Source organism: Macaca nemestrina, chromosome 3, assembly GCF_043159975.1.
Source record: "Macaca nemestrina isolate mMacNem1 chromosome 3, mMacNem.hap1, whole genome shotgun sequence".
NCBI lineage: Eukaryota > Metazoa > Chordata > Mammalia > Primates > Cercopithecidae > Macaca > Macaca nemestrina.
The window spans coordinates 171,727,358-171,782,988 of NC_092127.1; the positions used below are offsets into that span (position 1 = coordinate 171,727,358).

Consider the following 55,631-nt stretch of genomic DNA (forward strand, 5'->3'; position numbering starts at 1 on the left):
GTCCAAAACACTTCTGTTCCCAAGCTTTTCTGGATAAGGGATACTCAACCTGTCTTCTCACCTTCATCTTTGCAGCACCTAGTGAGGTACCTGGTAGAGAATCACCATTCAATAATATTTGTCTTAACAAACTTGTTATTTGCCTCTAAAATGTTTACCTGAGTACAAAGAGATGAATCGCACACAGATATCTAGTCAAATATAATCTAGTCAAACTGTACTTCTCGGCACTATAATTTAATTGCTTTACGAAAGACGATTTATAAAAAGACACCACTGCAAAGTAGAAATAAATCATTTTAATGTTTATTTTTTCACTTCTATTAATTGATTATTGATTTCTACACAAGTGTATGCATCTAGTTTGACTTGCTTCATATTTATTTTCCAACATGGTGCAATCTTCAGCATGAGGTGCACGAAGTACCTTGTCCTCAAAGAGCTTGATCAACTTGAACATTTTCAAAGAGCTCTATAAGGCAGCTCAGCATGGCAGTTTTTTACTGAAATCTCTTATCTGGAAGATGGCAAAATAGACCCGGACCTTCCCGAGCCCACTGGTTGCTTGTATTCATATCACAGCTCGCTTGAGTAAGTGGTAACGACAGAATAATAAGCAGATTGCTCCAAACCCAGCTGGGTGAGATAGCTTCATTTTGGAAAATCAACTGAATCAGGAAAACCTTCCTAATGGTATAATTTGTTCCAGAGTTCTTTGGATACTTAAGAAGGGAAATATTAATCCTTGTGCACAGTCTTTTGTTACAAACACTCTTATTTATGGTATTTTGGAGTTTTCTTCTCCAGCCGTCATTCTCTGGTGAGGTGACTGACTGTACCCCATGCAGGATTGAAAGCATGAAGAAATCTCCTTTCTTAATCAGAGCTGGTGACCGCCTTCTCATTTCCTGCCAAATGGATCAGACCACACTTTTAACCCTATGGAAAGACACAGGAACAAAAACAGGATTCATTTTTAAATGTCCTTCCACTTTCCTCCACCCCAAACAAACAAAACGACATCAGAATTGAGCTGTGCAATTTACAGTGTAGTTTGAGATGGTGCGAGCAGGCTGCCGGAACCCTGCCATTAAATGGCCAGGAAGCCATGGCAGCCATAAGGGACTTTTAAATGGCTCAGGAATTGTACCCCATAATAGGAAGACCTACATCTGGCCTAGTTAAAAATAAACAAATAAAAAAGAATGTTGCCACAGATTATAAGAGCTTTGGTTAATAAATGAGAAACCTCTCATTCCTGGCTAACTTGAATCCTCTTAAAGGAACTAACCATTCAGTCATAAAGGAAGCTTTTTAGCCCTTGTGCAAAGCAGAACCCCACATCAATTCAAATAGCTGACAAGTAAACACTATTTTCCCATGAGGGGAGTGTTTAAATAGGTGCTTGGTAAATAAGTCGGCCAAACAGCTATTCGTGTCTCATATCTAATCGCGCACTTGTTAACATTTTTATGCCCACTTATAAAATGGAAAAGAGGAACCTGGCAAACATGCAAAAAGTATTCTGGAGTGAAATATTAGAATGGAGTCTTGGGTGGCATCTGTAAATGGCAACCGTTGAGAAATAAATAGCAAAATCACAATCTTGTCTCTAAGCTAAAAGGCATTTTCCTACTCTCCATGCCAAGGCAAATACACACTAACCACACAACACAGTAGTACAAATGAGATACGGTTTTGATTTTTTTTTTTTTTTTCAGTTTACCTGGTGGCTGCACATCCTCTTGAACAATTCCAGCCCGATTTATGGCTTGCTCCCTCTCTGAGAAACACGAGACAAACATCATTCTTTAGAGGTGGGGCGGGGAGAGAAACATCTTTGTATTTACATGGGACACTTAGAAAACAGTATTTAGGAGGGCTGTTAAATTCAGATATGCTATTATGCAGAGCTTTTAGGTTGTGGAAGTTAGATCCTATAATGCAAAAGAGATTGGGTATTTTCAAAAGAATAAAGGAATCCATACTTCAAAAGAAAAGCTCCCCAACTAACATCTTTTCTCTGTGATCTCAGCATTTTGGAAAGACAAGAAAACAACAACAACAAAAGAACAATTTTGAAAGAACTGGTGGGTGTGGTATCACGAGGGAGAAGCTGCTGAATTGGAGCAACAAGTACAATGAAGAAAACGATGTAGTTTATAAGTCTACAATGCACTCCACTGAAGGCCTAGGCTCAGAGCTAAATATGCTATGTGTTTGATAGGAAATAGAGCAGAAAATTAATCTTTGGGTGGGTGGCTTTGGTTTGGATAATTGAAGCTTCCCTAATTGACTGCAGGTGCTGTGCCAATTAGTAAGCGCATTGTAGCGACAGCAACTAAACCCGTCTCTTTGGAGATGTACAACAGGCAAGGGCCAAGAGAAATTGGGCATTTCATATCTGTGGGCTTGAAGCACTCTGACACGTCTTTCTAAGTGGTTTAGAATAAACCCAAGGTCTGTGAAAACAAAGAGTTATTATTTTAAGTCTCTTGACAAACAAATGGCAGTTTTTCAGGAGAAAGTCTTAGAGCTGAAGGACGTTTACAACTAAATTATAGTAACGAAATGTCGTAATCGGACCTTTGTTTTAATCAGGCTGATTATTTCTTTAAATCCACATTTAGTTCTTATTTAGTATCAGGCCATTTTATTTACTCTGGCCTCTGGATTCTCATAAAGTTACACAAACATAAAGGTACAAGAAACAGGGTTTGGCCAAATCTAATATTCATTGAACTTGCTTCTCTAGTCATGTGACAGACAGAAAGTCAATCCCAAATGACCGACCTGATAGTTTTATCAATACTAAGTTTTGCTGTGGCAAATAAAACACTGGACAACAGGGATTATGGGAATCCTGATATCCAAGTCTAAGGGGGATGGAGAGAACACATAGGATACTCAGGCCTATTACAGGCAACAAGTGGCCTGATGGTTTCACTGTTCCTCTCTGAAAAAGAGCAGGTAAATGGCAACCAAGATTCTCTCAAGATATATCAAAAGATTTCTTCCACCTAGAGTGGATATTATGGAGCCTCTAAAATGTTAGACTTTCTGAAATAACTCAACACAAAAGGTGTCCTCATTTCTGAAGACATTAAATCATTGTAGAACTGAGCCCCACCACCCTATAGACATGTAAGTCTCAAAGCATGGATGTCTTGAACATGCTCTTGGAAGATGCCAACATGTAAAAGCCCACAGTCATCAGCCTTGCCAGGAACAAAAATAGAAATAATTTTCTATAACTAAAAGGTCTATTTTCTGATACTATGGAAGAGGGAAGATTTGAGTTTTTTTTTTTTTTTTTTTAAGATTTGAGTTTTAAAAAATAATTACCAGAAAGCATTCTAGACTTAGAGATTTAATAAAATCAGACATCCTGGTGTACCAAACATGTTCTCCAGAGGCAGGTACTGCAAAGCAAAAGAAGCTGGCAGACTGCCAAGCATCAAAGGAAGCTGACTTTTGGTGGCAAGGACAGAATGCCTAATTGTGTTCTAACCTCTTATGATGCAATGGAGAACCAAGTGAAGAGAAAGAAATCCGTGTCTTCACACTTTCTTGCTAATTGCTAATGAGGCTGAAGCAAGGCGGAAGATTTATTTTAAATAGACCATAATCTCTTTATAATCCTTGTCCTAATGCAACCACCTCTGTAGTTTGGCTTGGTCAGGAAATTTAAACCACTTTGCTGAGCCAGTTCCTACCAAATGATAACCAGGTATTAGCGTCCTATCTACATCCCCTGGTTCTTTAATCCATTAATGTTTTATAAATACTCTAAGGCCAAAGCAGTCTTATGTAAATTCATGATATAACACAAAGACACTTTATTTTGTGAATGCAGAATACGCTAAAAGGAAAACGGAACCTAGCCCCTCACGATTTAGCAATGCATCTTGATTGAGGTTGACAGTAAGTTTCTATTTCCCTATCTTTGGAAAACAGCAAATGTATATAAACCTCAGAAAAAGGGTAATGGCAGAAGTCAGGGGTTTAACTATGTAAACAAATCAGGATAAACATATTAACAACTTCACTAGTGAGTACATTTCGATCAGGAGAGAAATGATTTAAACCCAACTATGGCACACTGGGTAAAAAAACTCCCCACTCCAGAGTCTCAGCAAGCCCGACTCTGCCCCCTGGTGCTAAGGCAGTGGTGTGATTTGTAATTTTAATTGAGGACGTTATCTCTAGTCCAGGGGCCAAAGTGTAATATTAAAACTAGTAATACATGCAGACTGGCTGATTTTTTTTTTTTTTGTACGGTAGTAAAAGAATCTACCTAATAATTTTTAAGTCTTTGAAAACAAAAACATATCCTTATATTAAATGTCCACACCGGGAAATATATTGACTGTGTGACTTGTTACTTGAACATTCACAACAATGCAACTACTGCAGGATACCCAAGCCCCAACTCCCTCAGCAGTCTCAGGATTACTGGTTGAGGGTGCTCTAGTGGAGGATCAGCAGATAGAAACCTAAAATAAAAAAGCAAATGAAAGCTGGTGCAGTGTATGACCTTGGGAACCTACCTCCCCATTTCCTCCTGCCAATAAATAGTTAAAATAAAAGCAATTCCACAGGGCGCAGTGGCTCACACCTGTAATCCTAGCACTTTAGGAGGCCGAGGCGGGCAGATCACCTGAGGTCAAGAGTTCAAGCCCAGCCTAGCCAACATAACGAAACCCTATCTCTACTAAAAATACAAAAATTAGCCAGGCATGGTGGCAGGTGCCCACAATCCCAGCTACTTGGGAGGCTGAGGCAGGAGAATCACTTGAACCTGGGGGGCGGCTGTTGCAGTGAGCTGAGATCGCGCCACTGCACTCCCGCCTGGGTGAAGGAGCAAAACTCTGTCTCAAAAAAGAAAAATAAATAAATGAAATAAATAAAATAAAATAAAAGCAACTCACAATTTGAACTGCGACAAATGGCAAAATTTGAACGTGGGCTGTATATTCCATACAAGTTGAATATATTCCCTTATCTGAAATTGGTTGGGAACAGAATTGGTTTGGATTTAGGATTTTTTTCAGATTTTGGAATATTTGCATATATATATAACAAGGTATCTTGGGGATGGGATCCAAGTCTAAACATTAAATTCGTTTGTTTCATATACATCTTATATACATAGACTGAAGATAATTTTATACAATGTTTTTAATAATTTTGTGCATGAAACTAAATTTATATTAAGTACTTATGTGTGGAATTTTCTACTTGTGTCATTTTGGAGCTCAAAAAATTTCAGATTTTGGGGCATTTTCCATTTTCAGATTAGAAATGCTCAAACTGTAACAGCACTGCATCAATGTTAAATTTCCTAGATTGGAAAACCGTATTGTGATTATGTAAGAGAATGTCCTCGTTCTTCAGAAATACAGGCTGAAGTGTTTAGGAATGAAAGCTCCCAATGTCTTCAACCTACTCTCAAATGGTTCAGCAAAATAACAGTAATAATTATAATATATAGAAATATAACTGTATCTGTATATATCTATATATGTTATATATGGGGGAGAAAGCAAATGTGGCAAAATGTTAACAACTGGTAAATCAAGGTGAAGGACAAAATAGGAATTTACTGCACTGTTCTTGGATCTTTCGTCAGTTTGAGATTCTTTTATTTATTAATTTATTTATTTTGAGATGGAGTCTTGCTCTGTCACCCAGGCTGGAGTACAGTGGTGTGATCTCGGCTCACTGCAATGTCTGCCTCCCAGGTTCAAGTTTGAGTTTCTTTCTTAACTAACAAAAACCACATAACTGTACAACACGCATAGGAAAGTCCAACACCATTTTGACTCTTCCATGGTGATTATTTCAAAGAAGCGATCTTTTAAAAAGTAGCAAATATAAAATTGCTTTCAAAAGTTTTCAGGGCAGCCATGTTGCTGCTGGTACCTAGACAGATGCCATCTGCCTCTGGGGTATTCCAGAACTGGAGGTTCACTGGTGGCGAGTGGGAACCAGGGGCCAAGGGGAAGCCATATGACCACAGAAGCAAGTGTGACGAGAAAGAACCAGGGACTGAGGGGGAAACCAAATGACCACAGCAGCAAGTGGGACCCAGTTGGCTGAAGGGGACCAAGTGGGCACCTGAAGCACTGCACTCCTCCCAACAGTGTCAACAGGTCTGTTTCCTCACTGGAGCCTGCTTGAATCCAGGGAACTGTGTAATGCCAGTTAGAAAACAAGACCAGGTCAGCCTGTGCATTTCATTCAATTATATGGGGAAAGGACTGAAAAGCATATTCTAAGTGCCTGGCATGTCATAGGGAAAATGTTCTTACAAGGTAAGCATTCTTTCTGCATCCGGTGATTTCTAGTACCCTGTGCTGCCTAGGCAGAGCATCCTTTCGGGCCACGGCAGCAAGGTGCAGCAGAAATCAGCAGGACCAAGAAGCAGCAGCACTGAGGCCTCATAGCTCTCCCCTGTGGCCTTTCACTTGGCTGGCTGTTGAACATTCTTCACTGTCTCAAGGCATCGTGAGACAGGGCATTAAGTACAGGCAAGGTCAAGGGAGTTAGGGTCTAGTGTCCCCCCAGCAACTAATGTGCTGAGTAACCTTGGACAAGTCACTAAATGAGGGGATGGAAATGAGCTCAAACCCCTTCTGGCAAAACCCTATGATTTTATGCTTCTGAACATCCAATTAAAATTTCAAATGAACAAGATCACAGAAAATATCTTATTCTGTCTAATTTCACAGGCTGGCCTCAAATGCATGCTATTTGTAAAAGGCCATATTCAGGGTCACTGTCTAGTTCTAGGAAACAAAGACAGATTAGCCATCTGTACTCTTCCCTAACTGTGACCTCTGCAGACCAAACACACCATGCCAACACGGTGAAAGCTAAAAAGCGTCTGGGACTCCCTCCAGAAGTACAGCAGAACTGTACCCAGACTTCTGGTTTTGGGTCACTGACCCACTGATGCCATCATCTGCCCAGTGCTCATTTCAGTACTTGAGGTATCATGTACAGAACTGACCTTGTACTCCACAGAACACTCAGGAAAGCCTTGCTGAGTTAACAAAAGAGCTGAAGATCATGCTGAATGCCAAAATGAAATCCAATAAGGCAGTCTGATGATAGTGGGTGCCTGCTCTGCAACCGCGGATCTCCTTGGCTTTGTTTCACCTAAACAGGCTTCCCCTTCTTTTCTGCTGCCTGTATGCTTGTTCCAGCAGAGACCCTGGAACGTACCTGTCCCCATACCCATGCTGGCAGAGGTGAAGGGCCTGAACCGATCTGACACTTGGCTCTACATGGACTGCCTTGCCAGTTGCCGGCCCTAAGTCTTGCTTTTACGAGTAACCCAGTTCTCAGGGACTAGGCTTCTGCCCTGTCCATCCAAGAATTGATGGCCTTCTGCCCAGTAGTCTCAGAATCCTGGGGTGTGAAATGTATGAAGGACAGTCAGGACAGAAGGCCTAACAAGAAAGGCTAACAGGAGTGGCTGAAAGGCAGGAGCAAAAGAGCAAACCCAGGAGGACCTTCCACAGTGGAGACGCCCAGGGAAGACAGTGCTCCAAGGAGGGAGAGGATGGCCTAGAGTTGGTGCCTCTTACTCATAAATGACCTGACTTCCTGTGTCAGAAAGGGAATAGACGCCATCACCTGGAAGTGCCCACAACTTGCCAACATAAAACCTAGATATGGCAGCATCCACGCCATCCTTCCTCCTGAGCTGGTGGAAGAGGTGCCCTGCCTTTGGTCCACAGTTCTTTCCTCTACCTGAGCTCAGGATCCTATGCCACCTCCCACTCTGTGGACTGTCTTCTCTCTCTAGCAGCTTTCTCTGTCTAAGACTTTCTTGGCCCTCCACCTCTTCCAGCCAAAACTAAAACAAAACTTTTTCCAGACCCTGTCACCTGCTGGAAACTTTGCCATTCTCCTCTCCATACAGCCAAACATCTATAAATAGTCAACTTAATACACTATTTACTCTTCAATCCACTGCAACCTGCCTTCTGCCTACTTCCAAACCACTGAAAGCATGTTTAACAATATAACCAATCACTTTTAACCTCTTTGTGTTAAATATAATAGATATTTTCACTTACCTCTTTTACTGTCTCTAAGCAGCCTAACCCTGCTGACCACACTCCCTTTTCATGAAGAGCTGTCTTTATGGGGCTTGTGACTGACGCCTCTCCTGGTTTGAAACCTGTCTAGCCACTCCTCCTCAGTCTTCTTAGTGGGCCTTTCTCCTCCTCTGACCGCCTGTGCTTCAGCCCTTCTGACACTGGTGTTCCCCAGCACACTGTCCCGGGCCAGCTTGCCCCTTAAAATCTCTGAATGCTGCCTGGGAACCCTTACCTACTGCAGAGACCTGATTCCCAGCCACATACTGATGATGCTCCATCTCCAGCTGCAGCTCACATCCGGCGTCTCAGCCCCAGATCGGTATAGCCCACTGTCCATGGGAAGTCTCCAAGAGCATATCAACTACCTCAACCTCAAAAGCTACCTAAATGCCCAAAAGCAAACTAACTTGTCTTTTCACCCCTAAAACCAATTCCTTCTTGTTAATGACCAGCATCTCCATCTCCTCAGCTGCTGGAGCCAGAACACTGGGTGCCATTCTCCTTCTTTGCCCCGTAGCTAATCAGCCACAAAGCCCTGTAGAGTTTACTTTTTTTCCTGTGTTTTAAATGAGACAGAGTTGCGCTCTGCTGCCCAGGTTGGTTTGAACTCCTGGGCTCAAGCGATCCTCCTGCCTCAGCCTCCCAAACTGCTGGGATTACAGATGTGAGCCACCACACCCACCAGTTTGCTTCTTAAATGTGGCTCCCAAATGCAGTCACTTCTCTCCACTTCCATAGCCACCACTCTGGTTTAGGGTACAGTCACCTCTCCCTGAGGTCACAGGAAATACAGCCTTCCTGTACCTGGCCTTCCTGTCCCCAGATTTGACCCTTCCAGCTTCTAGTTCACATATAATCAATCCGAGTGATGCTTGTAAAGAGTGAATATGATCACTGCTCTTAATAACATACAGTCCTCTGTTGCTCAACTGTGTGAGTACATTCCGAGAAATGCATCCTTAGGGGATTTCGTTGTTGTGCGACCATCACAGAGTGTACCTGCACAAAACTAGACAGCGTAGCCTACTACACACCCAGGCTATGTGATATAGCCTATTGTTCCTAGGCTACAAACCTGTACAGCATGGTACTGTACTGAATACTGCAGGCAACTGTAAACACGGTAAGGATTTATATATCTAAATATAGCTGAACTAGAAAAGGTACAGTAAAAACACTGTATATTTTCCAAATGGTATTCCCATAAAGGATATTTACCATGAATAAAGTTTGCAGGACTGGGAGTTGCTCTGGGCGGGTGAGTGAGTGAGTGAGTGGTGAGCGAATGTGAAGGCCTAGGACATTACTGTATACTACTGCACTCTATAAACACTGCACACTTAGGCTACACTACATTTATTTTTTTAAATTTCTTTCTTCAGTAATAAATGAACCTCAGCTAACTTTTTTACGTTGTAAACTGTTTAATTTTTAAATCATTTTGACTCTTATAATAATATTTAGTTTAAAGCACAAACATGTATAGCTGTATGAAAATATTTTCTTTCTTTATATATCTTCATTCTATAGGCATCTTTCTATTTTAAAATTATTATTATTTTTTCCTTTTTGAACTTTTGTGTGAGAAACTAAGATACAACACATATATTAGCGTAGGCCCACACAGGGTCGGGATCATCAGGGAATCACTAGGCGACAGGAATTTTTCAGCACCATGATAATCTTTTGGGACCACTGTCATACACGTGGTCCATCGCAGGCCAAAATATGATGCAGCACATAACTATACTTCAATAACCCTCCGCTGGCTGGACTTCCAAGACACCAAAGCGTTATTAGAGCACTGTAATTAAGCAAGTGAGATGATCAAATGTGGATGATGTGACAACAAACTTTTCAAAACCCACAGCAGAAGACCTGCAGTTCTATACATTTTCCAACAGACAAAAACAGAGTTTCCCAGTTACAAATTCTTACCAGAGAAGTAGTAACAGATGTATGTCAGAAGGAAGAAAACTGAAGCTAGAAAGGAGTGAGATGTAAGAAGGGTCGGTAAGTAAAGAACGCAGGTGAAGATAAACAGTCAGTGACCAGATACAGTAGTCCTGGTGTTAACTGATTTGCTGAGTGATAGGCACCAGGCAGGACAAATATATTATGAAAGGTGCATGGGACAAAGGCTAAGGCATTATAAGGACCTTGTATTGTTCAAGAGTAAAGATACTGGCTAACTCTAAACTTTAATTACAAAAGAACACAAATAGAATTTAAAACTTTCAAACCAGTAGAGGGAAGAGAAGAATAAAGGCGGCTTGAGGCAGAAAAGAAGAAAAAAGGAAGCATAGAAATAGAAGAGAAGGTCGGGCGCAGTGGCTCATGCCTGTAATCCTAACACTTTGGGAGGCTGAGGCCGCCGGATTGCCTCAGCTCAGGAGTTTGAGACCAGCCTGGGCAACATGGTGAAACCCCATCTCTACTAAAACACAGAAAAAAAAAAAAAAAATAGCTGGGTGTGGCGGCATGCGCCTGTAATCCCAGTTATTTGGGAGGCTGAGGCAGAAGAACGGCTTGAACCTAGGAGGCACAGGATGCAGTGAGCCGAGATCTTGCCACTGCAGTACAACCTGGCGACAGAGCAAGACTCTGTCTCTAAAAAAAAAAAAAATATATATATATATATATATACACACACACACATATATATAAAAAACACAAAATAAGGTGATAAAAATAAATGCAAACATGTCAGTAAATAGAATAAATTAAAATTAATCAAATCTAATAGTTAAAAGAGATTAACAGGTCAGATTAAAATATCTAGTTTATGTTGGTTCTAAGATATTCACATAAGGACAAAGGCTGCATGTATGAGGAGAGAAATAGATAAGCCAGGAAAATATTAGAAGAAATCTGGGCTGAGCACAATGGCTCACGCCTGTAATCCCAGCACTTTGGGAGGCTGAGGTGGGTGGATCAACTGAGGTTAGGAGTCCGAGACCAGCCTGGCCAACATGGTGAGATCCCATCTCTACTAAAAAATGCAAAAAATAGCCAGGTGTGGTGGTGGGTGCCTGTAATCCCAGCTACTCAGGAGGCTGAGGCAGGAGAATTGCTAGAACCTGGGAAGCGGAGGTTGCAGTGAGCTAAGATTGCACCATTGCACTCCAGCCTCCAGCCTGCCTCCAGCCTGGGCATCAACAGCGAAACTCCGTCTCAAAAAAAAAAAAAAAAAAAAAAGAAAGGAATCGGTAGCACAATAAAATCAGATAAAATAGAGATGGGGAAGAACAGTGGAAATAAAGAGAATTCTTATATAATAATACTTAGAAAAAATTATCCAGAATATTCTAGATTGTACGCACCTAATAACATGGCCACAGGACATCCAAATTCAAACAGAATTAAGAAGCTTGATCTGTAATTAACACACACAGATACAGAACTCTGTACCCAACAATAGCCACCATTCCAAGCACACAGGCAATATTTACAAAAACTGACCTGTACCAGGCCCCAAAGCAAATCTTGACCAGTGTCAGAGAATCCAAATCATATAGTCCACGTTCTCTGACCACAAATGCAAATAAGATAGAGACCAGCAACCAAAAGTCACCAGAAAAGACCATTGTGGCTGCTAGGTAGAGAATGGGCAGTAGGTGGGGCACAGTGGAAGCAGCTCAGTCCCAGGAATGGGTGGAGCGAGGTGGACAGGACAAGGGTGGGAAGAGCACGATAGAAGGAAGTGACTGACCATGTTGTTTGGTTAGGTGCAGCCCACACCCAGCACAGTGCCAGGTACCTAGCGATTGCCAGAATCCAGGTTTCTTCTAAAAAACAGAGTGAGATACTAAATAAATGCTAGTTGAATATGTTGGAATGAGCTGAAGCTCCGACCACACAGTGGGTTTCCGTGACCTGATAATGAACACCTCACCCCAGTTTACTGTGAGGTCAGCCAGCTCCAGGCCTATCCACCTGCTAAAATCTCCATGTCTCACATTTCTGCCCTTGTGGCTCATTATTTTGTAAACATTTTAATGAAATGTCTAATATAAGACTATACTAGGTGTTCCACACCTGTTACCTCATTTAATTCACCCCAAACCCTGTAAATTCAATCCAGTGAACTACACTGCTACAGATGAGGAAACAGGCAGGGCTCAGAGAGCTGAAGTAACTTAGATGAGGGTCATTCATCTAGTAGGCTATGTAGACACTCATCTCCCCTACTGCCTTTTCTTGCCCCCTTAGACAAGCAGTATGCTATCTTGGTTTAGGGATTAAGGATACTAATTCAAGTCCCAGATCTGTGACTCATCAGCCGTGGGTCCTTGTGCAAGTAATTTAACTGTTTCGCACCTCAGTTTATCCACATATAAAATGGGGATGATGATCATATAGCAGCTGCCACAAAGGGCTGTTATCAACACTAAATGGGTTAATACATAGGAAGTGCTTACAAGAGTGCCAAACATACAGTAAACTTCCCACAAATATTACCTGTTCAGCAATATTTACCTGTTTAAAAGAATCAGTTGCCGGCACTGAAGGCAAAAACTCTGTGTAAACACTCTGCCCATTACAAATGTTACAGCAGTCAGTTTGTAACACTACCACTTTGGGAGGCTGAGGCAGAAAGATCGCTTGAGGTGAAGCACTTAAGACCAATGTGGCAAACATAGCAGAACCCTGTCTCTACTAAAAATACAAAAATCAGCCAGGACTGGTGGTGCACACCTGATTCCCAGCTACTTGGGAGGCTGAGGCACAAGAATTGCTTGAACCCGGGAGGCAGAGGTTGCAGCGAGCCAAGATCATGCCACTGCACTCCAGCCTGGGTGACAGAGCAAGACTCTGTCTCAGAAAAAAGAATCAGTTATGATCCCCAGAACAGAGTTGGCCAAATTAATCAAAATGGAACCAGAGGCTGGGCATGGTGGCTCACACCTATAATCCCAACACTTAGGGAGGCCAAGGCAGGTGGATCACCTGAGGTCAGGAGTTCAAGACCAGCCTGGCCAACATGGCCAAACCCCATCTCTACTAAAAAATACAAAAATTAGTTGGGCATGGTGGTGAGCGCCTGTAATTTCAGCTACTCAGGAGGCTGAAGCAGGAGAACTGCTTGAACCTGGGAGGAGGAGACCGCAGTGCGCTGAAATGAGGCCACTGCACTCCACCCTGGGTGACAGCGGAAAAAAAGAAAAGAAAAAAAAAAAAGGACCAGAAAAGCGGGAAGGCACAGACTGCCTTCCAGTTAAACATGCAGATATTATAGTTACATTCACTAAATGTTCACCCACCGATGAACATCACCTGATTTGTCTGTCTCAAGACATTCAGACAACCACAGATTCTGGAGTATCCCTAAAAGACTGTTACTAGGATACACAGTACACGCCCACATCTTGACCATCTCACCTCAAGCAGGGTTTCTCAACCAAGGCACCACTCGAATTTTAAGCTGGGTAATTCTTTGTCATGGGGGTCTGTCTTGTATGCACTGCAAAAAGTTTAGCAGTATCCCTGGCGTCTATCCACAAGAAACCAGTAGCAACACTTGACACCCCCATCCCAAGTTGTGACAGGCAAAAATGTCTCCAGATTGAGCCAAATAGCCTGAGGGACAAAATCACTCCTAGATAAGAACCAACAGCTCTAGTTTTCAGAACTGACTTTTCCAATGGGATGCAAAGCAGACCCTTTGTCCCAAGTTCTAGTGGCCTTAATATCATCGCTGGGGCAGGCGTCCGGTGAAGAAGGATGGTGGCAACAGATCCCGCAGGGCATCACACAGCCCACCTTACTCCCACACATGGTGCATGCAGATAAGCTGGAAGGCAGAACACAGTGGCCATTTCAGTCTTGGCTAATGAGAAGAAGCTACAAGGAAATCTGAGTGGGCACTTAAAACGCTCTGCCTCCAGAAACCGACTGCTTTAACATTTGCAATGGGCAGAACGTTTACACGGAGCTTTCGCCTTCAATTCGCCAAGCTTTCAGTGTCCGTTAATATTCCCAAAGGGCAGGGTTGGCCCTCTTCCATCTTCAAGACGATTCGAGTTTCCTGGTGAACAAAAATGAGCCTCTAATGCCTAATATTTTCTCTCTGACAGATGGTTTCAGATGTATCAAAGTGCTAATCCTTGCTGAGATATAGGTCTCAAGGAAGAAGAGTTTGGCTTTTAGAATGATAGGACTGGAATGATTAAGAAGGAAAATTACTCCCAGGATATTCACCATTACCATGTGAGCAACCGGCTTAAAACGAAGGAAACCAGCAGAATCGGAAAAACAATTTGAGGAAAAAGAAGAGAAAAAACTAAAAGCCCCAGGTTAACATTTGGGTTTGAAACAGTCCCGCTCAAAAAACATCTTTGGGAGTGGAAATGAAGTGCAGTAAAAGCACCTTTCTGCTCAGGAGGATCAGGGTTCCATCTGGCTCCCCCAGTCACCATTTCCAGCCTAAATGCTCCAAGAAGACTCCGGACAGAGGCCTGGGGTAGGATATATTTGCCTTGTCACTTGCTGTGTGACCTTGGGAACGTTATAAAACCTCTGAGCCTCAGTTCCCTTATTTGTAAAATGGGTATGTTTTACATACATACTTCAAGGTGAGCTTGTGCAAATGAAACGATCCAACATATGCGTAACCTGACGTATAATAGGCATGCAGTGAATTTTAACTGTAAATATGAACTAGTACTTAGCGTTGACTTCTGAGAGGACTGCTTTCATATACATGACCACCTGAGTCTCACAGGAGGCTCGGCACTTTACTATAGATGATGTAGTTATTAATATTCACAGATGAGGATACTGAGGGTCCCAGAGGTTGAGCAACTTGTCCACGGTCACAAAGCTGCACATGGCAGGATTCGAACCTGGCTCTCCCTAACCCTCGAGCCAAGTTCTTTCCACGGCACCACGTGGAGCTCACGGAGGGGGAGGTGTGTATGGGGGGGTCAGGTCACCGCACGGGGTCAGAGATCACTCACTGTAGTCTTCCAATCTCATTAGGGGTCGGAAGTAGATGGGATAGAAGGCGGCGCCGATCAGGGAGACGAAGCCGCCGAAAATGAGCGCGGTGCGCAGGTTCCGGGACATGGCGTTGCGCCCCGGGCTGCCCTGACCCGCCGACCGCCCCGCACTCTCGGAAACCTGGCTACCGACGGCCGGCCCGTGACCCCGCTCGGAAGAGGCTGAGAGGCTTTCGCTTCCGGGCCTTGGGGGAGGGACGAGGAGGAGGGGCGAAGCGGGGAGCGAGACAGGGGTGGAGTCAGAGGCGGGGCCTCATGACTGGAAGGGGCGGGGCCATGAAAGGGGTGGGGTCACAGGCGGAGCCTCGGACCCCGCCCTCCACCTTCCCCGGGCTTCGGTGCTGTGCTGGCCCGGTGCTGGCGTTGGTTTGAGGTTGGAGTTGTTTTGCTGCGCTCGATTCCCGCGGGCCCTGTTCTGTCTGCTTTCCTTCCTTCAGCCCGGTTCCTCCTTCAGCACCTCCACCCAGCACCCTCCAGACCTCCTTTACCATCCCCTTCTTAACCAGCCAGCTTTCTCGTCCATCCCCCATTAATTTCTTATTTAGCGACTGTCCGCCGTGCGCCGGATGCTCTCTGTCGCTCGCGCAATTAATCCTTGTATCAGTCGGCTTAGTTTACAGGAGAGGGAACCGCGGCTCCGCTGCGCGGCTTTGGACCACTCACTCGTCCTTCTTGAGGGAGGTTTGTACGTATGAGGGACAAAGGGACAAATCTCTGGCCCAAGAGGGCCTGCTGGGGGATTCTAAAACCGGAGCCCCGGGGCTTCTGCACCAAGACTAGCCTAGGAGGAACGTCGTTTCAGCATCCGAGCTACTCTCTTTTTCCATCCCATCCTCTCTCCCTGTTGCCTGTGCTGGGATGCCTTGGCCAAGGCAGAGAGCCATCGTCCGGTTCCATCCATGGGGCCACGGAGCACTGCCGTATTGTCTGGGTGGGGGCCACTGAGGACAGATACCTGTTTCCTCTTCCTCAAGTTGCCATCCTCTGCCCTCTGCACCTCACTGCCCTTACAGGTGGGCTGTGCCTGACTGTGACTTGCACAGGGAGACTGCGCAGCTGAGACCCAGATTCCTTGGGCCTCCACGCCTTTATAAGCCGGAATCATGCCAGCAGCTGGGCCTGGGGAGCAAAGAGGATATCTATCTTGACCCTAGCAGCATTATTTACGCCACAACAGATCTACAAGCGTTTCAAAATAGCTTGGAGAGGACAGGTTTCCTCTGTCTTTGTAATCTTGTAGTTGCATCAAGCTACCGTCTACCTCTGTGGCTCCAGAAGCATGTAAATCAGTTATCCAATCTCTCCCCAGATTCATGGACTATCTGTCATGCCCCGAACACCAGGCAGAGTGCTAAGGCGACACGAAGATGAATAAGATGTAACCCCTGCTCTCCAGGATCCTGTCGCATAGATGAAGAGATAGAACATATCCATAAAAAGATAACTAATGACCGACATGGCCTGCTGCCGACACGTGTTATGGTCCTGCGGGCTACAGAAATTCAGAGGAGGAAGACAGATGACTGCAGTGTGGCAGCTGCTCCTCGGGCACTTCCAGGAGCTTGTTAGGGTGAGGACAGAAGACTTCATAACACAGAGGGAACCTGTGACACCGGCTTTATATCACACGATAGAAAATACCCAGGTGAGGGCCGGGAACAGTGGCTCACGCCTGTAATCCCAGCATTTTGGGAGGCTGAGGTGGGTGGATCATGAGGTCAGGAGTTCGAGACCAGCCTGGCCAACATGGTGAAACCCCGTCTCTACTAAAAATACAAAAAAATTAGCCAGGTGTGGTGGCACATGCCTGTAGGCCCAGCTGCCCGGGAGGCTGAGGCAGGAGAATAGCTGGAACCTGGGAGGCGGAGCTTGCAGTGAGCCGAGATCGTACCACTGCACTCCAGCCTGGGCGACAGAGTGAGATTCTGAAAAAAAAGAAAGAAAATACCGAGGAGTAGTGGGCATCTTCATTGTATCAGCCCAGTGGCCACTTCCCTTTTTTCTGTGAATAGTACCCCAAATATCTTTCTGGGACCCACTTTTTTCCCACTCTTAGTCCATGAGATAAGCTAGGGCTCCCCATCCTCATCCTACTTCTTCCCAGCTCTGAGAGTTAAGCATAAGGGCCTGACCAAGCTTCCTCGTCACAGGGATTGGTTGGCACCCAGGACTCAGTCTTGAAGTTAGTACTGATTGGGAATCAGTCCTGAACACCCAATGTAGTTGCATCCTCCTGGCCACATGACCGAAGCTGAGCCAACCATAGTCTATCCCAGCTACTGGAAAGTTGGATTTGAACTTGAGTGAATGAGACTCGAGCTACTGGGGGCCATCATTTAGGGACTGAAAAGGAAGTCACTACAGCAGAAGGAGGGCTGAGAGATGGGGAGAAATCAGATGCTAATGTTGATTTGCGCCAGCTGTATCTCGAAGATCTACCCCTAGACTGCTCAGTAACATGAGCAATAGGGTCCCCCTTTCTCTGAAGCCAGTTTGAGTTGGGTTCTGTCTTTTACAACAGAAGGAGTTCCAGATGAAATCTCTGAGGATGTGACTCCACTTGGATAACACCTCCCTGAGCTGCAAGGCAAGGATTACTCTATTTTATAGATCTGGTCACTGACAGCCAGAGACCAGAACTCTCCTGAGGTCACACAGCATTGTCCGAGGTCTTAGCTTTTGTGATGTCTGACCTGATATGCTCCTCCATGAGATCTTGCTGTCTCCATGAGCAAGCTTGGCAGGATGGCCAGCCAAGCCCTACTCACAGGCACCTGCAAGCCAGTAAGGAGGGTTGCCAGGAGAATAGGGCATCCTGGTGAGGTACCGGGAGTGCCTCTAAGACAGAGACAAGTCCATTGGGGCAGATGAGCTTCTCCCTCTCCAAGGCGATGTGCCAAGTGACTCATGGTTTCTCTCATCTCCTTGATGCTGATCTAAAGGCGTTAGTTGACCAGCAGAAATGATTAGGTTGTCTAGATCATTCATATAGATAATTGACATCAACACACCAGAAAACAGCTACCTATCACTTACTTGCCACCAAGTCCTGCCAAATGCAAGCTCATCTCTTTGATTCCAATGTTTTCCCCATTTCCGAGAAAACCACACTCCTCCAGTTTTTCTTTTCCCACTGACCTATCAGTTAAATCAGCAAATACTTACTGTGTGCCTACTCCCACGCAAAACATTGGACTAGTTGATTGGAAACACAGAAGGAATCATTCAATATTTGTGAATTCAATAGTGGTTCATTGAGCCAGGCACAACATGCCAGACACTTTTCAGGTGCTGGCGAACACAACTGTGAGGAAAACAGCAGAATCTATTGTCCTCGTGGTGTCCACAGTCTGGTGGAGGGATAAGATGTAGCAGAGGATTGTAATTGCTTTTTGGCCACCCAGTTTCCCTTAATAAAAGCTCCTGATGTCTTTTGGAGAATGACCTCTCATCTAGGCCTTTTTGGACGGACTGCAGTTTCAGGGGCCTTGTGTATTCCTAATCAATACTAACATCAAGATTAGTAGAACACTTGCCCTCTATAGTCAGTATCACAGGTTTGCTCATTGAGTGCTCACCAATACCTATGGATAGGTATCCTCATGTTCAGAGAGGGAAACTGGGGCATACTGAGAATGACTTGGTCACGTGGCTGGTAAATGGCAGAGCCAGGATTCAAACCCAGCCTGGCTAGTTCCAGATACTGCTCTTAACCACCAATCTACAATGCTTTGTGATGTCAGGGAGCTTGTGTTGCCTGGGTGTGGGGACGATCCAACTGGATCATTTGGTCCAATTGTACTTTTTCTCCCGGAAATAAGGACCATGAAAATAGTGATGCAAAGATGGACAGCATTGTTGCAGTAGCTGTCTTCCGTTGCTAATGTTCTGATGTGATTGTCGTATACCTCCCACTTGCCTGTAATCCTGGAGCTTCCCTGGTTGTTTCCCCGTGCAATATGATTCTTGAGTGTTCATTATATTCTGCAGGCCACCCCACATGCTTCCAATAAACTCCCTTTGGACTTAAATTGGAGTCAGTTTCAGTGGCATGCCACCAGGAGTGCTAACAGATACAGAAATTAACACAATTACCTCCTACACATGGCATGGATGAAAGCACTTGGGGCTTCATCACTGTGCTAATGTTTGGGAAAGGCAAAGGAGGTTTGAGTTTGGGGGAACGTATTTGTGCAAAGGGAGAGAGAGCTCCAGGGATGTAGGGAGATAGGATGCAAGTCAGATATGTTGGCAGCCCTAGGGTGCATATTTTCATCTCAATCACTGGGGAAAGAATTGGGTTGGGCTTCTCTCCAGCACTTTCTCCTCTTCCCTTGGATGTGAAGATTGAATGCTTGCAGGGAGCAGACCGCCAGTGGTGTATCGCACAGGGTTCAGACAGACATCAAAGTTAATCCGCTCTCTGATCTAAGCAAAATGATGATGAGGGTTTCCTGGGACAGCAGCTTTACTAATTGTGGCACTGCAGCCTAGCGAATGTATTTTTAGAATGTTGTGGATTCCCAAGAAATAATGTTCCTGGCTGTAGAAAAACAGACTTGAAGCTTGGGGCTTGAAACAGAGTGGAATCTCATGCAGAACCTCTGGGCTGGTGTTGCTGAGAATAAGAAAGTAAGTGGGGAAAATGCTTCTCTGTTTTTATGGGGTTCTGTGACTTGCTGAGTCTCTGCCCATCTATATAAGTATATATAGGTTTTTCTTCTTTGTTTGGCTCTTTCCATGTAAGAGATTTCCCCAAATGTCCATCTCAGCTAATCTGTTGCTATGCTCTGCACCCCATAATTTTAAATCATGCCTTTATGACTTCCAGACTATTTGCTCTGCTGAACTCCAGCATCACTTGCCTGGTGGACACCTTCAGGTTCAAGGCCCACTTGCTCCTACTCTTCCTCACTGTCACTGACCTTGGCTTGACTTGAGTCTTCATCAGCTCTCCCTTCCTATGGCTTCCTAACTGGTCTTGTGTGTCCTCTTCCATCAGTAAACTGTCTTATTCACAGGGTGATATGGTTTGGCTGTGTCCCCACCCAAATCTCATCTTGAATTGTAGCTCCCACAATTCTCGTGTGTTGTGGGAGGGACCTGGTGGGAGGTAATTGGGGATGGGTCTTTCCTATGCTGTTCTCATGATAGTGAATAAGTCTCATGAGATCTGATGGTTTTATAAAGGGGTGTTTCCCTGCACAAGTTCTCTTCTCTTGTCTTCTGCCATGTGAGACGTGCCCCTCACCTTCTGCCATGATTGTGAGGCCTCCCCAGCCATGTGGAACTGTAAGTTCATTAAACCTCCTTCTTTTGTAAATTGCCCAGTCTTGGGTATGTCTTTATCAGCAGCGTGAAAACAGACTAATACACAGGGTGATTAAAATTACCTTCTGAAGACATAGATCTGGTCCATCACTGCCCTGACCAGAAGCCTCAAGTTATTGTCAACAGGTCATTAAAGGTACCCACTGCATCCATGCGCCTCTGCTGAGTGAGACAATGGTTCTCTGTATCTAGGTTGCTGTGCTCTGTGCCTGTGGTCACAGCTGATGGAGCCATGTGGATGTCTGACCCAGACCAGAGTTAAAGGTCAGAACCTCTGCCTAAGTGGAGAATGGGCTGACCTAATCAGATTCTCTGTTTCTGGAACTTCAACTGGAAAACCAGGGAGAATCAGGAGGTCAGCTGAAGGAACAGACGGTGGACAGATGCACAAAGAAACACAGTAGCAGCTTGAGGGGAGCTGTGAGTAAGCCGTGGTTATGAGTCAGCAGGAGCTGTGAGAAGAAAGCTCTTAGCGAGTAGATGGGGTGGGAATTGCCTGGGAATACAGGAAGCAGAGAACACTGGAGGAGAATTAAAATGAAGATCCACAAACTCCTCCTGCTGAGAAGTAACAAGATACCTCAAGCCCTGCGACTGCCTGGGATTCATTTATTCATTCACTATTTTCTACCGTTTTTGTGGAGCACTCACTATATGCCAGGAACTCTTCTAAGCATTATACAGTCTTTGCTATCATGGAGCATATATTCTAGTTGGGGAGGCAAATGATAATTATATATATATCTTTTTTTTTTCTTTTTTTTGGAAACAAGAGTCTCACACTGTTGCCCAGGCTAGAGTGCAGTGGTGAGATCTTGGCTCACCCGCATCCTCTGCCTCCCGGGCTCAAGCAATTCTTGTTCCTCAGTCTCCCGAGTAGCCGGGACTACAGGCACCCACCACCATGTCCAGATAATTTTTTGTATTTTAGTAGAGATGGATTTCACCATGTTGCCCAGGGTGGTCTCAAACTCCTGAGTTCAGGCAATCCACCCACCTCAGTCTCCCAAAGTGCTAGGATTATAGGCATGAGCCCCTGCACCTGGCGCATATATATATATATAATTTTTTTTTTTTCCTGAGACAGGGTCTCGCTCACTCTGTCGCCCAGGCTGGAGGGCAGTGGTGTGACCGTGGCTCACTGCAATCTCCAACTCTTGGGCTCAAGCCATCCTCCCCGCTCAGCCTCTGAGCTGGAAGCATAGGTGCACGCTACCACACCCGACTAATTTTTTGTATTTTTTTTACAGATGGGTTTTTTACCATGTTGCCCAGGCTGGTCTTGAACTCCTAGGCTCAAGCAATCTGCTCACCTTGGCCTCCCAAAGTGCTGGGATAACAGGTGTTAGCCGCCACACCGAGCCAGATTTTTTTAAAAGGCAATAATACTGTGTTGGGAAGAAAAATAGAGCAGGCAAGAGCACTGTGGCAGGAGGAAGCAGTCACCCTTGAGGAGACCACAGAGACCTGAGTGAAGAGGAGGGAGCCATGTAAATATCTGGAAGAACAATCCTGGTGGCAAGACCTATGAGTGCAAAAGTGCCGAAGCCAGAGTATGCTGTTCAAACATCAGTGAGGAATCCAGTGTGGCCGGAACAGAGTGAGTGAAGGAGGCAGTGAAAGGAAATCAGATCATTGAGGTAGCCAGGGCAAGCGCACCATGCTGTGGGCCCCACAGACCATGTGAAGGGCTTAGGATTTTGCTGTGCCTGTGATAGGCGGCCACTGGGGGATCTTGAGCAACTTCCAATTCCGGTGTCTCTCTGGGAGGTCCAGCTGCTCTTTAGTTTTTATTCTTTCCACAGATTCTTATCTCCCAACTCATAAAATCCCATTGTTTCCCATAAAGCCCCTTTACCTGGAAGAGCAGGAATGAGTTTTCCTTCCTGGCAATGAAAAGAGCCTGTCCCCAAAGCCACCATGATTTGGAACGAGCAATCGTCTCAGCTTGGCTCTAGCCCATTTCTCCCAGCACCCTGCTTAGGCAGCTCTGGTCCATTTGCCAGGTGCCGTCTGCAGCCTACCTTTACCCCACTCTGGCTTCTGCTCTAACTCATTCCTCTCTTTAGAATGACCTTCTCCTGTGAGTCTCTTGTCACAGACGTTCCCTCCAAGGATATTCTCAAATCCCACGTCTTCTAGGAGCCCTTCCATGATCACTTGACTTGAAAAGAACTCTCCTCTCCTAAACTCCTGTTTGGTTTATCTATGGCTACATAACTAACTATCCAAAACTTAGTGCTTAAAGATGAAAACAACAATTGTATCATCTCTTGCAGTTCTGTGGGTTGACTGGGCATTCTGCATCACAAGGTGCGGCTGGGCACTGGAACAGCTGAAGTCACCTGGGAGCTGACTGAGTTGGACTGTCCGGGATGGTTCACTCCTACGGCCAACAGTGGATGCTCAACTGGGGCTGTCAACTGGAGCCCCCATAGGTAACATCTCCCAGCATGGCAGCTCGGTTCCAAGAGGGAGTGCCCCATGAGAATCAGGAAGCAGCTGCAAGCTTTCTCGTGGTTTTGCCTTGCAAGACACCCAGAGTTGTTTCAGCCTCATTCTGTTTGTCAACAGGTCACAGTTTCAAGGAGGAGGGGAACTCCAGCTCTTGATGAAAGCAGTGATAAGGAATTTGCAGATCTTGTTAATCTATTGCAGCTTTCATGGTGTTTTTTTCCATATACTGATTATATAATAGTGTTTGTCACTTTTTGCGAAGTGCCACATATTACAATTAAGTGTCTCTTTATCTCACAGGCTAGATTTTCTTTTTTTTTTTTTCTTTTTTTTTTTTTTTTGAGACGGAGTCTCGCTCTCTCACCAGATTTTCAACTTCTGGTGAGAGATTGCATTTTTTTTTTTTTTTTTTTTTTTTGAGAGGGAGTCTTGCTCTGTCACCCAGGCTAGAGAGCACCGATCTTGGCTCACTGCAACCTCTGCCTCCCGAGTAACTGGGATTACGGATGCCTACCACTCCTGGCTAATTTTTGTATTTTTAGTAGAGACAGAGTTTCGCCACCTTGGCCAGGCTGGTCTCAAACTCCTGACCTCGTGATCCCCCCGCCTCGGCCTCCCAAAGTGCTGGGGTTACAGGCGTGAGCCACCGCGCCCGGCCAAGAGATTGCATTTTATTTAACCCAACTCTTTCAGTGCCATAGCTATAATAACAACAAACACATATTAAGTTCCTCTACCATGTGTTTGATCCCATCTAACTGAACACATGATCTCATCTCATCCCTACCCTGGTAGAATAGATGTCTCATTTTCCAGATTGGGAACTGAGGCACAGAGAGATTCAGCTTTGCCCAAAACCACATAGTGGACAAGGGGCAGAGCCAGGATTTGGACCGCTTAAGAGCCTGTGTTTTTATTCTCTCTCTTCTAGTGCCGTCTTACAGTCTCGGCACCATCTTAGTAGCTTCAGGCTGCTATAAAAAGTTATCATAAGCTGCATGGCTTAAACAACAGATGTTTATTTCTTATGCTTTTGGAGGTTGGGAAGTTCAGGACCCAGGTGGAGGCCGACCCCATGTCTTTCTGGGAGGTCCAGCTGCTCCTGGACCAGATAGTGCCAACACAATACTTCTCATTGTGTTATGATTGCCCGCAGCAGGTGAGGGCCTGCTTCCTATTTTCCAGATGGCCGTCTTCTCATTGTATCTTAACATGGTGGAAGGAGGGTGAGAAAACTCGCTTGTGTCTCTTTTTATAAGGGCAGTAATCCAGTCACGGGGGGCTCACCTTTACAACAGCTGAACCTGATCACCTCCCAGAGGCCTCATCTCCAAATACCATCACATTGGGGATTGTGCTTTGACATATGAATGTGGGAGGACAGGAGCATTCAGTCCATAGCAGGCACCAGGGCACCAAGTCAATCTGCACTGGTGTGTCACTAGGCAGGAGAACAAAAGGGAAGGAAGAAGAAAGAATGCAGTACAGAAAGTGAGTGGTGGTACCACAAAGGGTCATCAGCAAGTGCTGATGGTGGCTCCGGTCAACACATTCCAAGCATCCCTGGGTAGCCTGATACATGGAGTGCCGTGTTCAGTAGCTCTGCAAGGAGTGGGAGTATTTATTGGGTCTGAGTGCCTGATGCGAAACTTTCCTCCAAAATTCCAATTTTCTATCTGCCAAGGTAAGTGATGGAGGTTTATGGTTCACGTTGTAGCACATCCACCCAAGCCAAGAACCTACAACTCTGAATTTCTGGCCTGCCTCCTTCCAGCTAGAAGTGAATCTAGATTTACATGCCGTCAGGAACAAGCACCGTCTTCCTGTTCTGAGTCCCTAGTTGTAGAAGGTACTGCTTTCATCCTGAGAATATCAATCTATGTGCACAAGGTCCCTCTCTGTGGAGGAGTAGGTACTTAAACCTAAGATAAGTGGAAACTTTATATCCAAGGAGACAGAAAATAAAATTTCAGTATGTTTTATCTTAAACAACTTCTTATACTTCTATCCTTTTATGAACATAAGGTCATCAGCAGGCCAAAAGTGTGAAAAACAGTCTCAGTTCCTCAATGTGAATGCAAACCATTAGTGCAAATAAATAAATAAATAAAAAATAAATAAATAAAATTAAATAATCAAAGCACAGATACTTTCTAGCCTTGCTGTCTTATAGCCCCATATTCATAGGACTGACCATTCCCCATCTATACCCACACCATTCCCAAAGGACACTATCTGTGAATGGTGGCCACACGTTTGGACGTTACAGGTCAAGCACATTCTTCAGTACTTCACAGACACAATTATGCAGCCCGTGTGCACAGTGGAAGTCAGGAAAGCGTCTCCCTGGTTGCCTGGTCAGCTGACATTCTCAATTCTTTATAGTCAATTGAGCCAGTCCTTAGCTCCTAGAAGGGTAAAACGATACATCCATTTATTAAGAGTACTACTTTAAGATACTAGAAAGTCTGAAACGATGGAACTCTGCCAAGCAATAGAGAAATCCTATGATGGTTTATTTTAGGTGTCAACTTGACTGAATCAGGGGATACACAGATAGCTGGTAAAGCATGATTTCTGGTTGTGTCTGTGAGGGTGTTTCTGGAAGAGATTGGCATTTGAAGCAGCGGACTGAGTGAGGAAGATCTCCCCTCACGTATTGTGGGTGGCACCATTTAATTGGCTGATGGTCTAGATAGAACAAAAAGGCAGAGGAGAGACAATTTTTTTCTCTCTCTTCTGGAGCTGGGGCACCCTTCTTCTCCTGTTTTTGGAAGCAGAATTCCAAGTTCTTCAGCTTTTGGACTCCAGGACCTGAACCGGTGGTTCCCTAGGTTCTCAGACCTGCTGTCTTGGACTGAGAGTAACACCATCAGCTTCCCTAATTCTGAGGCCTTCAGCTGGGACTGAGCCACACTACCAGCTGCCCTGGGTCTCCAGTTTGCAAATGCCTGGCATGGGACTTCTCAGTTTCCAAATCATGTGAGCTGATTCCCCTAATCAATCCCTTCTCATCTCTATCTATCCATCCATCCATCTATGTTTTGTCTCTCTCAAAAACCCTGTCTCATATAAATCCATTCTGAAAATAACAACTACAGTCATGTACTACATAATATGTTTCGGTCAACAACGAACCACGTATATGATGATGGTCCCGTAAGATTACCCTATTTTTACTATACCTTTTAATTTAATATTTAAATATGTTTAGGTACACAAATACTTCCCACTGTGTTATGATTGCCTAAAGTTTTCAGTTCAATCACGTACTCTACAGGTTTGCAGCCTAGGAGCCATAGGCCACACCATATAACATAGGTATGTAGTAGGCTATACCATGTAGGTTTGGTAAGTACACTATGATGTTCAGAAAGCAGTGAAATCACCTAAGGATGCATTTCTCAGAATGTATCCCTGTTAAGTGACACATGAGTGTGCTTGTGTGTGTAAAGTCAATAAAAAATGTCACGGGGACTTTATCAAAGGCAGTATTATTTTATATGGACTATTGGTCCCATTGAATATTTTTGTTCTCTTCCTTGCCCACCACCCACCCCCATAAACACTACCCACACTGTAGCCAGGGCAAACATTTAGAAATTGAAATCTGATTTATGATCCCTTGTTAAGACACCCCAATAAAAGGCTTTTCAGGCTGGGATTGGTGGCTCATACCTGTAATCCCAGCACTTTGGAAGAATGAAGCAGGTGAATTGCTTGAGCCCAGAAGTTTGAGACCAGCCTGAGCAACAAATTGAGACCCCCAGCACTACCCAAAAAAAAAAAAAAAAAAAAAAAATTAGCCAAGCATGGTGGCACATGCCTGTGCCACCACAACTACTCTGGAAGCTGAGGTGGGAGGGTGGGAGGATCCCTTGAGCTTGGGAGATCAAGGTTGCTGTGTAAGCTGATTCCTCCACTGCACTCCAGCCTGGGTGACAGAACAGGACCTTGTCACAAAAGAAACTAAATAGTGCTAAAGCCTTCTCAATCACTTAGAATAACATCCAGACATTTTACTATGTCCTAGAAGGTTCTAGCGGATTTGTCCCTGCCGACCTCTCTACCTCACACAAGTATTCCGCTTGTTCTTGAGCGCATCAAGTCTGATGTAGCCTATGGGACTTCATACTTACAGTTTCCTCTGCCTGAAATGCTCTGTGCTCTTGGCCTGGCTTTACTTGTTGCCATGGCTTGAATATTTGTCCTCTCCAAAACTCATGTTGAAAGCTAATCCCCAATGTCACAGTATTGAGAGGTGGGGCTTTTCAGAGGTGATTGGATCATGCATGGATTAATCCATTCATGAATTAATGGGTTTTTATGGGAACGGAGCTAGTGGTCTTCTAAGAAGAGGAAGACAGCTGAGCTAGCACACACGGCAACCTTGCCACTCGATACCCTGAGCCGCCTTGAAACTGCAGAGACCCTAGGTGCAGCCCCTTGACCTTGGAGTTCTCAGCCTCCATAACCATAAGAAGTGTTTTTCTTTACAAATTTCCCGGTTTCACGTATTCAGTTATAAGCAAGAGAAGACAAAGACACTTGTCATTTAAGTATCAATTCAAGTGCTACTACCTCGTAGAACTGTACCTGACCACATGGTCTAAAGGGGTCCTCCCCCTTTTCATGCTGTATGCATCTTGCTTTTTATTCCAACACCCTCAAGCTACCCATTTACCTGTTAATTAGCCCTCATTCTAGAAGGTAAGTGCAGGAACTTTGTCAACCTCCCTGCTGTGTCTCCACCACCTTTCAGAGTACTTGACACAGAGCAGGTGCTCAATAAATATTTGTTGAATGACTGGAGATGTTTTGTCTATGCATTTAAGAGACAGTATTGCACAGGGAAGAGACTTGGGAACTTAACCTCTCTTGGGAAGGAAGGGGAAGCCCTGCTTCTCATTAATTATTTAATTACTTTCAAAGCTTGGGATTTCAGGAAGATTAAAAATCTTTCTCATTCCACTTGTCACAGCTAAATGCTCTCAGGCCTAATCACAGCACCTGTGATTCTTAAACTGATCACTGATGTCTGGTTTTCCTGTAGGATTAGCAGAAGAAGAAGGCATCTGCAAACTGTTACCATTGGCATCTTTTGAGATTTTTAACTAACAGGATTTTTTTTTTCTTTCTCATTCATGGTCAGGGTTTTGATTAACTTGTAAGTAGAAATTTTGTCATGTAAAGGAGGTTAAAGGAGGGTGCTTGGGGCGGATGAGAGATCTCAGGGCTGCCCTTCGTTGCTGATGAAGAATTAGCGGTGCACCAGCTGGCGCCTCCATGTCCGCATCGGGCCACCCCCCACGTGGTAGGGCTGGGTATGTACCACAATCACGATCATTGGCTGCAGTGGATAATTGGGCTTGCTGAGACCTCTCTGCTTACCAGACATTTCTTTCTGTCTGCAGTGCCTTTGTGAACATGGGGGTCCCCAAGTTTTCAGTAGGTGAAGCCAGCAGGCAACAGCTCACACTGGCATTTTGTCAGTCGGGCACCTTCATCTTGGCATTTGGGCTTCCATCCAGGCTGCCTCAGCTCTTCTGAAAGAACAAGGCCTGCAAATAGTTCATCCACAGAGCTGGCTTGGCAAGCGAAGGCTTCTCAGCCCGAGCAGGGGGCTCGATCTGGCTGCTCTCCTTTCCGTGGCCTCGGGTCCAGCCCTCTCTTCTTACCTCCACCAGATTTGAAGTTTTCAAAGCTATCTGAGGCTTCGGGAAGAGTTCTGTGTTTGGACAAAGCTTTGCAATAAGGCAGATCTGGGTTTGAATCTTACCGATTTATTTAAACCTCAAAACCTCAATTTTTTCTGTAAAATAAAGATGTTAATCATAATCTAGCTCACAGATTTCTTTTGAGATTAAATAGCACACTGCATACAAGGGGTTTAAACAGGAAATGTTGATTGTTTTTGTTTGGGTCAGGTTATTTGGGTTCAAATCTACTTGTGGCACCTTAACAAGATTTCATCTCTCTGAAACTCAGTTTCCTCATCTATAAACTGAGGATAATGCCTCTTGTGGTTGTGTGACAATGAAATGAATGTGCCAGATAGATAAATTTTCAATTGCTGTGCAAAGGGCTTACTAATTTCATCAATGAGTCATTCACATTTACCCCTGGCCATGAAATTAAGTTGAATTTCCCACAAAATCCTAAACATGAACATGTCATCTGTCTTACTCATAAAAAAGAAAATGTAGAAATATAAAATTGGGAGGGCTGTATGCAAACACTGTTGGAAAGTTTTTTTTTAAAGAAAGGAAGAAGAAACAAATAGCATTAAAATGATTATTGCACAAATGACTGGGCTGTTGTCCTCAGGGAAAATATTTCCTAGTTTGCTTAGTGCAGCAAAAAGAGGGAAAAAGAGATTTAATAGTTATTTCAAAGCTATCTCCCCCAGGGAAATTAAACCTGAGTTACGGGGTATTTTTCATAAAATCAGAGTATAAAACTAACAAGTGAAAAAAGAAAAAACTACTGTGACATGACCTAAGTGGATTTAAACAGGGTTCTTCTCAATGGAAGGGCCCCTTGCACATTGGCATTCCTGACACTAAACTCGCTTTTACTCCCACTTTACCCCATTTGTACGTGAAGTGGGACCTAGGTATATCCATAAAGAGTTACCTCACTTGGCCATGTTCCAGTCTCCCTTGCAGGGACATCCCTGTGTTATCAGCTGACGTAATGATAGGCCCTCTCAGTCCACGTGACTCAGGCCAACCTTCCCCATCACTAGTAATAATTTATGTAGGTGTAAGGACCACAAAAGCAGTGAGGCATTTTTAAAAATTGGAGCAGCAAGCTCTTGTCTATAAGATACAGCTTCTGTTTTTATTTTTGCAGAAATTACACTGAGTACTTTTCTAGAAACCTGATGTTTTTTAAGCCTCATTTATCTTCTGTCCTGTGGGCCATTTCAAGGGCCAGAGGCATTTCTTATTAAACCTCTCCAGCATGTCTTTCTGAAATAGAGCCCTTTTATTTCTGGAGGGAACCCATTCCACAGGAGCCTGACTCTGCCCTTCCCTATTCACATGACCCAGAACTGGCAAATGCACCTATCCTATGCTCTTGGTCTTAGTGGCTGGTTCCAAGATAGGCACATGATCCAAGTCAAGCAAATCAGTATCTTCCTTGGATCTCTTCTGAGGTTGCAATCAGAAAAGTCTACCTCTATTCCCCAGGGTTGTTAGGTTGGTAAGATTCAGTGAGGCCACCAGTAGCCATGTGATGAAGGCCTGTCCAAGAGATAAAGGGCAAATTTGAGTAGCATTGTCTGGACTCTGGATCAAGCCCTCCCTGATGCCAGAACAGCAGGGCATTATGTGAGGGCATTGTGTGAGCTAATAAATGCCCTCCACCCTGCAATTTTGAACGAGTTTAAATGAAGATTGTGTTATCGTGAACTGAATGCATTTCTGATTAATATGGTTAGATTAGCCTAATATGTATTAGGGTTTTTGAAAAAAAAAACTTAAAGAATTGATATGATGAAATAAATATGGTATAAAGAAATATAAACTAGAGGGTAGCATGTAAAGTTTGAAATTTCCTTTTATATTTATTAGTCCATTTTCATACTGCTATAAAGAATTGCCTGAGGCTGGATAATTTATAAAGAACAGAGGTTTAATTTACTTATAGCTCCACATGGCTGGGGAGACCTCAGGAAACTTACAATCATGGTGGAAGGGGAAGCAGGCACATCTTACATGGCAGCAGGCGAGAAAGAGAGAATCTGAAGGAGGAACTGTCAAACACTTCTAAAACCATCAAATCTCATGAGAACTCACTCACTATCACAAGAACAGCATGGAGGAACTGCCCCCATGATCGAATCACCTCCCAGCAGGTCCCTCCCTTGACTTGTGGAGATTACAGTTTGAGATGAGATTTGGGAGGGGGTACAGAGCCAAACCATATCACCTTTTAAAATAAAAATTTCCGGCCAAGCATGGTGGCTTATGCCTGTAATCCCAGCACTTTGGGAGGCCGAGGCAGGCAGATCACTTGAGGTCAGGAGTTTGAGACCAGCCTGGCCAACATGGTGAAACCCTGTCTCTACTAAAAATACAAAAATTAGCTGGGCATAGTGGCAGGCTCCTGTAATCCCAGCTACTCAGGAGACTGAGGCATGAAAATTGCTTGAACCTGGGAGGTGGAGGTTGCAGTGAGTAGAGATCACACCACTGCACTCCGGCCTGGGCAACAGAGCAAGGCTCCATCTCAAAAAAAAAAAAAAAAAAAAATGTCCATTTGCTCAGCACCTGCTATGTGCTAGGCATTTTATGTGTAGTGGCTTCCTGGTACCTGGCCACCAACCTGCATGTTGCATTATACCCATTTTAGAGAAGAGCAAATTGAGGCTCGGAATTGCTAAGAGACTTGCCAAAGACTACCCAGGTAAGAATTAGTAAAGCCAAAGACTGCATTCAGTCAGCACTTACTGGGCACTAGCTATTTGCCTGGCATGGTTCTAGGCAATAAGGATATGAAATGAATAAAATTGTGCCCAATTTTCAGATGCTTTCAATCCAGTGGGGTCTAATGGCTCCATCAGGGTCATTATTATGGATTAAATGGTGTCCTGCCCACAAGATATATTGAAGCCCCAATCCTCAGTGCCTGTGATTGTGACCTTATTTGGAAATAGGGTCTATGCAGATGTGATCAATTTGAGAGGAGGTCATTAGGGCAGGCTCCAATCTAATATAATTGGTGTCCTTATAAGAACAGGGAAATTTAAACACAAAGGCTCACTGTTTGAACGCCATATGAAGACAGAGGCAGAGACTGGAGTGATGTGTCTACAAACCAAGGAACACCAAGGATTGCCAGCCTTCACCAGAAGCTAGGAGAGAGGCACAGAACAAACACTCCCTAAGAGCCCTTGGGAGGAACCAACCCTGCCGCCATCTTGATTTCAGACTTCTACCCTCCAGAAACATTTCTACTGTTCTGAGCAACCTAGTTTTTAGTACTACGTTATGGCAGCCCTAGAAAACCAATATAGTCATCCAAGGCAATGCTTCCAGGAACCTATGCAAGTTTCAATCTTGCCTACAATTGCAGCTACCTACCCCCTGCAGCCAGAGAGTCCTACCCTCCCCATCTATGAAACAACGCAGAGGAGATTCTTTTGGACGCAGCTCCTGACTCTCTAACCCCACAGATGTGTGACACAGCCAGTTCTCGGCATATCTGACACCAGGACCTGCCTTATATAACAACACTGTCTTCTGAACACACTCTGGCCCCAGAGGCTATCAGTGTTTGCTCCACTGTTTGCTTTGGACAGGCAAGTACCCAGAGACAGTAGGCAGTTAATACCAGGGTGTTGCCCTTTCTTAATATTCATTCCAAGGCCATTCTGTTTCCAGGATACAAGTCTTATGATTTCTCCTTTGTGATTAATGTTGAAGCCATCTCTTGATGTACTGTCTTAATATCACACGGTCTTTGGTTGCTGACCATCACAGCACTTCTACCTACCAGCCCTCACCCTGCCCATTCCTTTGAGTCAGGTAGGTAGCACAGATGCAGAAGAAGACACACAATGAGGGGAAGCAAGTCTGAATTAATCAGTGATTTGCCTAGGGTACTGATTAGCTACAATCTGGGCCTGCTGCCTAGTATTTTGAGCAGGGGCCCAACTTCCTTTAGTTTTCAACTCTGTTGCTATGCCAGTAGAAATCTGATAAAATGCATTCACCTGCCGATGTATTTGGAGAGCAAAATGCCAACTCATTAAAAATGGTGAGATCCCCAGTAGCTAAAGCCCTCCCTGTGGATAAACTTAAACTTTCCATATTCCCAAAGAAGGGGGCAATGACAGTCATAATTATCCCCAAGTGGGTGTCCTCCTGTCAACTAGACCATCAATACCTCCAGGACAAGGCCCCAGTCTAGCTTTTTCTGTACCTTTAATAACATTTTTTTTTTTTCTGACATGGAGTCTCACTCTGTTGCCCAGGCTAGAGTGCAGTGGCATGATCTCAGCTCACTGCAACCTCCATCTCCTGGGTTTAAGCAATTCTCCTGCCTCAGCCTCCCCAGTAGCTAGGACTACAGGCACACGCCACCATGCCTGACTTTTTGTATTTTTAGTAGAGACAGGATATCACAATGTTGGCCAGGCTGGTCTCGAACTCCTGCCCTCAAGTGATCTGCCCTTCTCAGCCTCCCAAAGTGCTGGGATTACAGGTGTGAGCTACCATGCTGAGCCACCTTTAATAGCATCTAACAGAGAGAGTGCTTCTGGCCTGCTAGTTGGCTTGATTAAATATAGGGGTTTACCCCAGGTCATAGTGTCCCTAGCATACTTTCATCAGCTATGGTGATTAAGAATTTGGGCACGGGGAATTGGTGGTCAGACTACCTCGATTGGAATCTTCATTGGCTGTGTGATTTGGGGGAGCTCATTTAACCTCTCTGAGCTTTAGTCTCTCTTCTGCAAAATGAGTTGTTTAAATGAGTCAATGAGACCACGTACCTGAAGTGCTCAACATTCCATAAAAAGCCAGCCATTATTATGAACTGGTGACTGGCAGAGCCAGAACTAACCCAGGTTTATCTGGCTCCAGAGCCCATTTTCGGGGCTCAGTGTGACTTCTGCTGGACTGCTCTTCAGGGTTCTCTCTATGGAGTGAGCTGTTGTAACGGGACAAAGGACCAGCAGCCAAATACCTGGACTGAGGCCCTTCCACTCACAAATTCACAGCCAAGAACCTCCATCCTCCCACTCTACTTGGTGATCCATGTACCTAAGGAGCAACCTTGCTTCTTTGGGAGGAAGTAGACACTTTCCCAACTCCCCTCAGACCTGTCTCCCGGGGCTTGTCAAAGGTCCATGTTGTGAGGTCAGGAGCTCAAGGAGGGAAGACCCACTTAAGGCTTCTTCAGCTCCCTCTCCTCCCCCTGCCGGAGGGCCAGGTGCCTGTGGTCTCCTCTCAGACCTGGAAACAAAGTTCTGAGCTCTCCACCCCTATTAATTTCCCAGAGCTATCATAACAATGGACCCAAAACTGGATGGCTTGAAACAGAAATCTATTGCATCACAGTTCTAGAGTCTGGAAGTCCAAAATCAAGATGTCAGCAGGGCCACGCTATCCCTGAATGTTCACGGGAGACTCCTTCCTTGCTTCTTCTAGCTCCTGGTCTCTGCTGACAACCCCTGGCTTTCCTTGGCTTGTAGACACATTACACCAGTCACATGGCTGCCTTCTCCCTGTATGTCTTCATCATCTTCCCTCTGTGCGTGTCTATCTCTGTGTCCAAATTTCCCCTTTTTGGTAAGGATATCAATTATATTGGGTTAGGGCCCATCCTAACAACCTCATTTTAACTTGATTACTTTTGTAAAGACCCCATCTCCAAATAAGGTCACATTCTGAAGTACTGGGGGTAGGACTTCAACCTATCTTTCTTTGAGGAGACACAATTCAATTCATAAAACCATCTGTAATAGTTAATTCATGTGTCAGGTTGGGCACAGTAATTACACCTGTAATTTCAGAACTTTTGGGAGGCCAAGGCTGGAGAATAGCTTGATTCCAGGAGTTCGAGACCAGCCTGGGCAACATAGCAAGACGCTGTCTCTACAAAAGATAAAAAATTAGCCAGTCATGTAGTCCCAGCTACCCGAGAGGCTGAGAGGGGAGGATTGCTTGAGTCCTGGAGGGTGAGGCTGCAGTGAGCAGAGATCATGCCACTGTACTCCAGCCTGGGCAATGGAGCAAGACCCTATCTCAAAATAATAATAATAATAATAATAATAATAATAATAATAATAAATAGTGTGTAAACTTAGCTAGGCCACCCAGAAATTTGATCAAACATTGTTCTAGGTGTTTCTGTGAAGGTATAAAAGCATGCTAGGGACACTATGGTCTGGAGTAAACCCCTATATTTAATCAAGCCAACTAGCAGGCCAGAAGCACTAACTCTCTTAGATACTATTAAAGGTGGCCAGGCGTGGTGGCTCACACCTGTAATCCCAGCACTTTGGGAGGCTGAGACGGGCAGATCACTTGAGGGCAGGAGGTCGAGACCAGCCTGGCCAACATTAGATAAGATTAACAGTAAACTTGGAATAAAGCAGATTATTCTCCATAACGTAGGTGAGCTTCCTCCAATCAGTTGAAGGCCTTAATGGAAAAAGACTGATCTCCTGGAAGGAGAGGAAATTCTGCCAATATACTTACTGCCTTTGAACTCAAACTGAAACTGTTCCCTGGGTCTCCAGCCTGCCAGCCTACCCTACAGATTACATATACACATTCTGTTGGTGCTGTTCCTCTGGAAAGCCCTGGCATTATTATTATTATTATTATTAATTATTATTATTATTTAAGATGGATTCTCTCTCTTGTCACCCAGACTGGAGTGCAATGGTGTGATCTCGGCTTACTGCAACTCTGCCTCCGGGGTCCAAATGATTCTCCCGCCTCAGCCTCCAAGTAGCTGAGATTACAGGCACCCACCACGAGGCCTGGCTAATTTTTGGATTTTTAGTAGAGACGGGATTTTGCCATGTTGGCCGGCCTGGGTCTCGAACTCCTGACCTCAGGCAATCCGCCTACCTCAGCCTCTCAAAGTGCTGGGATTACAGGCCTGAGGCACTGCCCTCAGCCAGCGCTGGCATTATAATACACCATTCATTGGTCCCAGTCACCAGAGGCCCTCCCTTAGGCCTCAGGGTCTTGGCAGTGGTGCCAGAGCTGTGGCAGTTTCTCACCTAGACAGAGGAGGAGAGCTGGGGTTGCCTGTCCACCCACCTCACTGTAAACAAACCATCAGTCAACCGCTGAAGAAGCATCTCTGAGCCTTCAATTTTTTATTAATCCCTCGGCAAAGGAAGGTTGCACAGTTCAGCCTCAGTGTGAATTGCTTTGAGAGATGAAGGGGAAAGAAACGAGAATTCCTTAGCTTCACAAGTTAACACAGTCCTGGAGGCTGGTGTTGTGTAGGAGTTAGAGTAGAGTCATTTCTTTAAAGTACTGCGCAAAATTCTAAAGTGTCTATCACATTGTTCATGTGTGGTTACCAATTGCTGTGTAACAAACTGCTCCAAAATTGAGTGGCTTCAGATTATAACTATTTTATTTGTTCACAATTCTGAGGGTCAGCAATTTATATTGGGCTCAATGGGGTGGTTCTTCTGCTTGGTCTCTTTTGGAGTAACTTCTGCAGCTACTGTCACCTAGTAGTGTAACTGGAACCATCATTCAGGATGGCCAATGTGTCTGGCAGTTGGTACTGGCTATTGGCTGGGCCACCTGTCTCCACGCGAGTTCTCATCTTCAAGATGGATAGCTCTGGCTTCCTTACCTGGTGGCCCTGTGATTTAAGATGATAGAAGTGAAAGCTACAAGGTATCTTAAGGACTAGGCTTGGAAGTTGCCAAAATATCACTTCCGTTGTATTCTTTTGCTTAGAGCAAGTTGCAAAGCCTTCCTAGATTCAATGCAAGGAGAAATAGATTCCATCACTTGATGGGAAGTAGTATGAAGTCACGTTGCAAAGAGATGTTCAGACCTGATGTGAGGATTTACTACAGCCAACTTTGTAAACAGTCTACCACATCCACTAAGCAAATTAAACTAGCAAATGCAGTGGGTGAGTTATGTCTGGATATATCAGGGAAGGTGATATCCAGAGATCAGAGAGGGGGATCTTGGACATGTGAGGACATTACTGTTTATTACACCATTTGATTGAAAACTGGGCAGGGAAGGCTTGTTGGACTCTGCTTGATTCAAAGTCTAGTCTATAAATTTTTTCCACGAAATTGGATATTTGCCTCATCTCTGTTACAGCACAGTCAGAGGCAGCTGGTAGGGCTAGCTAACTTATGTTCTTAGATTTTCTTTGGCAGAAATTAATTTTTTTCTTTAGAATTTTGTTTCTCTCCAAGGCTCAGTCTTTGGGTTAATATTGCAGATCCACAATTCACAAATTTGTTCCTCTTGGTTCATTGTTTCAAAATGAAACTTTTAATAGATTCCAAAGCCTTAATAAGAGTGCTGACTGGTTACATAATGAAGTTACTATGGTTGACAAGTAGTAATTTATTATTATCATTGTCCTTGATAAGAGTTATGCCTTGCACAGTGGGTGCGTAATAAATATTAGCTATAATAACATAAGCAACAGAAGAAGTTTGTCCTTTTGTGTCTCAATCAACCATTCATAATGCATATTCTTCTATTGTCACTGTGCCTGTTTTCTGTTAATTTTATCAATTATATGTAGAGGTGAACCATAGCTGTGCGACGTTATTATTATTATTATTAGTTTAAATGTCCTAATTTATCCTGCCACTGTGTTTCGTTTAGCATAACAAAGTCACAATATTTTTCTGTCCCTGCAGTGAAAGACTAGTAAGCTGATCTTGCTAACAAGAGATAATTATTAGCTTCCTCAAGAATATTACCCTATACGCACTACTAAGCATTCCAGGAGGATTAATAATTCTACGAATTTTGGACAGGACGAGGTAGCGGCAAAGCGAGATAGGGTTGTTTTAATATTTGTCCTTGGCCCATTTGCATATCTATCACTGGTAATTTGTTAATGCTGCTTGTGTTTCAGTCTATGGTCATGCCGAGAATTAATGCACTCTACTGGCTGATATGCCCAATTCCAAAGTGAGAACTAGGCAAGTCCGAACATTCGATGACTCTGGCAATCATGAGGCTTGCATCCAAGAGCAGCTTCTTTGCAGGGTAATGCTTTTTTGAAAAGTCAGCAGTGAAATGGCAGATTTTAAGTATGGTTCACTGATGTTCAAGGCTTTCTTTCTCCATAAGAAGAGCTATTCTGGCACTTGAAATTGCAGGTTTTTTGTTTATTTGTTTGTTTGTTGTTGTTGTTGGGAACATGCAGAGAGAAGGCAAAGGTATTTAATATTCGACAGAGAATTGCTGAAAGTCAGAGGTTGGTCAGTGGGGGCTGGGAAGGCTTTGACAAACTAAGTGTTCAAAAGAAATGAAAACCTGAAACATCAGAGAACATCTGTACATTGATTGTACTGGACACCCTAATCAACCTGCATATATGTATGTGTTAAAACATGTTATTATTTTAATACATTCCCAGTGAATTCTGCTACTTACAAGAACTTTAGATAAATCACAAGGAGGCAAATGTTGATATAATATTAATTTGAAGTTGGCATTTGGCTGTTATTATTAAACATGTATGAAGTATCTAGTTCAATCATTCATCAGTTCAATTTTGTTAATCAACAAATAATTACTGAAGGTCTCATATGTGCTACACGCATATTAGGTTTCTGGAATTCCAGAGGAATTTGCAGTCTAGAGGAGAAGATAGAGGAGAAGAAAGAAAAGCAAGCGGGCAGTCTCAATACGACAGTATTTATGGTAGGGGGTCTGGATAGGCATCTCTGGAGGAAGTGACCTCTCTGGGAAGTGAGGGTGAAGATGGAAGGAGAGCCAGGTCTTGGGGGATTAAGACCGAAGCTCCGGAGTCTGGACAATGGAAGGCATTGAAGGCTTAAGAAAGGAAGTGGCATGATCAGGCTGCAGTTTGAAAAGACTATTCTGCTTGCAGTGGGAAGGATGGCTTAGCGAGGCGGCTTATATTGGGTTGCCAAGACGCTGAGCCAGAAACGGGGCTCCTTGGGCAAGCAATTTCTTAAGGGAGCGCTTTCAAGTGAAACCTGTAAGGGTGTGAGGAAAACGCAAACAGGACAGGCTCAGAGGAGGTTTGGCCTCAGCCTGCTCCTGTGGGAGCTCTGGGGCGTGTATGAGGACACAGATTGCCCTCTTGAGCGAGGCAAGAGGGCCAGCCTTTGTGCTGGCCCCAGCGGGAAGGCAAACCTCCCCGGCTCTTCCAGGTGAGTGGTGCTTTTCTCCCAGGGCGAGTCTCAGGAGAAGGGAACAGATGTGTTGTTAACGGGCAGTATTCACAGCAGCGGGGGCGTGGGTGCCTCAGCCCAGGCAGGAAGAGCCGAAGAGAGAAGGAATAGCCATTTAGGGGCTCTTGACATCCTCCACATGGGGGAGATTGCTTTCCATTGCTGGAAAGGAAAGGACAAATCAGTTCCTCTAATGGAAAATGCATTAGGCTTTCTCGAGAGAGCCCCCTAAGGAAGGAGAAAGAGCAACAGGACATTACCAGCAGTTTGACTGAGGGCAAGACCTAGGAGGTGTATCCATCAACCATAAAGAAAAGAGACCCACGGTTCAGAATTAATCAGAGGGAAGGGAGTGGGATTTGAGTAACACAGAGGTATGTGACAGGCGAGGCAGGGGCACGGCTGCACCAACCTTCTAAAAATAAATATTTCCCTCCTGTTTCCTTCAGAGGTGCACGAGGTAATTTGCAAACATTTGCAGGCAAGTTTTCACCGGGCTGAACCGCAGGCAAAGCTCCCACTGACTTCGCAGGGAGCTCCCGGGGGACACACAGCAAGGTGAGGCCTTGGTTCTGGGTAATTAAGACTTATGGCACCCTTGTTAGCGAAGAAATCCCAGTGCACATCATTGAAATGCAGCAGGCCCACAGCCATTAGAAGCCCACTTGAGCCAACATTAATTTTGCTATCCTTCACTTTCTGAAATCAGAGGATGACATCACTTTGATTAAGAGGGACAAGCATGTTACAGACAATCAGCAGAGTCAGCCTGTGCTGGTTGGTGTCCTCACAGCCGCTCACTGACGATGGGGCTGGTGCTCTACGAAACAGGAAGAAATAGGAGTTCATTGAGGTCGACTCTAATTCCACTGTCGCCTTCCGAGCAGGTGAAATTCTCCCCAGACACCCCACCTGCACTCTTTTCATGTATTTTCCCCCTTTTCTGCTTCCCTTCGTGTCCCCTTCTGTAAGACACAAAGATGCTCACGGGCGGTCAGGCCTGGGTGGGAGGAAATCTCTGTAGAACCCTCTGCCCCTCCTCCGCATTAGGGTGATGGAGGGATGAGTACATGAATCAGCAGATCTGTATCAAGGAGCACCACATGCAGGGTGCTGTGCCGGCCGCTAGGAAGGGTATGAAGAATTCCGCAACACATTCCTTACCCTCAAAGAGCCTAAAATCTTGCTGAAGAGGCATATCTCTACAAGATACCAACACGGGTTAGCAGCACAGCTTTAGACCAGATGGCCTGGTTTGAATCCTGGCTCTGCCACACTGGCTGTGTCACCTTACACAAACAATGTCTCTGCCTCAGTTTTCTCATCTATAGAACGGGTATGACAGTAGTACCTGCCTCACAGCATATGTGTGAGAAATTAACAAATTAATGGCCAGGCATGGTGGCTCATGCCTGTAATCTTAGTACCTTGGGAGGCTGAGGCAGGAGGATCACTAGGGGCCAGGAGTTTGAAACCAGCCTGCGCCACATAGTGAGACCCTGTCTCTACAAAATATACAAAAAAAAAAAAAAAATTAGCTGAGCGTGGCAATGTACACCTGTAGTCTCAGCTACTCAGAAGGCTGAGGAGGGAGGATCGCTTGAACCTGGGAGCTCGAGGCTGCAGCGAGTTGTGATCCCACCATTGCATTCCAACATGGGCGACAGAGTGAGACCTTGTCTCAAAAGAAAAAAAAAATAAAAGAGCTTAAAACATGGCGATTGCTCAATAATTGTGAAGAAAGCAACAGACATTTGTAGGGTATTTACTGTGCTAAGTGCTTTGTATGCTTTATGTAATCTAATTTGCAAACAGCATATGAGGTGGGTACCACTATTATCACCATTTTACCAACAAATTGAGGCTCAGACAAGTTAAGTAAGTTGTACAAAACCGCAAAGCCAGGAAGTGATGGAGCTGGAATTTGTAACCAGGGCCAAGGCACTTAGCTGTTATTCTATAATGTGTCATTTATAAGAAAACCAATGAGGACCAAATGTTTCAGATGCTTTGAGAACAAAGAGCTCCTTGGGAAGTGAAGCAATGAAGGAGGGCTTCTGCTGAGTCTTCCATTTGCAGGTAGGAGGTTCATTCATTACAGCCAACATTTATTGAGCACATAGTACAATTAAGCACAGAGCTGGAGATATCATGAGTGATGCGTGGTGTCACCTTGAAGTTGAAAGGGGGAAGAAGAATAATCAATAGGAGAGAAGCAGGGATGGGGGGCTCTGGAAGGATCAGGAGCTTGAAGAGGGATTAAGGGAGTCCCTTAGGGATGGAAAGATGTGGAAGAAGGGAGGGGAGCAGGAAAGCCTTTCCAAGGAGGTGGGATCTTGAGAGCACAGCCTGGGCAAAGGCTCAGGTATGAGACAGCCTAAGAAAACCCTGAGAGTGTATGCGTCTGAAGCCACCTGTGAAGGTGCGTAGGATGGTGAGAGATCATTATAGTAGCTAGCAACCTTTGGGTAGTCATGATGTGTTAAGCACTTAGCATGATCACTTCTATTCTTTCCCTGGAGTGGGCAAACATGGCCTGCAGGCCAAATCGAGCCCACCATCTGTTCTTGCTTGGCAGGTGAGCTAAGAATGATTTTTACAGATGTAACACTTAAATTGATTTTGATGATAGGGAATACTAAGTTCAAACCCTAATTAAACAAAATGTTATCCTCCTCACAAAGAATTCTGTTGTTCTCATTAGTAGGCCTGAATTAAAAAAAAAAAAAAATTGTCCTTGCTCGGGTACAGAGGCTCACCCCTGTAATCCAAGAACTTTGCTGAGGCCGGGCGCGGTGGCTCAAGCCTGTAATCCCAGCACTTTGGGAGGCCGAGATGGGCGGATCATGAGGTCAGGAGATCGAGACCATCCTGGCTAATACGGTGAAACCCCGTCTCTACTAAAAAATACAAAAAACTAGCCGGGCGAAGTGGCGGGTGCCTGTAGTCCCAGCTACTCGGGAGGCTGAGGCAGGAGAATGGCGTGAACCCGAGAGGAGGAGCTTGCAGTGAGCTGAGATCCGGCCACTGCACTCCAGCCTGGGTGACAGAGCGAGACTCCGTCTCAAAAAAAAAAAAAAAAAAAAAAAAGAACTTTGCGAGGCCAAGGCAGGAGGATCACTTGATGCCAGGAGTTTGAGACCAGCCTGGGCAACATAGCGAGACCCCACCTCTATTCTGTAAATAAATGAATAAAATTGTCCTCAATTAATAATACTTTTTTCTGTTTTTATTGAGGTACAATTTACAAATTAAAATTGTATATATTGAAGATATACAACATGACGATTTGGTATATGTTGTGAAATAATTATCACAATTGAATTAACATGTCCATCACTTCACATAGTAACTATTTTTTGTGTGTATGGTGGTGACACTAGAGATCTATTCTCAGCAAATTTCAGGTTTACAATACAGTACTATTAACTATTAATTAGAGTACATCCTGTACTCTAGAACCCCAGAACTTACTCATCTTATAAGCGAAAGTTTGTACCCTTTGACCAACATCTCAGCATTCTCCCACTCCCAGCCCCTGGCAGTCACCTTTCTACTCTCTCTATGAGTTCCAATTATTATTATATTTTGAATTCTACCAGCGAAAACGTTGTGGATCTTTATTTTCTCTCTAGTTTTATAAATGCCTATTAGTAGCCTCAATTTTGCTTCTTGACTTTCAATACCAGAAATATTTACTATCTAGCCCTTTGTAGCAAAAACTTGCCAGCCCTGTTCTTTTCTCTTTTCTTTTCTTTTCTTTCTTTCTTTTTTTTTAGACGGAGTCTCGCCCTGTCTCCCAGGCTGGAGTGCAATGGAGCGATCTTGGCTCATGGCAACCTCTGCCTCCTGGGTTCAAGTGATTCTCCTGCCTCAGCCTCCCGAGTAGCTGGGATTACAGGCACCCACCACCACGCCTGGCTAATTTTTGTATTTTTAGTAGAGATGGGGTTTTGTCATGTTGGCCAGTCTGGTCTCGAACTCCTGATCTCAAGTGATCTGCCCACTTTGGCCTCCTAAAGTGCTGGGATTACAGGCATGAGCCACCACGCCCAGCTAGGCATTGTTCTTACTTAAGGATAAGGGAACTGAGGCAGAGGGAGGATGAAATGATGTCATTCACGTCCTGAAACTAAGACTGGGTGGAGGCAGGACTTGAATGCAGGTTGTTTGGACCGGGACCCAATGCTCTAAGCCCACTTCCACCCGGTGTTTACAGAAGTCCAAGGAAGAAGCTAAGGGCCAAACTAGGTCAAGAGGGGAGGGAATGGAGCAGACAAAAGTGCTCAGATGTGGAGACAAGCAAGAAAGACGCGCCCTGCTGGGCCAGGCTTCTCTGGCTGATCCAATGTGTCATGGGCCTGAGCTAGTGGCTGTGGGCACAAAAGACTTGTGTTCCCCTGGCAGAAAAGAATTCCTGGCTGCTATGGGCAGCAGATTTCTCATGTGGATGATTGGAAATATTTACAGTGCCGCAGGAAACGCTGCAGGAAGAGCAGGTCTGGTGGGCTGAGCGTGGAACAGAGGGGACGATCAGCTTGGATGAGTTGAGCTGGAGATGCCTGGGACATAAGTAGGTGGAGGAGAGTGGAAAAAAGAGTTTGGGCTCTGGAGCCAGGTGCAGAGTTGGGAGTCACTGCAATGGGGGCTGAAATGGGGGAGACTGGAAAGAAATCATTCCTTCTGCTAATAGGAGTTGAAAGGTTCACCTGCTCATCTTTGAACTCTGCGGTGGACAGGGATGGGGGTCATGTTCCTGGGTTCAGTGGATCCTGAAGAAGAAAAAAGGTTATTTTTGAAATGGGTTATCTGTGTCATTGTATGATCTCTCTTGTCACACACACAAGACACACACACCCCAAAGATCATAAAAGATGTATTTTTAAAGCCCCAGTGTGTATATTAACTTACATAGAATAACCTGATTAGCTTTGAAGGCTGTTGGCTTAAAGAGAATGAAGATTTCCTAGTAAAAGCAGAGGAGGAATGCTCGATGTCATTGAGAACTCAAGGAGAATTTCCTTCCAGTGAAGTTTCAAAAAAACCAAAGGAAGAAGCAGCCTCTGATTATATAATCTCTACCTGGGCAAGTAAAAATCTTTGATTATCTATTTATGTCCTGCCAATTCCAGGGCCCAGAGGAAATCAATCCAGCCTAAAAGAAACTAATTTTGACCACTTCTTTTCCTCTCTCTTGTTTCGTGGCCTCGTTAACCTCGAGGAGTTTGCCTGTGAGTGCTTCAGGCTAATGTGGGAGTCCACGTAGGCAGATTCCGGAGGAGCAGGCGAGACCAGAGAAGAAGGAACTGAGATGCAGGGAAAGAAACAGTGATGCCACTACCCAACCAGGGATTTGACAGCCAAGAAGATTCTTTTTGTTTGTTATGGTTTTTTTTTTTTTTTTTTTTTTTTTTTTTTGAGACAGGGTCTTGCTCTCTCGCCCAGGCTGGAGTGCAATCATGGCTTGCTGCAGCCTTAACCTCTGGGCTCAGGCAATCCTCCCACCTCAGCCTTCAGAGTAGCTGAGACTACAAGCACACACCACCCTGTGTGGCTAATTTTTTTTTTTTTTTTTTTAAGAGAGAGATTAGTTCTTGCTATGTTGCCCAGGCTGGTCTCGAACTCCTGGGCTCAAGTGGTCCTCCCACCTTGGCCTCCCAAAATGTTGAGATTACAGGTGTGAGCCCCTGCGCCTGGCCTGAGAAGATTCTTATAAGCCTAGAGTTTCCCCAAGAATTCTTGGAGTAAATTAGGAAAAATATATGAGACTGTCCGAAGTTTTAGAGGAAGTGAGGGTTCACCACTCACACATTTTAGAGGGAGCGAGGGCCTCATAACTGCACATCTGCCCCTCCCACCTCCTAGTTCTGTTTGCCCTGTTGTCTTACTTATTTGCAGGAAGAGCAGTATCTGGAAAGTGGGTGTTGCAGGAAACCTGAGGATGTGGCAGGCTTCAACTCATAACAGGGTGTCCATCTTAAACACACATTTGACCTTCTCCTTGGATAAACAATGTAGAAGTAGGCCCAGGGACCTGTGTCATTTCATGAACCTGATCTTGCCCAGATTTACTTCTACGAACGATCTTCGACGAGGCACTTTGAAAAACTGCAGCCACACTTTGAGGCCACTGGGGTCCCACTGCGTAGATTACCCCTTCAGTGTTCTAAATGGAACTGGGGATCAAATCAACAAGATGTAGGAAACGTATTTAAAAAGGGAAAAGGTGTAACATGGTCTCATATTTCGTAAGAGAATGAGATTTTCATGAGATATCTTCGAAAGAGAAAATCTTTGTACAAAACACACAGCAGCTGTATCAACTAAAACAATTTTGTGATTCGTAGGGGGCATATCACGTAGGTGGAGCAGAGATTTGTATATTTATCTCTGAACTTGATTTGATTTTAGTATTATTCTGTCACTTATGCACAGTTCCCAAATGCCTTGTCAGGAAGAGCCAGTTATTAAGCTGCTGAAAGTGTCTTATAAAAATAGCAGACAATCTAAACTGTGAATCACTCCATGGAGCCCCAGTGGTGTGAGCACGAGCAGATTCTGCCATGAGTTAAACAATTGTGCAAACATGTGCTCCACATCCTTTCTGTGCCGGATTCAGTGCTAACCCTGGGGTGAGAGAAGATTAATAAGGTGTAGCCTGTGTCTGAAAAGAATTCACATCCCAGTGAGAAAGGAGCAAACAGATTTTTTAAATACTATACACAAGAAGGTTAAACTATCAGAGATGAGTTAGAAGGGATCACTCTGAAGTTGTGTTGATGAAGTATGGTTCTGTACAAAGTGCTATGAGAATATGGAAGAAGGAAAATTAACCCAACTTAAGGGTGCCTGGCAAACTTCAAGGCAGAGACATTTGAATGGTCCCTTGAAGGATGAGTAAGAGTTTGAAAGCAACAAGGGAGTTTTTTCAGCAGGGGGAACAACACGGGGTAAGGTTTGGAGGCATGACTCTGCACAGCTAACGAGGGATCAGAGAAGAGCTCTGTATGACTGGACAGCATGGTGTATGTGACAGGGACAAAGGGTGAGGCTGGGAAAGAAAGCAGGAGTGTTTAGGCAAAGCCAGTGTAAACAGGAGCCCAGAAGATTCTCAGGTTAGGAAGGGTGCAAGGAGACTGGTGTTTTACTTGGATTCTTCTGATGGTCTCTGAGCTGCAGAGCAGGGCAGCACAACAAGGGCCATCTTTAATATGACACATGGTGTTGTCATTGTTTTACTTACTAACTCAGAAGATTAGCCCATTTCTTGATGTCCTTTGCTTAGTCTCAGGGAGTGATTATACTTGAAAACAGACGTTGGCAAACTATAGCCATATCAAATTTGACCCACTACCTATTTTTGTCAGTAAAGTTTTATTGAACCACAGCCATGACCATTCATTTCATGTTGTCTATGGCTGATCATTGCACTAGGAGTGATTTCACAGCAGAGTTGCATAGCTGCAACAGAGACTGATGCACAAGACCTGAAATATTTATGATATGGTGCTTTACAGAAAAAGCTTGCTGACTCTTGACTTTTGGTTCTCCAAAGTCATTGCCATCTTTCCCATCAGGCCAGAAACTTGGAAGACTACCTAGAAGGTTTGCCTCATTACCTTCTGTATTGCTCACCTCTGCCTTTATTAAGTGGCCAAATTCAACTGCTCTCACAAAGTCAGTTGTGGAGCATAGGGTGGAGGATCACATTAAAAAAAAAAGAGAGAGAGACAGTGAGTTCTAGAAACCGGCAAGTCTTGTCAAGCCACTCCATCTCTTCTCTGCAAAAGTCCCCACGTATGAGGTCAGCAGCCTTCCATGACCCCACGTATACTGACTGCAGCAGTATTCGAGAACCTTTTTATCATATCCTTATTGGCAGGACAGAACTGATTAGGTAGTTGTGTTGGTCAAACAGCTGCCCCCACAGCGTGTGCATGAATGGGTTGACATCAATCTTAGGGAAATATCTAATGTGCTCCTACAAGACTGAAGATTTACTCCTGTCCTGTTCAGCATTTTCACTGGCATAAATGAACTAGAAACTATGTTTCTCGATGTGGGGTTTGCCCATAGCTACAGGACGGAGGACGGCTAAAAGTGACATTGATATGTCAGAATCCGTGTTCCAAAGAAATCTTGATGAACTAGAGTAGTGGTCAGAATGTACTCTCTGCCACAGAAGCAGTCTCTCCTAAATGAAGAATGTAGGACCCTAGCAAAATATCTGATATTTTCAGATCCTGGGGCAAGACTACAAATGGAGACCAGCCTGCCATACAACCAAATATTTGGAAGTTATAAATCAAGACAGCAAGCTAAACAAAATGTGCCGTATCCTCCTACCTTGACAAATAGACCTTCTTCAACACCTGGAAGTCCAGGTTCAAATTCAGAATTCTCTGACTCCTCGGAGTCTTAATGCTGTAACATGGCAGTGTGGGAGAGCAGCGCCTCGTCCCACCCAACCCCCAACTTTCAACCCTTCTTTCTATTTTCCAGCCTGCTCCTGGACTCCTCCGCAATGTGTCTCCAGTTGCTTCCCCTTTACTGCACACCAGTGATATCTGTCATTTGGTGCCATTTGTTTGGCTCTGCTCTCTGGCTTCTCTCTTTAACTCCAGTTTCTGCCTCTGATTAACTTGTTTCTAGCTTTTTCAGGCAACCCCTGGTCTCATGCTTATATTTGGCACAATCCCCAGAAAATAATGTCCCTGATGGAGTCACCCCTGGGCTTGGAAAAACAATCTGGTCAATTGCCACCTGCCTTCCAGCTCCTGGATCTTATATGATAATCCCTGACCAGCATCTTAGATGAAAACTGCTTCTTCCCACTCCCACCACCCATACCAGTGGCTCTTGAACTTAAGGACAAAGGATGAACATGTATTTCAGAAAATCTGGGGCAGAAGTCCCACTGACAAGCAATATATTTCTTTGAATTATAGTGTTTTTATTTTCAAAAGGTCACATGCTTTAGAGAAGATGTTTTAATCATTGAAATATTATTATGTACAACGTACCTTCTAAAAAGTACACAGAAAATAGACATACAGTTCAAGAAATTATCACAAAATGTATAACTTCCAGATAAACAAATGCTTCACTATCTTCTCCTCAAAGGAAACCAACCACTCTTCTGACTGCTAATACTATTATTTGATTTTGCCTGTTTTTGAATTTTATGTAAATATAATCAAACACTACAAATTCCTTCGTATATGGTTTCTTTCATTCAACATAATGTTTGTGAGATTCATCTGTGGTGCCCTGTATGGTCTTTGGTTACTCATTTTCATGCCGTGTAGTATGCCAATAATATAGTATACTCAATATATGTATATATGAGTACACCAACATTTATTTATGTATATCATTGTTGATGGGCATTTAAGTTGTATCCCGTTGTTATTATATATAAACCTGCCATGAACAGTCTTACAAATATCTGTTGGTACATGTGAGCATGAATTTGGGGCATATATATCTAGAAGTGAATTACTGGATGATGGTTTTTACATATTTCAACGTATTTCAACTCTCTGATAGTTCAAAGACCTTTCCAGAGTGGTTGAACCAACCTGCACTCCCATCTCTAGTCTACAGGAATTCTTTGTTGTTCCACATTTTCAGATTTATTTTTATTCTTCTCCACGAGACACTCATGTTCATTTCCATGTTGAAAATTTATAGAATTTTTTGCCAAAAAGAGGAAATGAATCTTGTGGAAGAGGTACCAAGTTTATTCTTGTGCCTTCAACTGCCACAAAGTTGGAGTTCAGTTGTGCATCAACCACATTGACCTCTTGGAGGTTCTTCTTTCAGTTTCATGACTTTCTAACCTTTTGCTAAACTGTTTACCACTGATGGAACAGTGTACCTTCTCTGTCCAGCATAGTGCCTGCCACCTTATTGGCTGAGTCTGAAGACTGATTCACTGCTGACCTTCAATCCAATTTGAAAAGACAGCATTTATCTGGATAATTTTACTTTGATTAGAGGTTCATCTGATTGTGGCTTTGATTAGTCCCTAAGTCCTTTCAAAGGTAACAGACCATGTACTTCTTTCATATGTACTTCCATCACCTGAAAGAATACTTGGGACCCCACGGGGAGCAATCAGTATTTGCTAACCTACTGCCTGGCTCAGTGTAGCTTAAAATCCATCTTTATTTTTATATGATAGTTTAAATGATTTAATGAGTGGCTGTCACTGACAAGGCACTTGGGGACTGTGCATAAAATGACACAATCCTATAAAAATAAAGCTTTGCTCAGAGACTAATACACAGAATTGCCTTCCGTGTACATACTGCTCTTTATACTAGAGGAAACAATTCTTCCTTTGGTCAAGTGGAGTTGTTTCCATTGATAAAAATAAGTAAATCCACATTCTCTCCTACTGCTTTATCTGAATGCTTACAAAAACAGGCATCATATATAATATTCATGTCAGCAATGAATATGCAGAAAGTGCTGCATCTCTTTATTTAGGAATTTTAAACATTGCAGTCATGTTCATCATGGTGACTGTGGGCTTTTATATCGAAGACAGACTCGTTTCTCAAAGTCATATTTAAATATCTCAAACGGTAATGTTGGCCTCTTGGGTACTGCACAACAGACAACTGAAGAAGGAAGGTTAACCTCTCCAGAAAAAAAAAGAAAAAAAGAAAAAAAAAAGTAAAGCAACGGCGCAGCTGTGGATATTTCACGTTTAGAAAGCAGCGGGCACAGGGGAAGGAAGAACAGAGAATTCTAGGGGAGCCAAGTTTGCAGTGAGAATCTGGATGTTGGCTTCATCTTAGAGCAGAGTGTGGGAGTTGTTCTCTAACTTAATGACGCTCTCAGTGAGGTATCCACTTTTTTCTCCGTTCCGTGTTTTATAGACAAGATTTCTCTTCTGTTCCTTTCAATAACCTAAACTGACAATCCGAATGGTTAGCCAGACGCAAGCACACGCACAGTTTCATACCTGTGACTTTGATCCAGGTTTCAGATCTTACAATAGTTTCATTCATTCGTTTGTTCTTTCATTTACAAAAAAACTGTTCGTTTAAAAAAATTAAATGGCCAGGCAACAAATACTTACCCAGCACCTACTATACACCAAGTGCTGTGCTTGGTGCTTAGGATACAATGATATGTCATAACCAGACATTATTTAATTAAGTACACAAACAACTGTAAAAGTACATCAGTGGGAGTGCTCTGAAGAAACAAGTTGGTGCAGTGGAAATGTATATTAGAAGGATTTGCCTTCATCAGGGAGGTCTGGGAAGTGTCCTTGGGAAATGATGACTGAGGAAGTGATGATCTGTATATGAGCCAGTGCCTTACCTAAGTGAAGTGGGCTGCGGGGGGGAAAAGAAATGAAAACAGCTCGTGCAAAGGCCCTGTGGTGGGAAAGCATAATGCACATGATGACTAGCATGAAGGTCAGCGTGGTAGGATGGGGTAGGGCAAAGGGTGTGGGCAGTACCTTGTGGGCCCTTGCGGAGTGTTGTCCTTATCCTAACAGCCAAGCGGAGCCACGTGGAAGAATCGGTGGAGGACTGGGAAGGACCCAGTTTTTTGGTGTGGGTTGTGGAAGCATACCCAGAAGCGTACTGGAAAGTGCTGTAGAATTTCTTGTTCTTGCCTCGACACAGTCCCTGGCTGGCATCTTGACTCAATTACAGGTGTCCCCTAACAGCTGTTAGCTGCCGAGCAGGCTGGCCTCCCAGTCCTGAGTGGATAATGGGGAGGGTGCTGGGGTGGCGGAGGGACACGCTCCAGTAGTCCGGCTCGGCTCTCTCTTCTGCACACAATGAACAGCCTGTGCTTGCTGCTTGCAGATCCGAACGTGTTTAGCCATAACAGTCTGACAGGGAAGCCTGGTTTCAACTTTAATAGAACACAAGGCACCCAACCAAGTTGGCATAATCTCTCTCCTGAGAGGTGATGTGTGGCCTTTGCGTGCCGGGCCTTCGATTTACAACCAGGATTAAATATAGATAAATTCAAAATGTAAATGCTCTTGACTCCATTTATAATTCTAATAATAAAATACATCATAATAGCATTTTCGTACTCCATATATTCAACATTTAGAGATTTAAAAGGTCTGGAAAAATCTTTTGGGGTCAAGCTACTGTAATTCATAGCATGTTAAGATAGCAATAAACCTCGCAGGGGCAGAACTGGGGGCCACAGGGTAGGAAGGGGGAAGGAAACTGTCCTGAATAGTAACTGTGATTGTCATAGAGCTGGGTTTCAACCTTGGCACTCGTGACATTTGGGGCCATGTCATTCTTGGTCGTGGAGGTTGCCCTGTGCCTTGCATGATGTTGAGCAACATCCCTGACCTTTACCCACCAGATACCACTAGCACACATCTCCCCCATCCCCAGTTGTGACAACCAAATGTATCTCCAGACGTTGCCAAATGTCTCTGGGGGACAAAATCCTCCCTACTTTTGAACACTGTATAGAGGACGCATAATTAGTACACCTGGTATAGAAGGTTTTGTGGAATAAAAACAAGCATGGCCAATAATTCGAGGATTGTTTTAAATAAGAAAAAAGTTCTATACCATGTGGTTAGAGGTTTTCAACCTTAAATCAGTTTTGCTTTCCAAACTATTGAAACGCCTAGCATGTACATGGAAATGCCTCCACTCCAGCCTCACTAGAACCTCCCCACTGAGGGGCAGACCTCATTCCATTCACTGAGGAAAGTGGAGCTCAGGATTCTGCAAGTCAACTTTTTAATTTAAAGTTTGAAATGCAAAAACAGCTTTGCTATTTCTTCATCTGCAGAGGAACAAAAAAGGAAACGGTTGTTTGCTCCCTGTGCTCTTGAGACTTTAAATATTTCTCCTACCTCAGTTTTGGTGGGAGATGGGAAGGTATTAAAAGCTAGAATAGAATCATTTGGATGCTTAACTGTAGTCTGGAGGAATTGGAAAAGCTTTGCAAAATTTCCCAAGAGAGTGAAGCTCTCTGACAGGGGTCGACTGCCCGGCGTCCTCTGCTCGGACAGAAATCACCATCCAACTGGGGCTGCTGCAAATGTGTGGGCTGAAGATACTCGGCTTCCTGCCTTTTTGCCATGCTATAGGTGTATGACCTTGAAAAATGGCCAGATCTCCTTGGATCTTCACAGTCTTTTTTTCTGAAAATAAAACTAAAAGCAATTGCTGAATCCCTCACCAGACTGTGGTGAGGTTTAATGAGATTGCAATTGGGGGTCTGGTGTTATGGTTTGAGGAGTGTGACTTCACCTTGAGGCTATCAGGTCTTTCCCAGTATTTGGTCTATTTCTTTTCCTTTTTTCTTTTTTTCTTTTTCTTTTTGAGACGGAGTCTCCCTCTGTCGCCAGGCTGGAGTGCAGTGGTGCAATCTCAGCTCACTGCAACCTCCGACTACCTAGTTCAAGCGATTCTCCTGCCTCAGCCTCCTGAGTAGCTGGAATTACAGGCACGTGCCACCACACCCAGCTGATTTTTGTATTTTTAGTAGAGATGAGGTTTCACCATGTTGACCAGGAGGGTGTCGATCTCCTGACCTCAAAATGCTGGGATTACAGGCGTGAGCCACTATGCCTGGCGTATTTGGCCTATTTCTTTAGATAAATTGGTTAGGTCCTCAGATGTTTCTTTTATATAATTGGAGATGCAAGATGCTTCACAGAAACACTAAACACCATAAATTTAAATCTGGTGAGTTGAGATTAGGTATAGATGAATTTGAACCCATTATATAGATAGATGTAGAGATATAATTCATATAGCTATAGATAACATATGTAATAGATATTTTATGTAGATAAGGATATGAATCTTTGAATAAATTCATAATGGGAATAATAAAATATTACCTAAAAATATCACCATGGCTTCCATGGTTTGAGAAAGCTTTTGGTATTTTAGATTAGAAAGTATAAACTGTATCTACTGTCTTCACTGGGGCGGCCCTAATGAAATACCATAGACTGGGTGGCTTATAAACAACAGAAATTTATTTCCCAGTTCTAGAGGCTGGGAAGTCCAAGATCAACGTGCCAGTAAATTTGGTATCTGGTGAGGGCTCACTTCCTGGTTCACAGATGGTGCCTTTTCACTGCGTCCTCACATGGTGGAAGGGGAGGAGGAAGCTCTCTGGAGACTCTTTATATAAGGGTAGTAATCCCATTCATGAGGGCAGAACCTTCATGACCTCATCACCTCCTGAAGCCCCAGCTCCTAACACCATCGCTTTGGGGATTGGATTTTAATGAATGAATTTTGCAGAGAAGGGACAAAAACATTCAGACCATAGCGTATACTAAAAATGTGAATGGAGTTAGAAAACCTTAGTTGGTCTGAATATCAGAAAGCTCTAGAGAAAAGTCCCCCCAGGCAGCCTGCATGTATATCTTGTGAAGGAGAATTTACCTACAGCCCCTGAAGGAACACAAAAAGAGGGATCTTGTTTTGTCTTTGTGGCTCTGTGCTACTTAAAGCAGGAGGATTAAGCAGGAAAATGTCGGGTTGGTTTATATTAAGGCTAAAGACTGATCTCTGACTAATGTTGAAATTAGCCAGCTAAACTTGGGTTAGTCCAAAGGGTGAAGAAAGTAATAAAATAAGACCAACGTCTTTTAAACTGGAGTGTGATTTGGGAACTTTCCAGTGGCAGTAGCATGGGATGTCTGTCTGGAAGAGGGCAGGGGGATGAAGACCTGACTCTCAGAAGTGTCTGTGCAATGAGCTGGAAGACTTTCATCCCTGTCCAAAATTGATACCAATAACCCCACACATCTGTGTAATTTGCAAAGCACTTTCTCAGCCACCATTTCATATAATCCTCAGGACAATCCTGAAAGTTGCTACCATTATTTTCGATGAATAAAGCCAGCTCAGATGGGTCAAGAAACTTATTTAAGGGCTTTTGATTGATAATTTGTGGAGTATCGGCTAGAACCAATCTACCCCACATGCCAAGTTCCTTCTCTTAAAAAAAAGGGGAAAAAAATTCCCCTAAAAAGGTAGAATAAAATAAATATGGAAAGTAGTCAGGAATCAGGTGGAGAGTTAAGAATCAATAGAGTGGTTTTGTTTGCTTTTAAAAAAGCTTCTTCCCTTCCACCTCACCACCCTTCCCTCTATACTTTCCTGACAGTGGTCTTGATGTAAGTTCATATTTCATTTTAGAAAGATAAGGAGCCTGGCATGGTGGCTATGCCTGTCATCCTAGCAACTCAGCAGGCTGAGGTGGGAAGATCACTTGAGCCCAGGAGTTTGAGACCAGCCTGAGCAACATAGTGAAACCCTGTGTTCACGTTTTTTCTTTTTTTTAAAAAAACTAGCCAGGTATGGTGGCTGTGCTTGTAGTCCTAGCTACTCAGGAGGCTGAGGTGGGAGGATCACTCGAGCCCAGGAGTTCGAGGCTGCAGTGAGCTGTGATCATACTACTGCCTTCCAGTCAGGCTGACAGTCTCATAAGGAAAAAAAAAAAAGACTTGAAAAACCCCTCTCCAGCATTGAAACTTCCTGTAGGCTACTATGTGTGTCCAAGCAATGCAGGTTGTGGTTTTAATTACCATGATGTCTCCAAGGATTATGTCTGTCCTTCTGTGTATGGAGATTCCAATTTACTGGTTTTAGGATGTGGTGAACAAAAGTCTGTTCTCGTAGTTGATCAAGGGGATGTAGGCCATGAAGGCATGAATCTTAAGTACGTGACCACCTAACTCACGCTGAAGCCACACTCACTGCATCTGAGCAGGTGCCACTTTCGCTTCTTGTTTTTTATTTTTAAATTTCCTAAGTTTTGTTTGGTTTTTACCTTCCCCTGGTTTGGCAGATGCATTTGTACTTTTTGGAGAGATATTTATACCATTCGTGTTAAAGGTATCTTTTTTTCTAAATGGTATCCTGTCAACAGCACATTGAGGATACAATTTAGGAACTCAAAATGCGTTTAAACACAACTTAGCAAATGTTATGTCTCATCATTTGGCATTTGGCCTCTGCAAATTCATTTTATTTAATGCCATAATCAATATTCCTGATTTGAAATACTTCCTTTTATCTTTTGTCTTGAAGGCAGTATTTTTTTTTTAAATATACCCTGTTTGACTTTGTTCTAAATAACATCCCCCCCTCAAAATATTCTTGATTGCTACAGTCATTCATACCTATTTATCTCCGTCTATGTATCCTCATTATCTGTCTATCTAAACAAAAACTGCTTATTCTAGGAAGGTGCTAAGACAGAGCCTTACAGTACTAGGCCCCCAGAGAGATCATGTGCTTGTGGCATCCGGTAAGTGACACATGGGCTTTCCTCTCCCAAGCAAGACATCTAGTTGTCACCCGCCAATCTGCTCAACCAGTTACGGAGTAACTCTGCTGCCTCTCCACTTCACTCAGATATGAGAGAGTTAATTATATAATATGTTTGCTAAGCACATTGGGTTCCCTAGAGAAAGTGTGCCACATAAATATATAAAAATGCATTATTAATTAAAGTTTAAGCAGATTACTTGGTGAGTTCTTTCTTAACTGCCCCATTTTCCTAATGAGGTGTTTTGAAGTTACTATCTCGATTTGGTATCTCGCCCCTCCTTCTTTCCCATGCCTTCTCCTTCTTCCCCTCCTTAATTTCCAATTCTGCTTAATTCTCTTTCCTTTCTGTCAGCTCTGTCAGCGCCTACCATATTGTGGGCACTCAGGCAATCACAATGATTTAACGCCAGATCTATAGGTAAAAGCCTTCATTAACTTCAACAGGCGTCATAAGCTCCTAAGAACTCTAGGGTGAGATTAATAATTAGATAATGATTCTAATGTGCTATGAAAATGAGAA

General features: G+C 44.0%; 1 protein-coding gene and 1 long non-coding RNA gene across 7 annotated transcripts; one reads left to right on the forward strand and one right to left on the reverse strand.

The window, feature by feature from the left end:
• Positions 1-284: 284 nt before the first annotated feature.
• LOC105487973 (small integral membrane protein 20) lies at positions 285-15,311 on the reverse strand. Of its 2 annotated transcripts, XM_011751627.2 has the most exons (3): positions 15,074-15,297; positions 1,727-1,783; positions 285-939 (listed from the first exon to the last, which is right to left on the reverse strand). In XM_011751627.2, exons 1-3 carry the CDS (start codon positions 15,180-15,182, stop codon positions 902-904), a joined length of 204 nt encoding a protein of 67 aa, XP_011749929.2. In that variant the 5' UTR covers positions 15,183-15,297; the 3' UTR covers positions 285-901. The 2 variants fall into 2 exon arrangements, with proteins under 2 accessions (XP_011749929.2, XP_070949879.1); XM_071093778.1 differs by lacking the exon at positions 1,727-1,783 and having other exon boundaries at positions 15,074-15,311.
• A 63-nt stretch (positions 15,312-15,374) lies between these two features.
• On the forward strand, positions 15,375-29,077 carry LOC139362445 (uncharacterized). 5 transcript variants are annotated; one of them, XR_011621416.1, is made up of 3 exons: positions 15,375-16,760; positions 22,726-22,884; positions 28,318-29,077. It is a non-coding gene; the product is annotated as an uncharacterized lncRNA (long non-coding RNA). The 5 variants fall into 5 exon arrangements; XR_011621417.1 differs by lacking the exon at positions 28,318-29,077 and adding an exon at positions 24,621-24,991; XR_011621415.1 differs by lacking the exon at positions 28,318-29,077 and adding an exon at positions 17,637-19,747 and having other exon boundaries at positions 22,726-23,197.
• Positions 29,078-55,631: the final 26,554 nt, after the last annotated feature.

What these genes read in the sequence shown, in the direction of transcription:
- LOC105487973 (XM_011751627.2), bottom strand. Translation starts at nt 15,182, where the DNA reads ATGTCCCGGAACCTGCGCACCGCGCTCATTTTCGGCGGCTTCGTCTCC. An exon ending in AATGAGATTGGAAGACTACA is followed by an intron (nt 1,784 to 15,073) that starts GTGAGTGATCTC and finishes CGTGTTTCTCAG; the next exon opens with AGAGGGAGCAAGCCATAAAT. An exon ending in AGAGGATGTGCAGCCACCAG is followed by an intron (nt 940 to 1,726) that starts GTAAACTGAAAA and finishes GTCTTTCCATAG; the next exon opens with GGTTAAAAGTGTGGTCTGAT.